Source organism: Desmodus rotundus, chromosome 4, assembly GCF_022682495.2.
Source record: "Desmodus rotundus isolate HL8 chromosome 4, HLdesRot8A.1, whole genome shotgun sequence".
NCBI lineage: Eukaryota > Metazoa > Chordata > Mammalia > Chiroptera > Phyllostomidae > Desmodus > Desmodus rotundus.
The window spans coordinates 83,291,324-83,363,412 of record NC_071390.1 but is presented as its reverse complement, the minus strand read 5'-3'; the positions used below and the strand labels follow the sequence as shown (position 1 = coordinate 83,363,412).

The 72,089-nt window shown below is 39.0% G+C and overlaps 2 protein-coding genes across 3 annotated transcripts; both read right to left on the bottom strand.

Moving 5' to 3' along the window:
• Positions 1-25,176: 25,176 nt before the first annotated feature.
• Positions 25,177-40,493, bottom strand: DMP1 (dentin matrix acidic phosphoprotein 1). Of its 2 annotated transcripts, XM_024574965.3 has the most exons (6): positions 40,413-40,493; positions 35,058-35,135; positions 34,508-34,555; positions 29,568-29,600; positions 29,343-29,390; positions 25,177-27,514 (listed from the first exon to the last, which is right to left on the bottom strand). In XM_024574965.3, exons 2-6 carry the CDS (start codon positions 35,109-35,111, stop codon positions 26,147-26,149), a joined length of 1,551 nt encoding a protein of 516 aa, XP_024430733.1. In that variant the 5' UTR covers positions 35,112-35,135; positions 40,413-40,493; the 3' UTR covers positions 25,177-26,146. The 2 variants fall into 2 exon arrangements, with proteins under 2 accessions (XP_024430733.1, XP_045039658.1); XM_045183723.2 differs by lacking the exon at positions 29,568-29,600.
• Positions 40,494-67,002: 26,509 nt separating this feature from the next.
• Positions 67,003-71,809, bottom strand: DSPP (dentin sialophosphoprotein). The gene is made up of 4 exons (XM_024574754.2): positions 71,759-71,809; positions 70,600-70,686; positions 69,470-70,468; positions 67,003-68,985 (listed from the first exon to the last, which is right to left on the bottom strand). The coding sequence occupies exons 1-4, from the start codon at positions 71,807-71,809 to the stop codon at positions 67,003-67,005; spliced, it is 3,120 nt and encodes a 1,039-aa protein (XP_024430522.2).
• Between the last annotated feature and the right edge of the window lie 280 nt (positions 71,810-72,089).

The following is a 72,089-nucleotide window of genomic DNA, read 5'->3' as shown; positions in this document are numbered from 1 at the left end:
CAAACAAAGCCCCAGCTGATTCTAAAATATATATGGAAATAAAAATTACCTAGAATAGTTCACACCATCTTGTAATAGAAGAACAAAATTGTAGAACTTCTAATTGATTTCAAAACTTACTATCATGAAAAGATAGTATTAAAATATGAAAAGATAAGAAAATATAAGGTTTGCATCCAGAAAATATATATATACACACACACATATATATTGGTTACAACTCAATAATGCAAACAACCCAATAAAATTAATGAGCAAAGACTTAAACAGAGTTGACAAAAGATGATATATGCTGGTCAATATGCATTAAAAAAGTGCTCAACATGACATTCATTGGTAAAATGCAAATTGAAATCACAATGAGAAACCACTATGCACCCACTAGAATGGCATCACCAAATATTGGCGAACATATGGAACAAGTATAACTCTCATGTGTTGTTGGAGAGAGTGTAAAATGCTACAAGCACTTTGATACACTATCAAACTGAGCACATGACTTAGCAATCCCACTCCTAGATGTCTACCCAGAGAAAGGAAACATATATCCAGTAATATGCTGGTAAATGTTTAGCCAGCAGCTCTAAAATAAATTAACTAATTAATAAAAAATTGAAGTTTGTAAAAGTCGTGATTTGTAGCATTACCAGTTTCTGTGGTGTAAATACTCCAACCATGGCCAATTTTAAGCTACCAACATAATATCTCTGAACAGAGTTAGGAAGAGATACACACTATCAAACTCGAGTGAGCCAGTGAAAGCCAGCTCCGGCAAACTCATGCATGTGCCCCCAAATTATTTGTGTTCATTGCAATTATTTGTATTCATAAAAACAAAAATGGAAACAACCCAAATATCGCACAACAGAAAAATGGATAAACACATAGTAGAATATCCATATAATTGAATACTACTCAACAATGAAAAGGAATATACTACCAACATATGGAAGAATATAAATGAATTTCAAAAACATTATACTGGGTAAAAGAAGACATAAAAGAGTATATGATTGATCCTATTCATATGAATTGTGTGTGATTCCATGTGTATGTTTCTAAAATAGGCAAAACTAAGTTGTGCTGATAGAAAGCAGAACAGCTGCTTCTTGCAATGGAGGTAGGTGCTTGACAATTGACTGGGTAGGGGAACAAGAGAGTTTTCTGGAGTAATGGAAATATGCTCTGTCTTAATAGTAGTGTGGGTTGTACATGTGCACATATTTGTCAAACCTCATCAAACTGTTTGCTTAAGATTTATGTGTTTACTCTATGAAAAGTATACTTTAATAAAAATATTATTGCTCTTTAGTTTTGTATTTGTTACGCTTTTTCAACCAAGATTTTCATTAAAAGTTGTAAAAATATGTCTGGACAGATAATAATACGTGAAATATTTGTAAATAAACTAAAAACATAAAGGAGTAGCCTTGGATACAATTCTAGTAGTGGCAGGGTGGATGGAATATGTAAAATGTTTCATTTGGGTTAGGGCTTAATTATCTTTTTTTATTATTATTTTTATTCAGTTACAATTATCTGCATTTTCTCCCCATCCCTCCACCCCACCCCAGCCAATCCCACCTCTCCCACCTCTACCCTCCCCCTTGATTTTGTCCTTGTGTCCTTTATAATAGTTCCTGTAGACCCCTCTCCCCACTATCCCCTCCCCACTACCCTCTGGCTATTGTTACATTGTTCTTAATTTCAATGTCTCTGGTTATAAATACCATATGATCTCACATTTAGCTGGAACATAATCAACAAAAGAAAAAAGGGCTTAATTATCTTAAAAGAAGGGGGAAAGTGAGAAAAGGTTTGCCATAGTTTTTAATAGCATACATTTTTTTATGCTAAGTGTTTTTATTTTATGACTGGGTAAGATAATGTCAGTGTTTCAAGTTATGCCACAAATATTGCAGAGTTGCATGATAAAACAAAATGCAATTCATGAATTTCCCAATTGATTTATCCTTTCTCTAGACATGTTTACAGGTGTAAAAGTAATATTGATATTTATAAAGTGGAAATGTAAAAAAGAAGTTCAGGCTCTCCCCATCTATCTGAGACCCTTGGCTCTACGAGAGATCCATTTACTCTTTAATCCCTTCCAAATTAATCTTTCTCTCCACCTCATCAGAATGTATCAAGCAAGGTTAAAGGAAAACAGCATGGTTCTATATTTAGATGAGAGACTTAAAGAGGTACTTATAATAAAAAAGCTATTATAATTACTGTTTCAAGTGGTTTTGTTGGATTACAGAGGAAGATTTTGATGTGTTTTCCAAACATGAATCAAATTCAAAACATGTTTTTACCCCAACTAGTATATCTTAACTACCTTAAACATGAGTATTTTCAGTGCAATGTGAAACCTTTCAAGTTGATTTATATTCATTTATGCTTGTCAAAATTTACTTTCAAGTAATTACATATATGCAAATGTTCTCCTGAGCTTTCCCCTTAAGAAAATAAGAAGTAAAAGAGTCAAATTGTGGTCAATTTTTAAAAGATTTTATTTATTTATTTTTAGAGGGGAGATGAAGGAGAAAGAGAGGGAGAGAAACATCAATGTGTGGTTGCCTCTCGTGTGCCCCCTACTAGTGACCTGGCCCACATCCCAGGCATGTGCCCAGACTGGGAATCGAACTGGCAATCTTTTGGTTCTCAGGCTGGCATTCAATCTACTGAGCCACACCAGCCAAGGCATGTGGTCAGACAATTTAATTCAGAGTTTTAACTTGATCAAATATCATTTGAAAATATGTATTTCCCTAGAGCTTTAGAATATGTATTTCCTTTCCCCCACCTCTCCATTCTGTATTATCCTTAAAGATTGAATTAATATATCAATATTGCAGATTTTTAACCAAGAAACTTCAATAGACTTTGATGACAATACAAACAGGTTTAGTAGTTTGAGAATATGACTAAAACATGACTCACATCATTTTTATACACATAATAAATGTTTAATATATCATGGACATTTTGCCTTAGCAAAATATTTCAGGCAGCCATATCCTCCATTTCCTTTTACCTGGATGAGTTGCCTGTAATTGAGATAGTTTCTACATCAGCCTTGCTTCCTTACCACCTCATTTTGACTACTGGAGAGTAGATGATCAAGATTTCAGATGGTGGAGGAGAGAGCGGTCAGGCTATTAATCTGCTCACTCCCTCTCTGTTTTACTGTGGTTTCAGGAGTGACTGCCAAAACCTGCTAGCCCCACTATTGTCAGCCTCTCTTCCCCGAGCTCAACCTTTTCCCATGCTTGGAAACACTGTCCCCTTTTCTTGACCCTTCAGGTCTATAGGCTGTAACAACTTCTCGCTGTTGCAAAAACCTAACTCACCATTCCTTGTCAGATTTTACCCCTGCCCATACCTCTGTAAACAATCCTTTCATTAAATTGTTGTCAGTTTCACCTTTTTAATGGTGCCATCTGTGTCTTCCTTGAACTCCAACTGCCAGCGATTGGTACCAGTGTGATCCCAGGAAAAAGACCCTGAAAAAAGATTCTGGATTGGTTGCTATGAGCTGCAGCTAATCTTCTTAACATGAGGAAACATGCCCTAAGTAAGCTACAGCAGGCAAAGGCATTAGTTAACTCAAATTATCATCAGTCCTTGCATGGGATAGAGCACAAGCAGAGAACAAGGCCTTGGAGAGCAAGTAGCTGGGCATTTACTGATATTGCTTCAGTGATAATGACTAATCTATGGGGGTGATACAGCTACGTCTGACTGCCTTAGAGAGCATTTTTTTTTTAAAAGGTAAAAAATTAGCCTTACCCATCCAAACAAGGTTTGGGGGAAGAATCAGAATGTCTCTATGCTGTCCTTAAAGAAAATCCTTGTCTTATGTAGTGATGACAAAAGTTATCTATTCCACAAATCATAAAGTTGGACTTGTAATAATCATTCTATTATTACATAGAAATTACAGATGAGACCAGGTGCAAGCCAAGTACATAAAGAACAAATAAAACACATTAGCAGGTTGCTCAGCATCTCACGAGGCTCTGGTAACAAATCCTCTCCTTTGGGGCTTTCTGACCTACAGTGACACTGTCACTAGTCCCTGGATACATCACCATCCTCTTGAGATCCCCGGCCCTGCCCACACCGCTGCAGTACTCCCCTGCCCTCATTCTTTTCAGTCAAACTATTTTGAGCGAGTGAGCTATCTGCTACCTGCCAGGATCCTCACTGATTTAGTGCACAACATCCATACCCACATGTGACTGTGCATACACACACTCAATATTCCCGTTACCTAGGATTATGCCAACAGGAGAAAAGGAGCCTGAATGAGTCAGGAGAAATAGTATGTTGTGGAAAGGAGATGATTCCAAAGTAACGTAATTTGAAATCTAATACCCAAAGTCATTATTCTTTGGCTAATTGGTAAAAGGAAAGGAAATTTCTTTCCCATTTGAACCTCAATTTTTTAATTCATAATAAAATAATACCTCATTAATTCATTGTGATTAAATTTCAAAATTTGTAATAACAAGTAAAGCACCTACACATGCAATAAATGGTATTTCATTAGTTGTAGAGGTACAGTAGAAGATCATTTATCCAGGTATCCAAACAACGGATTTTTGTCAAAGCCTTTGATGTATGAGCATTTATTTTTATTAAATCACAACAGTCTAATACAGAGGCACAAGTTCTTATGGTGCATCCCGTGCACTAACAGTGAATTTCTACCAGAATGCAAAGGACCATCCAGTGTTACAATCCACACTCGTCCTCGGGGCAAAGTGGAAATCACAGTGAATCAGTTCAGGGACATGTTGGTAATCTGACTGGTACAGCATGACTTGTGCGAGAGTTTGTAAAGCACGTGGGTGTTCTTTACATGTTCTACCAAATCATTTTATGATTATTCTTCTTGGAGGTAAATTATCAAAATTCTGGGAATATTTAATTGAGAAGAGGTTGTGTCCTTGACACTCTAGATAAACAAATTTCTACCCCATGTGCTTTGGAATTCTTGGCTGTTGAGAAAATCTATATTCACCTTGCAGTGTGTAGGGGATTGTTTTTCCCATAAAGGGACCATGGAGGCTCAATAAGATAGTTGTACTTTTATTTAATTTAGTTTAGCCCCGTCTTGTTAATATAAAAGGATTTGAGTCAGCTTAGAAAAATACACAAATAAGAAAAAACTAAATAGATGAGAAAATCTGAGTGAAGAGGAATAAGGGTAGGAAAATAAAGCCAATGGAAAGGTTAATACCTTTAAAAAATCCAAATAATAAATTAGTATGTACTTATTAAAGTTGGGCCTCAAGTATGTCTCTAAACTTTCTTGTACCTGACAAGGGAATGAAACATTGTTGGTTACAGGATTCACAGAGTGGTTGGGTTTGGAATAAATTGGTCTCCCAAGGGACACAGCATTTGCTAGTAATAAAACAGAGCAATTTCTCCATTGATCATCATAAGGGAGACTACAGGAGACTATGTCCTTCCAACATTCTCCATGATAAATATAATAGTGTCATCTTGTTTGATTATTTCATGTAACTTTCCTAAACGTATTCAGTAAAAGTTATTCTATGAAGATCCAACTATGTAGTCAAAGTCCATAGGATATGCATGGTTTTGTTTGGGAGGAGGATAAAGTAAAACATCTAGAAAAAATTAATGAACTACATATCCAATATTAAGAATCAGCAGAGAATTCAACTTGATTTTTTTATGTAACCTAAGAACTTGGAGGGTAGAGATTTGATGTTGCTGAACTAAAGACAGATCCATATGCACTGATCATCAGTTAAATGGTGGGGGAGAGGTGTACACACATTTAAGAAACTTAAGAGCCCAACTAACACACATGGCTGACCAACTGGCCATGCTACCTTTATAAGAGGTAGACTGAGTACTTACAAGAACTGTGATTTACCATATTAAATCTTATAATGAACTACTTGCTACAGATATTCTTTTGCTGTTTTCCATTAATTTCCAATTCATACCCTTTAAGAAGGTTTTTGAGTAGAGGTTGAACTGGCACAATAGTTTTCCAAATTATGCAGTGTGTCCTTTTTTTACCCTGAGATTAATTAATCGTCTATTATAGGTGAAGCACTGTGTTAGGTAGTGGGAATACAAAGATGAGGGAGACAGAATTATTGCCCTAAAAGCCTAGAAGGATAGACATTATGTAAATGGAAGTTCCCATAGAGTCTACAGTACTATAGACGTAAACCAACAGAGCACTTAGCTTTACTTGAAAAATAAATTCAGGGAAAGCTTCGTAAATGAGAGATGACTAAAATGAATTTTAAAACATAAGGGGAGAATTAGCTAATTGAAGAGGAGGAGAAAGTGAAGGCAGGGGCTGTGTAGACTCTGCAAATTAAGCTATTCAAAGACGCTAGGTAAGGAAAGAACACCCTCTGGCTTGGCTTTTAGAAGGACCACTCTGGCAGCAGCTCAGAGGACAGCGCACTAGTTTCACCACTGCCTAGCTTGAGCATCTTCACAATGGCGGTGTGACATACTACATAATATTTAGAATGCACAGCTGGTGTAACTGTGTGACCAATTAGATTTGATAGGGAGTAGTAAAAAACAATGCAGTTGAATATAATCTGCAGGTTTCCAGCTTGGTCAACTGTGTGAATGATGCTGCTTTTCACAAAGACAAGAGAAAATGAGGAAGAGCTGGTCTCAGTCAGTGAATTCAGAAAGGGTTCATTAAGGATAAGACGGCTGTGAAAGATTCAAGAAATGGTGCCTTGTAGGACATTAGAAAGATAGCAGGGCTGAAGAGATCTAATGGTAGTTGAAACATAGGTATGTGGCTAAGACTGTGAAGAGGGAGTGTACAGAATCAAAGACATCAGAACACACCTGTATTTAAGAGCCCATGAAAGAACACAGCGAGTACTAGTCAAACAGGAGGGGGAATATCTAAGAGAAGGAGAGGTCAGTCATTTTAAGTGTTAAGTAATAAAATTAAAAATGAAATGGGCAATCAGCTTTGTAAATTAGGTTTTTGGTGACCATGTTAAATAATGTGCATTTAGAATACACTTAGTGAACACTGTACCTGCTCTGAGGCATTCTCATCATGAAGCTTACACTTAGCAATAAACAATAAATGTGTTAGCCAAATAAAATGCAATTTTGATTAAAATGTTATGAAAAAATATAGGGCAAAAAGTAGGGATGGCAATAGGAGGCGTGAAGGAGGGTGGTCTGGGTAGGTCTCATTGACAGGTGACATTTAAGCAAACACTTGAAAGAGATGAGGGTGTGAACCATGAGTATGTCTTGGAAGAGTATTTCAGACAGGAAATAGCTCATGGAAAGGCTCTAAACATGCCTGGATATTTAAGAAATAGTAAGGAAGCCGGAATGGCTGGTGTGGTACAAGCAAGGAAAAAGCAATAGGAGATGAGTTCAAAGGTTTCAGGCCATCTAAGATCTTGTGTGTTATTGTAAAGACTCTGACTTTAACTTATGTAAAATGGCAAGCCATTGGAGGATTTTGAGCAGAGGAATGGCATGAGCTGATTCTGGTTTTAAGGGTTTACTCTGGCATATCAGCTTTGGGAGAGGGGGCGATGGGCGCAAAGGTGGAAAGAAGGACGTCAGCCAGTGAGAGACACTGGTGATCAGAGCACGTGACAAAGGTGGTGAGGAGTGAGTGGCTTCTAGACATTTTCTCAAGATGCCAGCAGGATTTTCCAATGGGTCAGAGAGGATGTGAGAGAAAAAGAGGAGTCAATGTTCTTGGCCTGAAGGACCAGAGCAATGGATATGCCATCACTTGAGTTGGGGAGAATGCGGGTAGAACAAGTGAGAGGGGCAGAAACATTAATACACAAGCTATTAAATATCCTAGCAGAGATGGTGACTAAGCATTTGGGCACCCATAAATATAGACCCAGAGGAGCGATCTGGACTATAGCTATAACGTAAAAACTGCAGTCATGAGCAAAGAGGAAAAAGGACTCACAGACATGGACAATACTGTGGTGACTGCATGGGGAAGGGGGTATAAGGGGGTTAAATGGTAATGGGAAAAATACAATAAAAAATTAAAAACAAAACAACAAAACAACCTGCAGTCAAATCCATGGTATTTAAAGCCATAAGACAGGGGGACCTCATCAAGGAAGAGAGTGTGGATGTGGAAGAGAAGACAACTAAGGACTGAGCCATGAGGGCCTCCAAAGACAGAGATTGGGGGGAAAGGGGGAACCAACTAAAGCACTTGGAGAAGTGGTCGATAAGGTAGGAAAAACCAAGTGAGTGTGCTATCCTTAAATGAAGTGAAGAAAATATTCACAAGCAATAACAAGCAACCCTGTCAAATGTTGCCATTAAGTCGAGCAGGCTGAGGAATGAGAGTTGGCCACAGGATCTAATGATGTCATTCAGTAAAGTGTGAGAGGCAACTGCTGTTCAGGTGAGCTTAAAAAAGAAATTTGGAATTGTGTTTTGTTGCAAAGAGGAACAAAGAAATGATTGTTTGGCAGAGTGAGTGGGGGCAAGAGAAGTAATTTTAGTATTTCTGTTAAAGATGGGAGATGGTTACAGATCTGATTGCAGTGAGTTGAAGAGCATTTGACATAAAAAAAAATAAAGGTAAAGAAAATCAATGATTGTTTCAGAAAGCATGGTCAAAAGGGATGGTGTGAAAGAAGGTACTAGCCAAAGGATTACTCAGGGTCGAGGAAATGTTAGCTTCCTGTCTTTTAAAAGTGGTGTTAGAATTTTGAACATGTGTCTGTGCCCAACAGGGCCTTCGATGATCAGGAAGACATGTTGAGGTGTGGCTCCTGAGAAGGCAGAAAGGTGTAAGGCACAGAAGGACAGCTCAGCCTTGGACAAATTACGTGTAGCCCTTCAGGAGGATGGATGACAGGGATGATACAGATGGAGATAGATGAGATGTGGGAATTGAATGATGAGGGAGCTTTTGCTGGCTGGTTTCTTTCTTAGATTTTACTTACTTATTTTTTAGAGCGAGAAAGAGAAGGAGAGAAACATTGATGTGTGAGAGATACATCCATGGGTTGCCTCTTGCACATCCCCTGGGGACCTGGCCTACAACCCAGGCATTTCCTGACTGGGAATCGAACCAATGACCTTTTGATTTGCAGGCCAGCACTCAATCCACTGAGCCATATCAGTCGGGCTGGTTTCTATTTTCTTTGCCGAGTAGAATAAAGTCATCTCCTAAAGGTAAGGAGAGGGAGAGAGAGAGGTAGGAGGAAAATAGAGACATAAAGCACATACATAAAATTTGGAGTGGTTGTTATATGTCCTCTAATGCCTGCTGAACACAATTTGCTTGCCTGCTTTTCGCTACCTAAGCACATAAACGTACACACATACAAACAAAAAATGTAAATATGAAAATAGGTAAAATATACCTAACCACAATTTCTCAAATATCTCATTGGAATTGCAGTCTTTAAAAATTTTTTTAGTTATTATGTAGGATATGCTACAGGTTGGGCAAAATTCTAAGATGGCCCCAAATGATCTTCACCTTCAGATAATCATGGCCTTGACTAATCCCCTCCCCTTAAGTTTGAGCTGGGTCAAGTAGCTTGCTTTCAACAAGCAATACAGCAAGTGATGTGATATCACTTCTGCGATTGGGTTATAGAAGGCTGTGACCTCCATCTTGCTCACTCTTTCTTGCTCGCTTTCTCTGATGGAAATCTGCTGCCATGTTGTAAGCTGCCCTATGGAGAGTCCACATGACAAGAACGGAGGGAGGATCCAGCCAACAGCCAGCAAAGGACTGAGGCCTTCATGGGGCAACTGTGAGGCACTGAATCCTACCAACATGCATCAGAGCGAGGCCGGAAGCGAATCCTTCCCCATGTAAGACTTGAGATGACTGCAGCACTCCTGTGTTACAGCCTGTGAGAGCCTAGAGCAGTGAACCCAGGCAAGCCAAGCCAAGGTTCTGGACCTATAATACTGTTAGATAATAACTAGTTTTAGTATAAATCGCTATATTGAGGGGGATAATTTGTAATTCAGCAATAGATAACTAATATACTCAGACATTTAACATTTCTGCTTTTCAGATCTATAGGCCTCTTCAAATAATGAAAAATTACTCCCATCCCCAAGTATTTGCTGCAAGAACAACAAAATAAATACATGGTATAGGATAGGTGAGGACAGGGTCGAAAGTGGAAGAGAAGTTTAAAGGAAACATGGGGGAATAGGTAGTGGTACAAGTCAGTAATTTCACCAGCATAGGATATAAGATAACCTACTGGAACAAAAGAGTGAAGGAGACAAATAAAGGATTTTGAACAAAAGGAATGTACGCGTGATGTAAACAAACCCTCCTCTACTTGCTAGGGACTAAATGCTGATTAAAATCCTTGCCAGATATCAGCCAGGATTCCACAATGCACACACTGTTGGACTTTGCAGACTGTGGAATAGGAAATTATGCTGTAAGGCAAGTCAGTTGTTCACGATAGCTCAGTGCCTTTCTGGTGGAATAAAGCACTGAATTACGCTCTTTAGGTTTAATGCCTTTCTCTGCTAAACCAGTGCAACAGTGACAGCATCACCGATTTTTGAACTTTAGGAGAATATATAGAACATCTAGTATATCTACACATCCTGTTTATTTATGATCCTTTGCCATTTCTTATTGATTGTCTGATCTGAGTAATACAGGTAATGTTTCTTAAATATATTAAAATTAATACAGAAATCCAGAGAAACGAAGTAACTAGTTCAATGGAGCCCAGTTCGACTTGAATCAAGAACTCCTTCATTCAATCCTCATGCTGCCTATATCTATGTAAGGAAAAAGTCAGAATATTGGCACTGGGATCCTGACTTCATTATATTTTTCCGTACTTAAAGGGACCTGATTAGTCTCCAGTTTGAGTGTTACCATATTTTACTGTGTATAATGCACACCCACATTTTTGGACCAAACTTTCAGAAAAAAGTCTTTCATTTTAATTTTTAAACTCAATTTTTTATTTACTTATATTTAGAAACAAAACAATTATTGTACTCCACAGTATTATTTGGCATACGGATACTGTTATTGCTTTCTAGAATTATACATTTAATACATAAGCATAAATAAAAGAATTAAAAATATTTATATAACTATGAAATTAGTACTACCCATGTATAATGCGCATCTTTATTTTTCCCTCAAGAATTTGGCAAAAAAGTGCGCATTATACACAGCAAAATATGGTAACTATGTTGATGATTCAGGTTACAGTTTGTGACATGAGTTACAGGGAATACTGCAGGTCAGAAACAGAACTAACACTCCCGGAAAGGACACTGCCTCTATCAGGTTCTTGTTAAGATCATGAGATTCTCTGCGGTGCATCTGCCAGAAGAAGGAAGCCAGGTCAGAACTGGTTCTATGATAATTAAGATGCAAAATTTAAAGTAATTTACTGAGTTATTAATATGAGCACAAAAATTAAATTAGAATCCTTCTTGACATATTTTAATCTGCCACAAAGATTGTAGTAGATTTTGCAAGCCAGTTCAAGTCATTGTACTCATCACCTTCCCCCATATCTCCTACTTTCCTATTTTCTTGTTTTGATGTGTCATATTTTAAGGGTTTTTATGCTTTCTTTCACCTTATGTCTAATCATTCTTTGTATCCTACAAGTTACTTCCCCTAAGCCTCCCTGTCTAGGCCCCCTTTTCATGACTTCCTTAACATTACTGTGGCCCAGCACACCATCGCCTATGCCAGGCCTCAGTGTGCGGACTGGATGCTTCATCAGGTCTGTGCAGCTGCCTTAACCCCCGTCCCCACCCCCAACTTCTAGAGACTGACTGGCGTCTCCTAACTACATGGATAGGGCACATCCATTTAGTACAACTTGATCCTATTCCACCGGGCACAGGAGTTGGTCCAGACTAAGCCAGTCAAATCTTTCCCTAGGACTGACAAAAAAAGAAAAGAAAAGAAAAGAAAAGAAAAGAAAAGAAAAGAAAAGAAAAGAAAAGAAAAGAAAAGAAAAGAAAAAGAAAGGAAGGAAAGGAAGGAAAGGAGGAAGGAAGGAAGGAAGGAAGGAAGGAAGGAAGGAAGGAAGGAAGGAAGGAAGGAAGGAAGGAAGGAAAGAAAAGAAAAGAAAGAAAGAAAGAAAGAAAGAAAGAAAGAGAGAGAGAGAGAGAGAGAGAGAGAGAGAGAGAGAAAGAAAGAAAGAAAGAAAGAAAGAAAGAAAGAAAGAAAGAAAGAAAGAAAGAAAGAAAGAAAGAAAGAAAGAAAGAAAGAAAAAGAAAAGCTATTTTCTGTGATGGAAAAAAAAGGAAGGGTTAGGCCATGCTTCTCCCATGTTTACCAAAGAAAGTAAGAACAGGGCCCTCAAAGAGGGGGAGGGAATCAAATACACAGGTGGAGAAGAGACAAGTTGGAGGCAGAGGTAGGTTGTGGACACCTTCCTCAGTTACATGGTTCTGTTCAGTAGGCCTTCCACACTCCAATTCTTTGGTTTCCTTGTAATGATTGTTTTTTTAAATTCCTTCAGTAATTTAAATAGTCCTAACTAAAAACGCTGTGGGATTCTCCTCATTGTTCTCTCTGCTTCCTATCCCGCCCCCCCCATCTCTTCCTATTCTTATCCACCCTGAATGCTACTGACATAAAGGTATGTTTTCAGATTAAGGAACTAAGATTTTTTTCAGTAATCAAAAGGAACCAATGTGAATGTGCAGTTGCAGGGAGAGGTGACATGGGGGGAAAGTTAAGTTTTTCATAAGTAAAGTTAACTGCAGTGAAAGAAACAGTTCAAAAAGTTATTAGTGGTGAACAAGCGACTGCATCTCTCTAATGCAGGAGCCCACATTTCTGGCTGAGGTTGACCATCCACCTGTGCTCTGAGTTCCAGACTCTTGCAGCCTCTCAGGGACCACAACAGTGAGCAACATTGCCACCTGCTGGGCATTAGAGAAGTTACAGAACTGAATTTTCTGTTCAAATATTCTCAAATTTCAGGGTTTGAAGCCAGCTTTTAAAATCCTGTTTTTTCTTTAGCCATGCAGAAGCTTTTTAATTGGATATAGTCTCATTTATTTATTTTTCCTTTATTTCCCATGCCCTAGAAGATATATCATCAAAATGAAGAGGGGACCGACTGTGTAGGAGAATATATTTGCCTATGATACATTGGACAAGGGTTTAATCTCCAAAATATATGAAGGACTCATATGACTCAACACCAGAAAGACAAACAATCCAATTAAAAATGAGCAAAGTACCTGAACAGACACTTCTCCAAGGAAGACATACAGAAGGCCCTTAAACATATGAAAAAATGCATAACACCACTAGCCATCAGAGATGCAAATTAAAACCACAATGGGATATCACCTCACACCAGTCAAAATGGCCATAATTAATAAATCAACAAACAATGAGTTCTGGCCAGGATGTGGAGAAAAGGGAACCTTAGTGCACTGTTGGTGGGAATGCACATTGATGCAGCTACTGTGGAAAACAGTATGGAATTTCCTCAAAAAATTAAAAATGAAACCGCCTTTTGACCCAGCAATTCCACTACTGGGATTATACCCTAAGAATCCCAAAACAGCAATCCAAAAGAACTTATGCACCCCAATGTTCATAGCAGCACTATTTACAATAGCCAAGAGCTGGAAATAGCCTAAGAGCCCATCAGTAGATGAGTGAATCAAAAAACTGTGGCACATTCATACAATGTAATACCATGCAACAGAAGGAAGGAACTCCAACCATTTGCAACAGCATGGATAGAACTGGAGAACATTATGCTAAGTGAAATAAGCCAGTCCGTGAAAGACAAATACCATGTGATCTCACTTATAAGAGAAACCCGATGAACAAAATGAATGAACAAGCAAAATGGAAGACCGACAGTGGCCAGAGGGTAGAGGGGAATAATGGTGGAAAGAAGGGGAAGGGACTAGTCAAACAGCATTTATGAATGACCCATGGACATGGACAACGGTGTGGGGATTGACTGTGGGAGCAGGAAGTGGTCTGGGCAGGGGTGGGTAGAGGGGGAAAAATCAGACAACTGTAATAGAATAATAATAATTAAAAGAATCCTTTTTTAAAAGAAATGTAAATAAATTACAATTGTGTTTAATGATGATTCTTATCTTTTAGGTCATAATGCCATTGCTGAATGATAACTCTGGAAATGCTGCAATTGTAGGAATTGATATTCTACTTGAGTTATTTACACTTTTACTCTAGTCAGTGCCATTAAATTACCAATATTAAATCAAGCAATTACAGCCCAGTTAAATGTTTTTGCAATAGAGGAGGTTAAAAACACAAATTTGATTCTCCATTCAGACTCACTGGAAAATGCACTTAATTAAATTAAAAGGCATCTTGTCAGAAGTAAAGATTTTTCATTGCTGTTCTTAATAATGGATAGTCTTCTCTTGAGTAAATTAAGAGTGGATAATCTAAGATTTATAAGTAGTAAAACAATATTTGCATAAAGTTGTCTATTGTTTCATCTTAAATAATAAAAGGAAAAAAAGAAAGGTTACCAGTAATTAAGTAATTTATGATCACTTTAAAACTATAAAAACAGACTTCTGGCCAAGATGGAGGTGTGGGTAGACACACTGTGTCTCCTCACACAACCAAAAGAAGGACAACAACAAATTTAAAAACAAAAAACAACCAGACCTTCCAGGAAATCGAACTGTATGGAACTCTGAAAACCAAGGAGTTAAAGAAGAAACATTCATCTAGACTGGTAGGAGGGGCAGAGACAGGCAGCAGGGGCAGGGAGGACTCACAGCAAGGCGGCAGCTGGAGGATTGGGCAAGGAAGCGGCTGGTGGAGCCGGAGGTCCCACGTTTGCATGAGGTTAACCTGGGAGGAACAACTGGGGAGCGAGACAGAACCCAACCCAGGGTTCCAGTGCAGGGAAATAAAACCTCAAAACTTCTGACCCAAAACACTGTGGGGGTTGTGGCAGTGGGAGAAATTCCCAGCCTCACAGGTGAGTTTGTTGGAGAGACCCACAGGGTCCTAGAATGTACACAAACCCACCCAACTGGGAATCAGCACCAGAAAGGCCCAATTTTCTTGTGGATAGCAGAGGAAGTAACTGAAAGCTGGCCCAGAGCTAAGCATGCAGCATTGTTCCCTCTCGGACCCCTCCCCCACATACAGTGCCACAATGCAGCAACTTGGGTTGCTCCACCCTGGTGAACACCTGAGGCTCCACCCTTACTACATAATAGGCACACAGACAAAAAAAAAAATGGCCCAAATGAAAGAATCAAAGCTCCAGAAAAAATGCAACTAAGCAATGAAGAGATAGCCATCCTATCAGATACACAGTTGAAAACACTGGTAATCAGGATGCTCACAGAATTGGTTGAGTATGGTCACAAAATAGACGAAAGAGTGAAGGCTATGAAAAGTGAAATAGAGGAAAATGCATAGGGAACCAACAGTGATAGGAAGGAAACCAGGACTCAAATCAATGGTTTGGACCAGAAGGAAGAAATAAACATTCAACCAGAACAGAATGAAGAAGCGGCTGGTGGAGCCGGAGGTCCCACATTTGCATGAGGTTAACCTGGGAGGAACAACTGGGGTCTTCAAAAAAATGAAGAGAGGCTTAGAAACCTCCAGGACAACTTTAAACATTCCAAATCTGAATCATAGGGGTGCCAGAAGGAGACTAGGAAGAGCAAGAAATTGAATACTTATTTGAAAAAAATAATGAAGGAGAACTTCCCCAATCTGGCAAATGTAATAGATTTCCAGGAAATCCAGGAAGCTTAGAGAGTTCCAAAGAAGTTGGACCCAAGGAAGCACATGTCAAGGCACATCATAATTACATTAGCCAAGATTAACAATAAGGAGAGAATCTTGAACACAGCAAGAGAAAAGGAGAGAGTGACCTACAAAGTTCCCATAAGACTATCATCTGACTTCTCAAAAGAAACCTTACAGTCAAGAAGGGGCCAGAAGAAGTATTCAAAATCATGAAAGGCAAGGACCTTCATCCAAGATTACTCTATCCAGCAAAGCTATCATTTAGAATGGAAGGGCAGATAAAGTGCTTCCCAGATAAGGTAAACCTAAAGGAGTTCATCATCACCAAGCCCTTATTATGTGAAATGTTAAAGGGACTTATCTAAGAAAAAGAAGATGATCAAAAATACAAACAGTAAAATGACAACAAACTCACAACTATCAACAACTGAACCTAAAAAGACAAAAACAAAAATGAACTAAGCAAACAACTAGAACAGGAACAGAATCACAGAAGTGTGATTCTGTTATGGAGGGTTACCCTAATGGAGGGTTATTAGTGGGGAAGTGGAGGGGAGAGATTGGGGGGAAAGGTACAAGGAATAAGAAGCATAATTGGTAGGTACAAAATAGACAGTGGGAGGTTAAGAATAGTATAGGAAATGTAGAAGCCAAAGAACTTATATGCATGACCCATAGACGTGAACTAAGGGGGACAATGCGAGTGGGAGGGGTATGCAGGGCAGAGGGGAATAAAGACGGGAAGAATGGGACAACTATAATTGCATAATCAATAAAATATATTTAAAAGAAAATCTATAAAACATTAAAAATGTGTAAGTTAAATGAGAAAAGTACAAATCTGTATAACTGCAACTGGAAAACTATGAATGCTTACATAGTGGTGACTGGGAGGTCAAGGTATATATCTACTGACATAACTCTTCATGTTAAATCATGTTAAGGTGAACTTCTGGGGCATGGTGAACACCTGCTCTGTGTCAGATCCTGAACCACATGAACCTAGTTTTGGCCAATGTCTGAAGCATCCCGTCCCACTTTCTTGTACAGGACCTTCCCTTGTCCAATAACCTCATGTGTATCAGATTTCAATTTGCCACAGTACCTTAGAATGCTGTGACCCCCCCCCCCACCTCACTCTTCTCTTTAATATCTGAGAAGTCAGGAAGGTATGGTCTACTTACAGAAAGAAAATGTTAACATTATGCCTTCAAGTACGCACACACAATTTCAGGTGCCAGTAAAAGTAGTTCTTTACTTTGTCCCTCAAAATAATTATCAACCCATGCAGAATCCAATTCCTATAGGCATAAGGAATCCCTTCTCTGGTCTCCCTCCTCTGTCTTCCTGTTTCTTCTCTCCTTTTATCCCTTCCATTACTTGAGTCCTTTCTCTTTCACATTCCTTGGAGGTATTTGATTCCATGGAGTTATCCCCTTAGGGAAGTTAGAGCAGAGAAAAGTAGAGAGGGTAATTCATATCCTTTAAGTCCTGAAGAAGGCAGGACACAGGACAATGGTACTTCAGTGTCCACCCTCAGAGTGAAACATCTAAGAGACAAAAAGAAAAACCCTTTATCTTACTAATATTGTTGCCACTTTAAAGCAGAGCAAGTTTTGTCTTTTCCCCAGCTCTGTAAGCTCACTACTTATTTCCATAGCTTGGTATTGACTGGGGGAAGAGGGGGTAGGGAAAAACCCACCACAGGAAGGAGAAGAGGGAGCTTTGAAGTTCCCTTTGGGGTGGGGGTGGACGTGTGTCCAACAACAATGTTGCAGTCAGACGTCCTGCACCCTGCCTTCCCCACAGAGGACATCCAGACAGTATGCTAGACCTAAAATTTCTAAGGGTAGCTTGTGTCACAGCAACCGATGGTAACCGTCTCCACCATGTCAGTTACACAGTAAGGTTTCTGACCAAACGCTGCATTTATATGCAGTTGCTTAAAATAATAGTTAAGATCTTCGGGCAAGGGAAACCAGGCTTTCTGTTTTGAGTGTCTGACCATGGGATCTACAGTCTGTAGCTGTTTCTCCTGCTCTAATTTCTTCCAGCTGTTGTATTGCAGTGCAAAGACAGAGGGAAACCATTCACGAGCTTAACTAAGATTTCCTTTGAAGACAAGACAGATGTTCATAGAAAACCAATGAGAGTGAAACTCAGAGATGCTATATTCTGACTGACCTTGGAATGGGCAGTTTACCCAAAAGCAAAAATATCGTAACATTTTTCTCTGATGACTTGTTATATCTTAACTAATCACCATCCAGGAGACGAGAGCTAAATGCTCCAGCCTATCGATGTGCTGGCAGACAAGCCTGCGCAACTGACGGAAGAATTCAACTCATCGTAAATAATGGGGTCCGGGCTTGTTTAGTGGTTTATCTCCAAAATTAAATGCACCCTTAAACCCAAGTGTGGCCGAAAGTTTCCAGAACTAACTGTTACAGTAAGAGTTCTCAATGCTGGCTACACTTTAGGATTGCCTGAGGCTTTTAAAAACTGCCAGTGCTGAAACCCAAACCCAGACTAATTAAATCAGAGTCTCTGAGAAGGAGTCTGGGCAAAAGACGTTTTTTTTAAAAAGCTCCTTAAGTGATGTGCACCAGGGCTGAGAACTAGCTGAGAAGCTATTCAAGAGCTTACAATGGAATGGAAGCAAGCTAACACCCTTACCTCATTTTCATTGCATTTATTAATAACAGCCAGATTTGCAAGTTGTACTTAAATCATCAACATCACAACTTGAAATTCTGACCAACAATTTTAGTCCTCAACGTAGAAATTTCCTAAATGGTATCTGACAGTTTCATGAAATTTTGGTACAACTTGCATTTATTCCTAAAGAATATTTTTTTAAGATTTTATTTATTTATTTTTAGACAGAGGGGAATGGAGGGAGAAAGAGAGGGAGAGAAACATCAACGTGTGGTTGCCCCTCACTCATCCCTCACTGGAGACCTGGCCTGCAACCCAGGCATGTGTCCTGCCTGGGAATTGAACCGGTAATCCTTTGGTTCGCAGGCCGGCACTCGATCCACTGAGCCACACCAGCCAGGGCTATTCCTAAAGAATAATTTATAGGCTGGGGAATTCTCTTTAATTCCCATATTTACAAAGGCTAAATATATCATTCACTTTAACTGACTCTTTTGTGTATTTTTTGTACACCTCATTAGTATTTCACAGCCTAAAAATTAACTTCATCTAGATAATACTGAAGCCTACTGAATATGCAAAAAATATGTGAGAACAGAGTTGAAAAACACATTTTCCTCAATTATTAAATAAAGGAATGAATACTCAGTGTTTCTGGTAAGAACTCTAAATTATACTTATATAGTCTCTGTATATACACATATATACTTGTGTTAGTGAGGCTGTAGATTACGTTGCTATAATCAGGCTATCCTAAAATACAATGGATTAAATAAAATTGAAGTTTATTTCTCTCATGAAATAACTAAGAGGAGAGTAACTTTTTGTACAAGAAAGTTATTTCCATTGTTGACACTTTCCAGACAATAAGAACAGAGAAAAGGACAGAGGCAGAGCACATCACTTCCACTCACATGCCTACCCAGTTGCAAGGAGGCCTGGGAAATGGAGTCTGCCTCTGGGCAGTCACATGCCCAAACCAAAGATTTCTACCACTAATACAAAGAAGAGGAGAATGAATATTGTGGATCATTCTCCATCTCTACATCCACATACAACTCAAAGTCTAAATATAGTTAGAATACAAAAGAACTATATGGTTTAAAGTTTTATTCTGAGAAATGTTTACTTTCATAATGTGCCCTATTAACATTTGGAAATTTTAAAATTCGTATTCATTTGGTCAAAAACATATTTTATGATGTACCTTTTTTGTTCATAGTTTTAGCTATAATATGCAAGTGATGCATATAAATGAAACATGCAGGACTTCCAAATCTATTCATTCCTCAGCACTGACTTGGTTTTTCCCAGAATGCAATAGTTCCACAGAACAAGGTCCAGACAGATCTTATGGTTGCCAGTGCTATTTCCTTTATTTAATTGAATAAGTTCCAACAGCTTAGTCATGGACTCCTTTGAAAACCTGATGATAATATATTTGGGCACCTCTACCCAAATATATTAAAAATTTCACAAATAATTTTATGAGGTTTAGAGACACCTTCCCCATGAAGCTTTGCTTTAGAGTGCTTTGACTATATATAATAGGAGAGATTTTCTCTCTGCATTCTATAACAGCCTGGGAACACATAGATGAAATCTCTAATCTCTGTTTCTAGGACCCATCAGTAGAATTCTTGGAACTCTGGCCCAAGGAGAGACACCTACCACAAGATCTGGAGCATATTTGTTGCTCAATAAATGTTACCTCTCCTGTATTTCAAGGCCCCTCTGCTCCCTGTGAGATTCCTTGATATTCCCTTGATATTAGTGTTCCTCTTCCCATCTTCACCAAAATGGATCACACCCACAGCCACAGAACTTGACTTGGTCATTCCCATGGCATTAATGCTGCATGCATGTGGATCTTCTCCAAGCAGTGGGACACTTTTCAATCCTTTTGCTCACCCAGCAGCTGAATCTCCTTCTTTCATATGGTACATATGTTACCTTCCTTTATGTCTGAATGAGAGACAAAATTTATCTTGTGATATGGAAGCTGACAATGCAATATATTTTCTAAGGTCCCTTTTCTAGCACATGGGCATGTAGTATAGGCTCGTCCAACTTTCTGCACCTACCATGACTTGGAACTGAGAACTAGTGATACAGTGACACAGGGAACACAGAGAATGGTCTCTGGCAGCAGTGACAGCTGGGATCAGTATTTCCAGTGTTACTGTAGTACCAGTATTAGTGGCAGAAACTAGAGTCATTAACAGGGGGATCAGCAGCAGAAACCACAGTGTCCAGTGATTTGTGACAACATCAGTGGCTGGATGAGTTTTGCTGCACAGTAAACCATGTTTGCTAAAAGCTTTAGTATCAGCTTCGCTGTTTGGACACCAATATTGCTAGTTTTTCCAAAGTCATCATTGTATTTCTTTTTATAAAATCTTCAGTAGTAATCTTCAGTCTTATATATATCTTCCTGGGAAAATTTGAGGGAAGTAAGAATAAATTTCTCCACTAAATAACAGGTCTAGGCACAACAACCCGAAATCCATGGAACACAGCAAAAGCAGTCTTTAAGAGAACAAGTCATAGCAACACAGGCTTACCTTAAGAAACAAGAAAATCCTCAAAAAACAATCTAACCTTATTTCTGAAGGAACTAGAGAAAGAACGACAAATAAAGTGAATAGAAGAAAGGAAATAATAAGGATGACAGCAGAAATAAATGAAATAGAGTTTAAAAAAAATACAAAAGATCAATGAAACCAAGAGCTGGTTCTTTGAAAAGATAAACAAGATTGATGAACCTTTAACTAGACTCATCAAGAAAAAGAGAGAGAGGACCCAAATAAATAAAACCAAAAATTAAAGAGGAGAAATAACAACTGACACCACAGAAATAAAAAGTATTACAAGAAAATATTACAAACAACTATATGCCAACAAACTGGTCAAAGTAAAAGAAATGAATACATTCCTAGAAACATACAATCTCCCAAAATTGAATCAAAAACAAACAGAAGCTCTGAGAAGACCAATTATGAGCCAGAAAATCAAAGCAGTGGTCAAAAACTCACGACCAGCCAACATCCTGGACCAGATGACTTCACAGTGACTTTTACCAAACATTCAAAGAACTAAAATCTATCCTTCTTTTTTTTCTTTTTTTTAAATATATTTATTGATTATGCTATTACAGTTGCCCCATTCCCCCCCCAACTCCACTCCATCCTGCCCACCCCCTCCCTCCCACATTCCCCCCCTATAGTTCATGTCCATGGGTCATACTTATAAGTTCTTTGGCTTCTACATTTCCTACACTATTCTTACCCTCCCCCTGTCTATTTTCCACCTATCATCTATGCTACCTATTCTCTGTACCTTTACCCCCCTCTCCCTCCCCACTCCCTTATTGACAACCCTCATGTTCTAGTTGTTTGCCTAGTTTGCTCTCGTTTTTGTTTTATGTGTGGCCATTAATAACTGTGAGTTTGCTGTCATTTTTACTGTTCCTATTTTTGATCTTCTTTTTCTTAGGTAACTCCCTTTAACATTTCATATAATAAGGGCTTGGTGATGATGAGCTTCTTTAACTTGACCTTATCTGAGAAGCACTTTATCTTCCCTTCCATTCTAAATGATAGCTTTGCTGGAAAATGTACAGGGAACCAATAGTGATGAGAAGGAAACTGGGACTCAAATCAATGGTATGGACCAGAAGGAAGAGACAAGCATCCAACCAGAAAAGAATGAAGAAACAAGAACTTGGAAAAATGAGGAGAGGCTTAGGAACCTCCAGGACACCATGAAACGTACCAACATCCGAATTATAGGGGTGCCAGAAGGAGAAGAGGAAGAACAAAAAATTGAAAACTTATTTGAACAAATAATGGAGAACTTCCCTGATCTGGCAAAGGAAATAGACTTCCGGGAAATCCAGGAAGCTCAGAGAGTCCCAAAGAAGCTGGACCCAAGGAGGAACACACCAAGGCACATCATAATTACATTACCCAAGATTAAACGCAAGGACCTACATCCAAGATTACTGTATCCTTCTTAAACTATTCCAAAAAATTAAAGAGGAGGGCAAACTCCCAACCTCATTTTATGAGGCCAGCATTCTGCTCATTCCCAAACCAGATAAAGACACTGCAAAGAAAGAAAATTAAAGGCCAGTATCCTTGATGAACAGATATGCAAAGATCCTCAACAAAACATTAGCAGATGGAAGTCAGCAATATATTTTTAAAAATCATACAGCATAATGAAGTGGGAATTATTCTTAGGATGCAAAGTTGCTATAATATATGCAAATCAATTAACATGATACAGCACATAACCCAAAAATGGGCAGAGCCACAGAGCCTGGACACCCTACCCAAACACTAGGAGAAATAAAGTGGGATAGTCACTTAGGAACTACATTTTAAGATCTACATACACCTGCACAATCATCTGGAGAAGACAAAATGGCTTCCAAGCCAGCAGCACTCCGCAGAAACCAAACTGACTCTAGTATTCTGTGTAGGGCAAGTATGGGCTACTTATTAGGGCAACAGTAAATTAGCCCTAATAAGCTTGAAAAATAAAGGACACTAAGGAAAAACTTGATAATGGCCCTTTTGAGCACTTTCTGGGAACAAAGGAATCAGATTTTTAGCATTTGAGCCCCAACTGTGAGGTTTCTTGTGGAGCATCATAAATTTATTATCTTATTTCAGCTCAATTCTCTTAAGTATTCATGTCACATAATTCCCTCTGTTACCATTTATGCTCACATTATAAATGTTTAATTCTTATTCTCTCCCATTATACATTAAAAATTGGTTTCCGATTGTGATTTGGCTTCCCAAATGAACCCATACACTATAAACTTCAGTGAGAGCCTCCATGAGGAAACTTTTACATCTTCAAAGCTAAAGACCAAGTCCAGCTTTCCTTTGGATAACTTTTCTATAATATGTCCAATTGCAAGATGGACCGATATCTATAACTAGTACATAAAATGAGTTGATGGAAACCTACATCTGCTTTAGATGATTTCTAACATGCACATTGCTGAAATTCTTACCATTGTTAATCCTTCTAAAAGTTCTGTAAGTTAACCTAGTTAAGGGGTTATATGACCTCACAACACTGGCTAAGTTTATGAGTCTAAGTTCATTAGGATTTTTAGTTGCAGGGAACAAAGACTGTCTTAGTTTGCCTCAAGAAAGTTAGGTGTGTTGCAAGGACACAGGTGGCACTTAAGAGGAAGGATGTGACAAGAATTCAGGGAGGTCTGGGGCAATAGGAGGGTCAAGAGCCAAGCATGAGAACAAGATTATGATTTTTGCCTCTCAGCATGAGGAGCTCAATAATTTTCAGTTTTGTGCTCCACCATTTACAGTTCTATGCTCTCTCTCTCTCTCTCTTCTGCCTCTCTGTGTTTTCCCTTCTGTTTTTGTTCAGACCACTCTCTGATTGCTCTCTCCCTGAACACCCAAATTTCCAGAAGTGAAAAATCAGATTAGACCCCAAGGCACTGTCATTTGAATTCAGGCAGGGCCTTCGCAATGTGCCTGCTCTGATACTGCTGTCCAGCTTACAGGCCAGCTCCCCTTGGGTTAGGTGTTCATCCCATACAATCACCTGGGTGAGGCAAGGCATCCGAGTTGTTAGAACCTGGTCACCTATGGCTCAGGCACCCAGAAGGTCTGAGCACGAAACAGTTCACCTCAGAGGAAGCTGTGGGTTGGCCAGAACCTGCATACTAATAGAACTAGATAATTAACTCATGGAGCCAGGGAATCCAAATGTAGGTATGTGAATAAGCTACATCAGAATCTTCCAGTATTCATTTAAAAATAGGGAACTCTGAGTTTAACTCCAGATATACAGAACTAAAATTTTAAGATGAGGGATTAAAGAAAAAAATCATATATATATATATATATATATATATATATATATATAAATATATATATGATATTCCATATATATGGAAAAAGTAGGTTTGCAGTTGTATGTGAAACACAGTTTATTCTTATATTGTTATTTATTAATTATTGTATTATTTTTCATAGGAACAACTGTAAACCTACTTTTGTCCCACCCTGTGTGTGTGTGTGTGTGTGTGTACACATGTAAAATCTCCCCAAGTGACCACTGCTTTGAAATTGTGAGGGAAAAGTGAAAAACAAGAAGGGTCAGATTCAAGGTTAGGAAATCTCGATTCTTTCAATAAATTTGCAGAGGAATTCTCATGTACTCTAGGTAGAAATGTAGGTGAAAGCACACCTGAAAAGTAGAAGTACTGAGGCAGAGTAGGTTCCTCCAAAGAAATAAAAATATAAGGAGTGTTTCTAGTTCCCAAAGTTTACACAAAAGACAAATCTGAGAGACCAGCAAGAAGGAATGTTAAATTCAAACACTGCAACCATTTGCTGTAGCCTCATAAAAAAGTTGAGAATTTGTTTTCTTTGTTTCCTTATCTATAGCAAGTATATTCAGTGACATATCACAAGCAAAGTGGAAAGTAATTTTATCAAAATGCTACCTGAATTATATATAAAATTAAATTTTAAAGAATAATTTAAGAAAATATTTCATTTGAATGGAAGAAAGCTAATAAACTATTTCATGATGCTTTAAAGGAAGAATTGCTTAATATAAATATATCCTAGTGCAATCACTATAAAAAATAAGCACATACTTTGGTATATTATTATCTTTATTATAAAACAAATATTCTGTGTTGAGGTAACATTTCAAAAGGTATTTGGCAAAAATCAATTGAATTTTATATATACAATTTTGTTATGTGCAACATGTGTGAAGGACTCAGAGAACAGATTTTCTAGCATTGCACATGGACTGATTTTAGAAAAAAAAATAAAGCTAAAAATTATCTATTTAAAGAGGAATTTTCTTCTCCCATCTCCCCATCCAACCCTTGACATCACCACCAATAGTCAATGAGGTGGTGCTGATGGGAGTTCTGCAGAAAATGTCAAAAATGAATTAGCTGAAAAAAAAGTTTTGTTTAGCCAAACATTTCACACTGGTTCATAACTTGAAAGTGCTTTCACAAAGTAAACATTCAGTCATATGGGATTTACTATTGCTTATCTCAAGAATAAATGGAATTCTCTCATCTTCAATGAAGAAATCCTATGAAATGGTCTAACTCCAGTGTCTTCTCTACTGTGAATCCCTCCCCTCCCCGATTCCGCAAGATGAAGTTGGTTCCCTCTTCTATGCTCTCATATATTTTGTTCATACCTCTGTTATAGCACCTACCACGTGGGATTGCAGTGGTTCTTGTTTCTCTCATATGTATTCCTCTTTACCTTTTTAGCTTTATTTATCCCTCTGTAAGCTCCTCAGGAGCAAGAAACAAGCCTTAAGCTTCTTGATATCCCTAGCACCTAGCACAGTGCCTGGTACATAATAGAATTTCAATAACTGTTTATTAGGTTCATGAGTTAGGAACTATTTCAGCTGTGAAGCTACGATGCACATCTGGTCTTGCTTCCAGTTTCACTGAGTGTGTTCTGGTGTCACTCCACATTTTTTAAACCTCTCTGGCTGGTGATCCCCTAGAAACAAATATAATGTCCAGCATTTCCTCTCAGAAAGAAATGGCCTTTGGTTAGTCTTCTGATAAAAAACATCAATAAGTTATAGTTATAATTCTTTCCCTACTCTCCAGCCTCCAAGACTCCTTTGCCTGAGAGCCACTTTTTAGGAAGGCTGATGCTAATAGCCATCTTGGCAATCATTGTCATCTTGATCCCCAATGGGTTTGTTGTGATAAGCATCAACTGTTAGTTTTCTGCTTTCTATCTCAGTGTTTTTTGACTGTCCATCTTCCTCACTGCTTGAATCGCTCTCAGTAGAGATGCTATCTTCTTGTGACTTGCTGCTGTCCTCAGAATCACTGCCATCACCTTCCTCAGACTGGCTGTCTGGCTCCGACTGGCTTTCATCACTCTGGCTCTCTGCAGAGGCACTGTCAGACTGGAGGCCCTCCTGGCTGGAGCTGTTTTCATCCTCGGTGGACTCTGAGCTTTCTTCCGAGAATTTGAGGCTCTCATCGGATTCACTGTCAGCTTGCTCCTCTCTGGATTTGCTTTCTGAACTGGAGGGTTTACTCAAGCTGTCCTCTTCACTAGAGTCACTATCTTCCTGACCTTCTTCTGAGTGACTGGAGGTATTATCTGGGTTGTCACCCCTAGACTTACTCATTACCTCTTCCTGAGACTCACTACTGGTTTCTTGAGATGACTGGTCAACCTCTTGACTCGACTCACTACTGGGGTCTTGTACATTTTGACTGTCATCTTGGGACTGATTCTCCTCACTGTCTTCTTGAGATTCACTCTTGCTGTTTTCTCTGGATTGTCTGAAGCCAGTTTCTTTGGAGTTAGTGTTTTCTGTAGAGCCACGCTTGACTTCTTCCATTGTGTTGCTATTGGCAAGATCATCTATGTCATCTTCCACAGATATGCGGGACTTTCTGAAAAATTTCCTACCAGGATTCTCCGTGGATTGGCTCTCACCTGAATCCTGAGTGCTTACGTGCTCGTCACTGTTCCCATTTGATTCTATTGATTTGACACTGGCACTGTTCATTCTGGAGTGGCTTCTCTCGCTCCTGATGGTGTCTGGATCATCACTCTGCATTCCTTCATCATCAAACTCAGAGCCATCCCCATGGCTACTATCTCCCTCGCTGCCACCTCCTACCCAGTGCTCCTCACTCTCACTCATTTGTGTGGAAGCACCTCCCTCGAGTCTACTGTTCCCCTCCTCCTCATCAAGATCCCTGCTATCACTGCTGGTACCTTGGGCACTGTCTTCCCCTTGAGAGGCACTGTCTTCCCTGGATTGTGTGGTGTCAGCTGAGTCTTCATCACTTCTGAGTCTGGAGTTTCCTCCTTGTGTTTCTTCAGGTCCTGGGCCATTATCATCATCACCAAAGGTGTCATCTCCACTGTCATCTTCATCATCGTCTTCTTTTCCTGCATGCTTGGAGAGGCCACCAGCTGGTCTATGAACATGCCAATGATCATCAAGGCCCAGGCCTTCCTCTGATTTAGCGCTGTCACTGGGGTCTTCATTTACCTGGAGTTTGAGGTTAACAGACATGGTCAGTACTCCAGGAGGTGAAATAGAGGGTGTATTTATCTAAAATCAATCTACACTCCTTCTGCTTTCTTCTTCCTATGTCTCTCATCTAAACCATGGTCAATTTTACTGCTCAATAGTATCTCTGCCAGATGTTAAAAGGGAAGGAAAAGGAATTGAAACTCAAGTCTCTCCATTTTTTTGTAAGCAAAATTCACTCATGCTATAAAAATTCTCAAAAAGCTTTGTTGAATCACCTTTATGAAATCATATTGTAAGAATAATTCCTTAAAGAAAACTCTCAGAGGGTTTTTTGTAAATTAAAGAGTTGGTTTATAATGTTCACTCATCAAATTGTTTGGTTTAAACAGAGTTTTTAAAAATACTGAGGGATTTAAAAATGACCCAAATATTTTTTTTCCTAATCAATTCAGGGAGTGGGGGAGATGTATTAGTGCAGGAGAAAGAAACCTTTAGCTAAAATGAAAATAAAATATTGCAATAAGGTATTGATATATATCTCACCCAAACCATATTTATACCTGTTTTCCTGGGCAGAGAGTTGCTCCTAAAAGGCCCAGGTACAAGAGCACAACTAGTGCAACTACCAAGGCAGCTTAGTTCTGTGAGCTCAGATGCATTATCCTAGTAAGTAAAGCAAGGGGATGCTCTCCACAGATAAGGAAGGACAGTGAGTCATCATCACTGTGCTCTGGAAAATCTGCTTTCTTTCTCATATGCCATAACAAGAACATTCTTGGCAAATTTTTCTTCTTTCCACATGTGCCCACCGATCAATGTCTGAGGAGTACAGAATGTGGAGCTCTCTTTCCATCGCCAGTTTACACTGATCTGCTGGAACTGAGCATCTGTGTAGCTTTCTGTACCTCACGAGGCACAAATGGCACCCTCTGAGGCACAGACTGTTACCCTCATCTGAGCTCAGAGAACTTGAGGTAATAAATCACCACATCCACAGAAAAGGGCATTTTCCAAGTTCTACACTTATAAATTTCTAGAATGTTCCTCTGACAAACCTTTAGTCAATAGTGGTGCAAAGTCTAATAATTTGTCTTCCAACTGTGGTCAAGTATAGAATGCAATATGAGTCAAAACCCACAGTCAGAGTAAAACCTGGTTCCAGAATCTCTGGAGCCCCACAGGTTCATTTTAGTCGAAAAATGATAGAACAACTAAAAAAGTAATGACATTTAGTCTTAGAGAAATGAAGAAGAAGGAGGAGGAAGAAAAGGAGAAGAAAGACAGTTTTTTATTACAGGGATATAAGCTAAATCAACTTTTCTCAATCCCAGGACTATAGATGAGACTATTTTAAAGGGACGGTCATTACTAAAGCTGCTGCTTCATTCAGGTTTCCTCAGGGTTCTCCCTATTCCCTCCTCAACAGGACCCTTAACATGCAGGAGGTCTCTAGGCCCTGCAGGCACTTCATGCCATGTCTGCCTGATCTGAACAGCTCTAATCGTAAAAGCAACATAAGCAACATTTCAGACTGCTGAGTGAACTATCGCTTGTCTAACATAGTCTATGACCATTGTGTGTGTGCGTATTCATTTTAACTGGAAGGACATTTAGGGCCACAATGTCTATAATCTAGCCCCAACGACAAATATGGAATGAATATCATGTCCACATCTGAATTTTCCCATTCATTTTCCCCTTCTTATTTTAGGTGACTATTTAGTCAGCATAACCAATGATTAGAAAATATTATATTTGGAATAGTTGCCAGCTAAGTTAATCTAACATTATTTCCTTCAATTCCTAAATAGTCTGAAAAGTTAAGAAAGTTCTGTTTAATTACCTGTTCCTCTGAGCTAACTTTACTTTCTTCTGATGACTCACTGCTCTCCTAAAAGGAAAAACAAATGTTGTTTAGTAACTGCTGAGAAAAGGAAAAAAATATGATACACATTAATTGTTTGTAGTTTGAGTTTACTACTTTCCAAATGGCCTAAGGTGATGGATGAGAGGAGAGGTAAAGTTACTTTATGAGATGTTTATGACAACAAATAAATGAGATAGTTACCAAAGGTGGTGTTTGTGTCTGAGCCAACTGACCCTGTAAAAAAGGAAGGAAAATGAGTTACTCCTTCAAAGATGAAGCATGTCATTGCAAATATTTAGAATAACTTTGGATTATTTTTAAAAGTTTCTTGATATACAGGGTCCAGCAGAAGTAATGCCTGCTTGAGTGTGGTTAGTAGGGTAATAATATGGGTGTAATAATTTATAGGGTTTTTTTGTTTGTTTGTTTTAATAGATTTATTGATTATGCTATTACAGTTGTCTCATTTCCCTCCCCCCTCCCTCCACTCCATCCTGCCCACCCCCTCCCTCCCACATTCCCCCCCTATAGTTCATGTCCATGGGTCATACATATAAGTTCTTTGGCTTCTACATTTCCTATACTATTCTTACCCTCCCTCTGTCTATTTTCTACCTATCATTTATGCTACTTATTCTCTGTACCTTTCCCCCCCTCTCCCCCTCCCACTCTCCTGTTGATAACCCTCCATGTGAGCTCCATTTCTGTGGTTCTGTTCCTGTTCTAGTTGTTTGCTTAGTTTGCTTTTGTTTTTGTTTTACGTGTGCTTGTCAATAACTGTGATTTTGCTGTCATTTTTACTGTTCAAATTTTTTATCTTCTTTTTCTTAGATAAGTCCCTTTAACATTTCACATCATAAGGGCTTGGTGATGATGAACTCCTTTAACTTGACTTTATCTGAGAAGCACTTTATCTGCCCTTCCATTCTAAATGATAGCTTTGCTGGATAGAGTAATCTTGGATGTAGGCCCTTGCCTTTCATGACTTGGAACACTTCTTGCCAGTCCCTTCTTGCCTGTAAGGTCTCTTTTGAGAAATCAGCTGACAGTCTATGGGAACTCCTTTGTAGGTAACTGTGTCCTTTTCTGTTGCTGCTTCTAAGATTGTCTCCTTCTGTTTCATCTTGGCTAATGTAATGATGATGTGCCTTGGTGTGTTCCTCCTTGGGTCCAGCTTCTTTGGGACTCTGAGCTTCCTGGACTTCCTGGAAGTCTATTTCCTTTGCCAGACTGGGGAAGTTCTCCTTCATTATTTGTTCAAAGAAGTTTTCAATATTTTGTTCTTCCTCTTCTCCTTCTGGCACCCCTATAATTTGGATGTTGGAACGTTTCAAGATGTCCTGGAGGTTCCTAAGCCTCTCCTCATTTTTCTGAATTCTTGTTTCTTCATTCTTTTCTGGTTGGATGTTTCTTTCTTCCTTCTGGTCCACACCGTTGATTTGAGTCCCAGTTTCCTTTCCATCACTATTGGTTCCCTGTCCATTTTCCTTTGTTTCTCTTAGCATAGGCTTCATTTTTTCATCTAGTTTTTGACCAAATTCAACCAATTCTGTGAGCTTCTTGATTACCAGTGTTTTGAACTGTGCATCTGATAGGTTGTCTATTTGTTTGCTACTTAGTTGAATTATTTCTGGAGCTTTGAAGTGTTCTGTCATTTGGGCCAATTTTTTTTTTTTTGTCTTGGTGCTTTTGTTACTTAAAGGGGTGGAGCCTTAGGTTTTCCTGGGGCGGGGTAACGCTGGTCCCTGTGCTGTGATGCTGTACATGGGGGAGGGGCCGAGAGGGAGCAATGGCGCTTGCTCCACTCTCTGCTGGATTTGAGTCACTCCCTCCACTACCCACAATCAAATTGGGCCCCTCTGGTGCTGGTTCCCGAGTGGGTGGGCTTGTGCACTCTCTAGGCCCCTGTGGGTCTCTCCAACGACCTCTCCTGTGAGGCTGGGAGTTTCTCCTGCTGCTGCCCCAACCCCCAGGGGTGTTTTCAGTCAGAGGTTTGAGGCTTTATTTCCCTGCGCTGGAGCCCTGGGTTGCGCGGTCTGCTTCACTCCCTGCTGTTCGTCCTGTTTTATCTCTGTGCTAATGTGGGGCCGTAGGGTGCTACCCGCCACTCTGCCTGCCCCGTTCTCTGCCACTCTGAGTCTGGCCCTCTCAGTTTATCTGTGTGCGAATGTAGGGCCACAGGGTCTGCTAGTGGTCAGACTGCCTGCCCTGTTCGTCCCACACTCCGCCAGTCTCGGTCCTGATATGGCAATGCGAGTCCTCTCCGCCCCAGCGCCCGTCTCCGCCCCTCGTATCGGTCTGGATGAATGTTTGTTTTTTATCTCCTTGGTGTCGGACTTCCTTGCCGTTCGATTTTCTGTCAGTTCTGGTTGTTCGAGGAGGTGCAGCATGTCTACCTATGCTGCCATCTTGGTTCTCCATTTATAGTTTTAATTTGAACATTTCACCGAAAATGTCATATGATATGCTTAGTGTGGTATTGTTATGTTACAGAATTACATGCTTATGCATCTTATTCCCTGTACCTTATGCCTGAAACTGATACCAAATAATATTGAACATAAACTGTAATTTCAAAAAAATAAATAAATACAGTCTCATTAAGATCTTCTGCCATCAAGTTAAATGAAATGAAATAAGTAAATAAGTAAGGAGAAGGTCATTTTGTTATAAGATTTAGGATCTAGGATTCCATTTATAGTTTTCCAAGGCAGTCAAATAAATCATTGGTTAATAAAGGGTTGTATGGGAAAAAAAGAATTACATGCCCATGACTGTAATAAAAAGGGGCGTTTATTTGTGCCAAACCCTGTATGTTTTGAATTTACATGAGTAATATAACAGGTTATGATGAAATAACTTAAAAATGAATGTGATATGACTAATGGCCTGAAAAAAATCTTATGATATAAAAGACCTGGAAATTTTCTGTTCCCAATACTTCACTTAGAGAAAAATTAACTTTCTTTGACACTCAGTATCCACACAACCTAGAGGAAACATAAGATAGGAAAAACAGCATAGGAACCCAGGACACAGACTTAAGTCTCAATTAGCTCCTAGGTTTTGGTGTTAGCAATGAAAATGAACATCTTGGTGTTAGTGCTGAAATTCATGCGTCTCAGGAAAACCCTAAGTCTCGGGTAAATTGCCATGGTTGCACTCTATGTGAATTTGGACAATTCACTCCACCAGTGTGATATCAGTTTCTTATTCATAAATTAAGAATACTAGCAACCAGTCTGCTTACTCCACAGGGTTTCTGTGAGGATGAAATCAGTGAAAGCCTATGGAAGCATATTAGGAACTATTCAATATGATGTAAACTAAAGCAATGATCCCAATTTGAGAACATCCACCTTATAAAATTTGGTAGTAAACAAAACTGACTGGAGAAAGCCATTCAACCTTTCTTGAGTCACATAAGGTCACCAAAATAAGAAACATATTCTAAATCTGAAATTTAATTACTTATAGTTCTGATTTATTTCACTTTCTTTTCTTCTTTTTTAGATTTAATGTATTTATTTTTAGAGCAAGGGGAAAGGAGGGAAAGAGAGAGGGAGAGAAACATGATGTGTGAGAGAAACAGTGATTAGTTGCCGCTCTCATGCCCCCAACCCAGGACCTAGCCCGAAACCTAGGCATGTGCCCTAACTGGGAATTGAACCAGTTCACAGGTCAGTGCTCAACCCACTAAGTCACACCAGCCAGGGCTGATTTATTTCACTTCCTCTAATCTTATAAAAACTCCAAAAATGTCTGAGCCACCTCTGGTGCCCTCATACTCTCCTCTTTCCCCTTGAACAAGGCAAAATCCCGAAGTCCCCTGTGGCTCAAAGCTGCTGAGAGTTGGGTGTGAAGACCCAAGGTGAAAAGTTAAGCAGGGAGGAGCTGCTATCCATTATCAACAGGTTTTCAGCAGAGCCTCCCAGGAATGCTGGGCTGGAGATATCTCTTCAGAAGAAGGAGCTACTGTTTAAACACTTTAAGTCTTTGCCTTGTAAAGCTTTAGGCAGGCACAATGACAGGCTCCACTCCAGTCAGCTGTCATTTGGAATTAAGGGGTAGAAGGGAGCAAGACATTGGTATTTTTCTTATGCCAAGTCTAAGCTTGAGAACACGCATGTTTTTGGTAGTTTTAGAGTCTCTGGTTGAAAGAGCAAAATAATCTGCAATGGCTGCTTTAAAGGATCTTTGATGCAAATTCCAGTAGGAAATCCTGCACGTCCTTTCCAGCCTCAGGCAGGGGCAGGACCCCATCTCAGGCCTCTGTCATTATCCTCCTGCCATTAATGGCATTGTGCCCAAGCTGTATAATGCAGCAGGAAACAAGACAATGAACAAAACACTCTTACTTAGCATAAGACTTTAACCCTTACTTGTGGTTTTGATCTTAAGCACGTACTGACTTCCTAGACCTGGTACCTTCCTCAGAGGGACAGAACTCTCCAGTACAGAAGGTGGATTCTGGAGCCAGAGTGACCTGGTTCAACGTCTAGTTCTAAAGCTTATTAACCTTACAGCCCTGACAGACTAGGTTACTCCCTATGTCTCAGGATTCCCATTTGTAAAATGAGAATAAAATATGACCCCTAGTTTATTGGAGTGTTGTGAAGATTGAGAAAGTTAATACATGTAAAGCACACAGAACCATGCCTGGCAAGGATTCTTGAGTTATTGAGAGTTGATAACTATCAGGTTACTCAGAGTCAACTCAGCTAATATTAGCTATCATTCCAAAGACTCTAATATCCTCTCATTTTTCATCCATTTCTCACCTTCCAGGGCTTGACCTGCTGCCCACCGACATCTGGTAAAACATATTTGTAGACCTAATCCTCCAAGGGCAGTCTTGGTTTATTGTCATCCATCCCCTTGCACTACCATGTGCATCCATTGTGAAAATAAAGCTAAAGGAGAAAAACTCTTCCTCACCAAATTATACTACTAAGTTGGAACTATAGTAGTATATGAATTAATTTTCTTATATGAACTAGAAATTATAGCTCTTACCACCGATGCTTAAGTTATGTATTTATTACATTATTAGAAGTTTCAACATTTGCACTGGAGATAACTTGGTTGTACTAATAATGTATTAAAATACAAATATTTCAAAAAACCTTATTTCTACTCACCTTCCATTCTTCAGAGCTCTCAGATTCAGTATTTTGATACCTGACTACCTAGAAAATTTAATACACACAGTCAGCCCACAGAGAAAGCCCACAGAGAAATTTCCCAGGCGGCAGCTATTAACACTTTACTTAAATTAGGAGCAGTGGTAATGAAATTCCAGCAAGCATCAGAATCACCCGGGGCCATGTTGAAACACAGATTGCTGTGCCCACCCCCAGAGAGTCTGGCTCTCGAGGTCTGAGGCAGGACCCGAGGATTCACATTCCTGAAAAAGTTCTAGGTGCTGCTGCTGCTGCTCCTTGGGGAGGACACTTTGAAAACCACTGCTTTTGAGAAAGAAATATGAGACTCAAGACTATATGAATAGCAACTGAACAGAATAAGGAATAACTGAGATGATATTTTAAAGAAAACAGCTACCTGAGAAACTACTCTTTTCATCTAACTGGAACATACACAGCCACCTTGGCTCATAGACAATGAAAATTGTGAAGTTTTAGGTATAAAAGGGTTTTTTTTTTCTTCATATATCCCTGTCCTGGTACTTACTGGAAGAGCACAGGACAACCCCCAAAGGAACATAAGCAGGATGCTGGTCTTCATAGTTGGGTGTGACACCTCCTCCACCTGTGATAAAGGACAGATATTTTTTTCCATGCTACAGAAATACAGGAACTTCAACTTTTTAACAGTTTCTTCCTATTTAAAAAAAAAGCTCATCCAAATGTCTATCAACTGATAAATGGATAAATAAAATATACTGTATCCATACAATGGAATATTATTCAGCCAGAGAAAGGAATGAAGTTCTGATACATGCTACAAAGCAAAGGAGACTTGAAATATTATGTTGAGTGAAAGAAGCCAGACACAAAAGCCCACATACTGTATAATTCCATTCCTATGAAATGTCCACATAGGCAAATCTACAGACAGAAATTAGATAAGTATTTGCCTAGGTCTGGGGAAGATGAAGAGTTGGGTGTAACATCTAAAGGGTGAATGTTGGAGGTAATAAAAATGCTCTGAAATTGATTTTGGTGAAGGTTGCACAATTCTGTGAATATATTAAAAACTATTAAACTGTATACTTTAAATAGATAAAGTATCTATGTGAATTATATTGCAATAAAGCTGTTTAAAATAAATCTTACTCCTGAGATAAATTGAAAACTTTTCAATGAGGAGTTCTGTAAACACTTCTTCACTAACATAAAATATGATAAACAGAGGAAAAGGTAAAGAAAAAGGAATAGAGAAATTTCTGACTCTTCACTTTCATAATAATCACACAACTTGCTGTGGCACAGCCACTTTGCAAATATATCCCCCCAAAGAGCTACAGGTATGGATATGCCTCTGATAGCCAGTGGTCATTTGTACACACACACACACACACACACACACACACACACACACACACAGAGTGGCTTCTCAGTCTCATGGGTAACCTCACAATAATGTGCAGAGAAAATAAATTGGTTTTGCATTTTTTTAATATGCAAAAATTGCACTATGGCAGGCTTCACATTGCAGCTCTAGAAAGCTCTTCATATCTACTGGGCTGCATTGAGCGATACATTCTGCATGACAATGCTAACTTCTTTTAAGTGTCATCCACGGTACTGAAGGCTCTCAGGAAGATGAGCAGTTTGGGCGCACTAGTGAATCCTGATCAGACAAAGAGGCCAAGTGAAACTGCATTTTCCTGGAGGGTGGCTTCATTTCACACCTCAAAACCTGGTAACCTGAGAAACAATTTGTTCTATATCTAAAAATAAATGTACTAGATGTTAATGTAAAGAGTTATTAAAATGATTTAAAAGGAAAATAATCTGCCTGAGCTAGTAAGCCCTGCAGCTGCCTTAACAGAAAGGTCGGCTGGATTTCATATGTTTTGAGAAAAACCCTTCAAGTTTATTGCAGACTTCACTATTGTCAATTTGTTTTTTGTTTTAATGTTAAACACATACCACACTAGTGACTAAAGATCTAAACCAGAGATTCTGGCTGTTTATTAGTTTCATCTGAGGAGATTTAAAGACATACTAATGCAGAAATCCCACTGCTGAGCAACAAATCAGTCCAGTGGAAGTGGGAAGAGGCATGAAGTTTGTTTTTAAGGTACTCAAAGTGATTTTAACCCTTGATCTGAGAAATAAGCATATACTGCTAAATAATGTCTGAATGTGCTAAATATCTGAAACATTGGGCTTGAGAAGTATTTAATCTTATTTGTAAATTGATTCAAAACAATGGAAATCCTAACATAAGGAGGCTGAGTGTGTTCATTTCTGCGTTCATATAGCTCCAACAGTCTGACAAAGGCGCTCATTTATATCACGAGCATCATCCCTCTTCAACACCGCCATTCTTGGCACATGCCATTTTCTTCATTCTAATTCAGAAGGGTTCATATTAGTACTCATATTTTGATATTATTTAATTTTTTTCAAATCCTTTGCCTAATATCAACAGAGAAAACATATGAAAATGCTCGACTGCACCTAAAACAAGCCTAATTCAACAAGATATGACTTCTGAAGGAAACCAGAATGTCTCATCCCAAAATATTTCTCTTTGACATGAAACTTATTCTGAGCTGAAGGCACTTGAGAAACAGAAGATTCAAGAAGGGCACAGTGATCCTCCTTTTTCTTCCTAAAAACAGGAGATAAGATTCCCAGGTGAAAGGTGTCTTCTCTGTACCACAAGGAGAGAAGGCTTTTTTCTTTTTTAAAAGTTTTTATATACTTATTTTTGAGAGAGGGGAAGGCAGGGAGAAAGAGAGGGAGAGAAACATCAATCAGTTGCCTCTCGAGCACCCCTAACTAGGGACCTGGCCCGCAACCCAGGTGTGTGCCCTGATTGGGAATCAAACCAGCAACCTTCTAGTTTGCAGGCTGGCGCTCAATCCACTGAGCCACAACAACCGGGGCAAAGAAGGAATTCTTATTACCAGAGATGAGAATCAAGGTGGAGAGAAATCCCTCCAAACAACTCTTGCCAAACTAACCATTATCTTCCCAGTCACTTCTACACAATTTACTGCCCATAGCCCCAAACCCTTTTCTTGTCACTTCTTCACAAAAGTTTTGTTTCTTTGTCTAAAAGACATACTATCTTTCTGCTCTGGTCACTTCTTCAGGTCTTCATTCTGTTTTGAAGGCTCCCTTGTGCATGTTAAAATTTTAATAAAACTTGTATGTTTTTCTTCTGTTAATCTATTTTAGTCAGTTTAATTCTCAGGCCCAATAGGTGACCCAAAGAGGGTAGATATTTCTTCCTCTGCACTTCCCTTTAGTTCCCACAATCAAAACAATTTTCTAAAGTTCTTAGGTTTATTTCTTAAGGAAAGGAAAGTTTTACCCCAACATGATACTTTCAAAATAACTGCATGCCAATGGTTTTGGCTTCAGATGTCAAATGAAAATTGGGCCACTCACCATTTTAATTTTCAAAGTGAAATTCGAAAAGGGTGGTAATCTCATAATGCCCTGAAAACTAGCAAATATTCTAGCCTTGATAAAAGGCCAGTGAACACTGAGCTCTCCTCCTGTGTTTTCTATTGCTTCTCTCTTATCCAAATACCCACCTCCAAACAATTAGGAGATGCTCTACACCAATAAATGCTGTGTTTTTCACAAAGGAAGTATATACTTCCAGTTAATGTTTCTTAGAAATGGAATATCATGAAACATAAGGAAGATGCACTAACATATTCCTGCTTCTAAAAATAACATTGAGCACCCTGACCTAAAGTAATAACTTCCCAAATGGAGGTCTGATAAACCAGAATAAAATACACCCTAGGATCCCGAGACAGCTGACATTGCCTCCCAAAGAATATAGTCTGCCATCAGGCATTAAGGAAAGTCAGATCTTAAACCTATGTTAAATTTTTTAATTCGTATTTTTGATAAAAGAAAAATTACTCTGTCGTGAAGTGTATTTCCAAATGAGAGCTCCAAACTTTTATCAGCTTTTTAGCAACCACCCTAAAAAGTCTGCAAACAGATATGGAGGAGTCTTATTCTGAATAATAAATTAGCAAAATAGCTGCAAGCCTGAAAGATAAGGATCCAGAACCTCAAGTATTTCTTCAGTGATTGGTAAATGTCATTTCTACATTGTACACCCTGCCATTCTACCATAAGAACATGGAATGAAAGGAAACGAACAACCTCAATTTGAGTTCCATCTGTTTGGAAGGCAGTTTACGTATTAGACACTTTCAACCTTTATGAATTATTTTCCCAGAGCTCAATTTAACACATTTAATTTGCTTATTTTTGACTTAGTGTGGTTGTCCTTAATGATATTAATAAAGAATTTATCCATTCATTAGCAGTCAACAAATATTTATGGAGAATGTCCTTTGTGCCAGATACTGTTCTAGGTGCTGAGTGTACAACAGTGTGTAATAACGATGATAAGGTGGTCTTGAAGTAAAACTACCCAGAACCCAACTAACCAGAACATCCATTAGCTAGAATTTGTTCGATTATTACTCTTTGAAAATAAAGTGCAATTTGGTCAGGACACTAATTCTATCAGGAATTCAGAGAACCAAACAAGTCAATAAAAATTCCCAGTCTTTCTAGCTGTAATCATCTTGAGGTCAGTTGCAATCAACACCATGCCATATGCCTTCAACCACAGTAAAATAACTCCTAAGTGTCTCAAAATTAAATATAAATTTGAAGGCCTGTGGGTATCTGAGGCACATTCGTCTGCATCAGCATTTGGGGTAGGTAAGTAGACTGACTAATGTCCTTTAGAAAACTGTTTGTTTGTTCACTTGTTGTAACCAACCATATCAAAGTAGGATAGTCTACTTGGTCCTCAAACAGAAAGTGTGGTTCACCAGAGGTTATTGTTCCTGAAAAAGACAGGTTGCAAGAAGTGTTGCTACAACACATGGGATCTCCTACATGTCATACAAAATGTACTGCTTGACCACAGCTCCTGCTCTCTGTCATGAAAGACAGACACTTCTGACATAGATGAAGTAGAATAAATGCAGTAAATAAAAATACATATGGATAGGAGTATGTATACTCCTAAGTCTTCTACACTAGAACATTTTTTTTTAGATTTTATTTACTTAATTTTAGAGAGAGGGAGAAAAAGAGGGAGAGAAACATCGGTCAGTTGCCTCTCACACACCCTTCAGCTGAGGGCCCACAATCCAGGCACATACCCTGATGGGGAATTGAACCGGTGACCTTCTAGTTTGAAGGCTAGCACTCAATCCACTGAGCCACACCAGCCACGGCTACACTAGAAAATGTTTTAAAAAGACAATTCTAGTCAACATCTACCAAATTCTGACTGTATGCAAGCCATCATGTTCCCATGAATACCCAGCTTGACAATACAAAAGCATTATAACACCCTTACTTTATTTCAGTGGTCTTAGCATCTCAATTAGTCAGTTCATAGTGAATATCATTGGTTGCTACCTAGATTTTTAGTTTAAAAGGCCATATTTTGAAAGTCCTGCCAATCTAGTTTAGATTCTTTCATAATGTCTCATAGGCCATGAACCTCACTATATCCATGAAACCTAAATGTAAAAGTTTTGTTTTGTTAATTAAAGCTAAACTTCAAAATGACTTTTCATGTTTCCTCTATTGTATAAACATTCTTTTTCAAAAGTACTATGCAGAGATCTAATTAAAGTACTAGTAGGAAAGGTACCTGGCTTAACATGTCTTTTTAATATCATTATTTACTGTGGCATAAACAATAGGCACAAAATGAGAATCATTTTTACCCAAGGCACTGTTCTCCCCTTCTTTCTCCAAATGGCATGCCTCTCAACATGTATGCATATTTAATATATTCCAAACAACACAGCAGAAGTCATTTATAAAAAATTAAAGCATGAAAATGTCTTACCGTCTTCAGTTCACAAAGACTTGTTGCCAAAGTCTCAACAATCAGGCTGAACTTCTCACAGGGGAAATCTGTGCCCCACAAAACCACTCTTCTGTTGATGTTCTGAACACTTCCCTGATGGGGCAGGGATTTAAACTCTGCTGCAGCACTTCATAGCCAATCAGCCTTGGGCTGGGGGTGACTGACATCACAAGGTGTCACCAGGACTCCAGCACACCCACACTTCCTCCAGCTTGCAGAGGCAGATTTTCCCTAAAAAGCTCTTGTGGTTCCCAAATGACTAGACTAGTTTCCATTAAATTGAAGATCTTCCTGAAGCTTTATTTTGATTTCTAAATATATGTCATTCACATCCATGTAGGCTTATGAGCATTATAAACAATGACAATACCTTCCACCCACTGATAGATCCCAGCAGACGCTAGGATGGGAAAAGGAGAGTCAAGGAGTGGGTAGAAAGTTTCCTGTTAGTGTACCTTTCCAGGTTGTACAAGAAGAACCTACTAAAATACTAGACTTGCCTACATTGTTGGTGTTGAAAATATAAGCTTTTATTCATTCCCCCCCCTTTTTTTTTCTTTTAACCACCTCTACTTCTCATCTCCTTTTCTTCTCATCTCCCTTCCCCACATACACACTAAGGTCCAACATTTTTACTAATCTAGTGAAGTATCCACTTACAGAATTTTATGGTGACTGGACATGTTAAAGTACCACTCTAAGAAACTCTTGTTTTTAATAAAAAATAATTTAAATTTAAATACTTCATTATTTCCCCGAACTGCTTGCTACATTTTAGTTTTAACTCTGGTGACTTTTTAAAATCAGAATTGGATGATGACAAGACTAGTTAGGCAGTATTCAAAGAAACCAATTTCCAAGAGACTCTCTGTCATCACTGAAAATGTAATTAAAAGGATAAAATAGTATTTGTCAGGACTTTTCAAGGAGTGCATTTATTGTAAGGACCAGGAAGTGGAGTCGGCACTTCCAAAGGAGCCTACTCAAGAAAAAATAGAAAAACTTCTGAACAAATATTTAAAGAATATACATCACTGGAATTTAAGTTCCTTAAGAGTAGGATGTTTGCTTTGTTTACTGGTGTATTCCCGGCACCCTATGCCTAGTTCCGGGGTCATAATAAGCACTCAATAAATGCTTTCATAAATGACTGAACTGATCAGCTTTAAAATGGGTCAAATTATTTGCTTGGCTGTAGTACACATGTGACTCGCTCTGACCTTTTTTGAAAGTTTTATGATTGTTGAAAATTTTATTTGATACTCCTACCAACCTGGTTCTAGAGAATTAGAGTGCCCATCTTTGTCCAGGAAACTGATACAAACGTATGCATTCTTATTGAATTTGAACTGCAATAAACTAAGGGGCAGAAAATCAAGAGAAAGGAGTTTATTTCCTTCTAGAGCTGATTAGAAAACCAAAGTTCACATGGGGAAGCTATAAATTCACTATGTCCTGTTCTGGTTCTGAATTGCACTTCCTGGTACTGTTATAGGTGTTGACTGAGGTCTACCCTAAAAGAACCTTATAATCTTATGTCAGAGCAGATTCTGGGAAGATTTTGAAGAGGGTGTAACAAGACATTGTTTTAGAATCTAAAAACCATAGACAATATTTTCATCAAATTAAATGTTTTAGTTACCTAATGTGGTATTAAAAACCACTCCTATACTTTGTATCTTAAGACAATAATGATTTTATTATTTCTTATAATTGGGGCTACAAGTCTGGAGATTCAGGTGGAATAGAATATTCAAGACAGCTCTTTCAAACTTGCAGTCAAGATGGAAGCGTAGGTAAACATGGCTCACCTCCTCGCACAACCACAGCAAAAATTACAACTAAATTGCAAAACAAATGTCACTCAAAAATGCCAGAAAATCAATCTGTATGGAAGTCTGACAACTAAGGAATTAAAGAAAGTCACATACATTCAGATGGGTAGGAGAGGCAGAGATGAGGAGATGCAGAGAGGTTCACAGAGACGTGGAGACGCAGAATGGGGCATGGACATGGAACAGGCAGCCCCACACCCATGTGTGGTAGATAAAAATAAGGAGGGATACCTCCAGAGCAAGGGATCCCAGCCCTACACCAGACAACACAGTCCAGGGTTCCAGTGCCAGGAAGATAAGTCCCCATAACGTCTGGCTATAAAAATCAGTAGGGGATGGGGTAGAACAAGAAACTGCAGGATTCTCATGAGCCTCCTCTTAAAGGGACCCTAATGGACTTAAGACTTACACAGACTCCCTCCCTTTGGGCCTCAGCACCAGGGCAATAGCTGGAAGAGCACCAGTGGCATATGGGGTGAAATTGAAGTGTCTGGCATCAGGGCAAGTGCTGGGAGACAGCTTCTTCCCAGACAAAACTCCAGAGGCCAGGCACCAGCATTGTCCCCTCTGCAAGCCCTCCCACACAAAATCAGTGACATGGGTAGCCTCGCCCTGGCAATTTCCTAAGGCTCCACCCCATCCAATTTACCAGTGCACTTTTCTACAACAGGCCATGCTACTGAGACAGTGAGTCAAAACTGCTCTACCTAATACATAGAAAAAACACAGGGAGGTTGTCAAAATGAGGAGGCAAAGAAATAGGGCCTAAATGAAAGAAGAGAACAAAACTCCAGAAAAAGAACTAAATGAAATGGGGAGAAGTAATCTATCAGATGCAAAGTTCAAAACACTGGTTATAAGGATGCTCAAGGAACTCATTGGGTACTTCAACAGCATAAAAAAGACCCAGGCAGAAAAAAAGATTACAATAAGTGAAATAAAGAAAAATTTATAGGAGACTAACAGTGAAGTGGATGAAGTCAAAAATCAAATCAATGATTTGTAACAGAAGGGAAAAAAAAACATTCAATTAGAACAGCAAGAAGAAAAAAGAATCCAATAAAATGAGGATCGGCTAAGGAACCTCTGGGGCATCTTCAAACATGCCGATATACGAATCATAGGGGTTTCAGAAGAAGAGAAAGAGCAAGAAATTAAAAACTTATTTGAAAAAATAATGAAAGAAAACTACCCTAATTTGGTGAAGGAAATAGACATATAAGTTCAGGAAACACAGTGTCCCAAACAAGATGGACCCAAAGAAGACCACACCAAGACATATCATAATTAAAATGCCAAAGGTTAAAGATAAAGAGAGACTCTTAAAAGCAGCAAGAGAACGCAGGAGTTCCCAAAAGACTGTCAGCTGATTTCTCAAAAGAAACTTTGCAGGCTACAAGGGACTGGCAATAAGTATTCAAAGTGATGAAAAGCAAGGACCTACAAACTACAATACTCTACCCAGCAAAGCTATCATTTAGAATGTAAGGGCAGATAAGTGCTTCCCAGACAAGGTAAAGATAAAGGAGTTCATCATCACCAAGCCATTATTATATGAAATGTTGAGGAGATTTACTTAAGAAAAAGAAGATCAAAACTATGAACATTAAAATGGCAATAAATTCACAACTATGAACAACTGAATCAAAAAAACAAACTAAGCAAACGAAGAACAGAAACAGAATCATAGATATGGAGATCATTTGGAGGATTATCAGTTGGGAAGGGAAGGGAGAGAATGGGAGAAAAGGTGAAGGATTAAGAAGTACAAATTAGTAGGTACAAAGTAGACAGGGGAAGGTTAAGAACAGTATAGGAATTGGATTAGCCAAAGAACTTATATGCCCAACTCATGGACATGAACTAAGAGGAAGTGTTGCTGGAGGGAATGGGGGTTACTGGGTGGAGTGGGGCAAAGGGGGAAAATTGGGATAACTGTAATAGCAAAATCAGTAAAAAATATATATATATACATATATATACATATATGTGTGTATATATATATATTTAAAAAGATAGTTCTTTCACATGATTGCTATCTGGGAGCTCAGCGTAGCTGTTATTTTGAGCATTTCAGTTCTCCTTAACATGGCCTCTCCTTGTAGCTTGGCTTTCTCACATGGTGGTTAGGATCCAAAAACTTCACAAAATGTCACTTTCTCCACATTCCACTGGTTAAATCAGTCACAAGACCATCCCAAATTCAGAAGGAAAAATACTCTCTACCTTCTAATGTGAGGAACAGAATGAAAACATAGGGAGCAGAGGAAATGCTGAGAACACTGTGAAGACTGGTTACTACACTACATGACAAACCAAGTGGCCGAGGACAAACTATCAACTGCCACAAGACCTACATCACATGGAGGCTTAAGCAGTGGAAAGCAGCAGGACAAATGATGGACATCAAAATAGGAGAACTCAAAAATAGTCAATAATTATTGCTGGTAGGTGCCAGTGGCACATAATGAAATCTGAAGGATCTGGAGCCGTCTAGCCAGCCCCTAAGAATTCTCAAAACATTTAACATAGCTGCCTTCCAGGACAGACATATATAGAGGAGAAATTGCTGGGAGTAAAATACAAATTGCACAGAACAGGGACAAGAGAGAATGCCCAATTAAGTGTGGGAGAGGGAAATGGGTTCAGGAAATCTTAGAAAGCAAGATGCTTTAAAAAAATGCAACGTGAAAACATTACATGAGGGAACTGTGTGGAAGCTTCCCTGAGCTCTTCCTCTTTCCAAAAGTTAAGAAAAACCAATTTTATGCAAAAAAAACCCAGCAAAAACATTATATATATACATATATATATAATATATATATGTATATATTATATATATATAGTTTAAATCCCTTAAGAGCAGAAAAAACAAACCTTATAGACAATGAATTCATGCTGAGAATACATCAAAAACATAACCTTATATTTTATTTCATTTCTTTAAAGATTTTTTAAAATTTATTGTTAGAGAGAGGGGAAGGGATGGAGAAAGATATGGAGAAAAACATTGATGTGAGAGAGAAACATTGATTGGTTGCCTCTCATATGCCCCCCAATCAGGGACTGGCCGGCCACCCAGGCATGTGCCCTGACTGGAATTGAACAAGTGACTTTTCGGTTTGCAAGATAATGCCCAACCCACTGATCCACATCAGTCAGGTTAATCTTATGTTTTAAAAAGAGACAAAAGACATTAGGAAAATGACACAATAGATGAGGGAAAAAAAAACAACATAAGTAAGAATCAGAAAAATTCAGAAATGAAGTACAAGAAATTGGGGGAAGACTTCTGGCCAAGATGGAGACGTAGGTAGACATACTGTGCCTCCTCGCAAAACCAAAAGAAGGACAACAATTTAAAAACAAAAAACAACCATAACTGACAGAAAATCAAACTTTATGAAGTCCGACAACCAAGGAGATAAAGAAGAAACATTCGTCCAGACCAGTAGGAGGGGTGGAGACGGACAGCCAGGGCAGATAGGACTCGCAGCGACATGGCAGCTGGTGGACCCAGTGAGATGGCAGATTGTGGAGCACAGTGGGAAAAGCTGCAGCTGGCCAGCAAGGGAGCAGCTGGTGGACCAGGCGACAGAAAGCACAACCCAGAGTTCCAGTGTGGGGAAATAAAGCCTCAAACCACTGATTGAAAACACCTGTGGGGGTTGAGGCAGCAGCAGGAGAAACTCCCAGCCTCCCAGGAGAGTTCATTGGAGAGACCCACGGGGGCCTAGAATGTACACAAACCCACCCATTCAGAAAGCAACACCAGAAGGGCCCAGTTTGATTGTGGGTAGCAGAGGGAGTGACTGAAAACCGGCAGAGTGGAGCAAGCGCCATTGCTCCCTATCAAACCCCTCCTCCACATAAAGCATCACAGTGCAGCCATGACCGTTACCCGCCCTGGTGGACACCTAAGGCTCCGCCCCTTTATGCAACAGGCATGGCAAGACAAAAGAAAAAAGGCCCAAATGAAAGAACAGATCAAAGCTCCAGAAAAAATAAAACTAAGCAACGAAGAGATAGCCAACCTATCAGATGCACAATTCAAAACACTGGTAATCAGGAAGCTCACAGAATTGGTTGAATTTGGTTGCAAATTAAATGAAAATATGAAGGCTATGCTAAGAGAAACAAGGGAAAATGTACAGGGAACCAATAGTGATGCGAAGGAAACTGGAACTCAAATCAACGGTGTGGACCAGAAGGAAAAAAGAAACATCCAACCAGAAAGGAATGAAGAAACAAGAATTCAAAAAAATCAGGAAAGGCTTAGCAACCTCCAGGACATCTTTAAATGTTCCAACATCCGAATTATAGGGGTACCAGAAGGAGAAGAGGAAGAATAAAAAATTGAAAACTTATTTGAACAAATAATGAAGGAGAACTTCCCCAGTCTGGCAAAGGAGATAGACTTCCGGGAAGTCCAAGAAGCTCAGAGAGTCCCAAGGAATCTGGACCCAAGGAGGAACACACCAAGGCACATCATAATTACATTAGCCAAGATGAAACAGAAGGAGAGAATCTTAGAAGCAGCAAGAGAAAAGGAGACAGTTACCTACAAAGGGGTTCCCATAAGACTGTCAGCTGATTTCTCAAAAGAGACCTTTATAGGCAAGGGGCTGGCAAGAAGTACTCCAAGTCATGAAAGGCAAGGACCTACATACAATATTACTGTATCCAGCAAATCTATCATTTAGAATGGAAGGGCAGATAAAGTGCTTCTCAGATAAGGTCAAGTTAAAGCAGTTCATCATCACCAAACCCTTATTATATGAAATGTTAAAGGGACTTATCTAAGAAAAAGAAGATAAAAAATATGAACAGCAAAAATGACAGCAAACTCACAGTTATTAACAACCACACCTAAAATAAAAACAAAAGCAAACTAAGCAAACAACTAGAACAGGAACAGAACCACAGAAATGGAGATCACATGGAGGGTTATCAACAGGGGAGTGGGAGAGGGAGAGAGGGTGGAAAGTTACAGAGAATAAGTAGCATAAATGGTAGGTGGAAAATAGACAGGGGGAGGGTAAGAATAGCATAGGAAATGTAGAAGCCAAAGAACTTATATGTATGATCCATGGACATGAACTAAAGGGGGGGAATGTGGGAGGAAGGGAGTGTGCAGGATGGAGTGGAGTGAAAGGGGGAAATGGGACAACAGTAATAGCATAATCAATAAAATATATTTTTAAAAAAACAAAAAGAAAGAAATTGGGGGACAACTTGAAACAAAAGAAAGAGTTATTTTGAAAATAAGACTAAACTAGAAGGAACACAAGAGGAAATAAATGCAATAGATAATTCAGTAAGAGAGCGAGAAGACAAAAAGAAAGAAAAATATTTTTAAATTTAAAAGAAATGAAGGAAGAGAGGAAAAAGTAATTGATAGCAAGTGACATATTAAAAATGGGCAAAGATCCAAATTACAGATAATAGGAGCTTTGAAGGTGATAATAAAAGTGAGGAAACAGTAGAAATACTATAATAAATAAATAAAAAGTAACATTTATTATTCAAGGAAATTTTTCGGAATTAAAAAGACTTAAAACTCATATTGAAAGAGATCAGCATGTATCTAAGAATATCAGCTTTAAACGACCAATACAAAGACATAATCTAATAAAAATTAATGGACTTTAAAGATCAAGAACATAATCCTTTTGATTTCTAGGAAAGAACAGTGACTTTCAAGGGAAAGAACAGTAGGTTACTATTAAGACCTTTTGACAGGAATGCTTCGTGCCACACAGAAAAATTTGGAATAACATTTAAGACATTCAAGATAAAAAATGTAAACCAAGGATTTCATAGTCAACAAAATTGGCTTCCACATATGAAGGACTCAGACAAACTACAACATTTAAGTATTCAGGGAATATAGTTTTCTCAAACTCTTTTTGGAGAATCTACTAGAAAATAAGCTTCAGACAATCAAAATGACTAGAAAGACTTTGTCATAAGAATAACTAGTAAGCATTAAACATATAGTTACTTGTAGAAATAAAATTAAATGAGGCTAAAAAGAAAGAGTATAGTCTGTAATGATTTATACCTAGCATAAATGTAATACAATTTTTAAAAAGATGAAGAGATTGAAGAACACATGAAAAAAGCAATTCAAACTTTCTCAATAATTATACAAATGATGATAATATTGTTATTCTGAAAATGTTGTTTGTGATATGTGGGATAAAGTAAATTAGTAATTATAAATTATTTTATTTCTTTTAACCAATGTGTCCTTGATAATCAGGATTCTCAATGTGGAAAAAAGGAGGTAGAGATTTGACCCAGTGGAGAGAAAGTAAAAAATCCTATAATACTGAATTTAAATAAAAAGAACCTAAATTTTCTCAAGAAATTATTTAAACACACATACACACACGCCACATGTATATCTTTGCTCTGTTCCTATAGACACCTAAAAACAATGACAAACACAATGGTAGTTAGTGTCCTCAGAACCCTAACATTGCGCCTTAGTGCCCAGGACTTTTGGGGGATTTGGTTGATTCCAGGTTGTGGCAAGAAATGTACAAGATACGTGTCTGGAACATCCTGTCATACCAGATTGCAGGGAAGCTATGAGAAACTATGTATTAGATTCAGCAGCCAACATGTCTAGGTCTCCACTAGTCAAAGATGGAATATGGCAGGTCCTTGAATAGTATTTCATTCAACATTGTTTTTTTATAATGTTGATGGTTTGGCTAGGAACTTAACTCTTGTTCATGTCAATTAGCCTATAGTAAAATTGGTTTCATATGTAGTTTCATCTAAAGTTGTAGAACCTACTGACCCTGTTAAGTGAGGATTTATTTTGATTACAACAGACTAAAACCGCAGTTGAACTTAAACAGATACATAGCCAGATATTTCTCCAGCAAAATGGTTTAGCTGGGGAACAACAAAGAATTGCCATTTGGAACACATGGTCAAATGGCAAACCACACACAAGTCATGAGAAAAAAACAGAGAAATGTTCTTTTATAGAGGAAAAGAGAAGTTCAAAGGGGCTGTTGTAAACAAAGAGTCCATTGACAATGTAGTGGCTTTTCATTGGCTGAGTTGTAATAGTCTTTTCATTGGCTGAGTTGGTTGCCTGACAAGAAGAAGAATCTCCCTCTTACCAGATGGAGTAGGAGAGCAGAAGACATTTCCCTGTGGAAGATGGAAAGTGTGTCTCTTTCTATTTGGGGTGACTGATGATGAGTAGTAGGACATGAGAACTCTCAACTTCAATTTCTGTTAATTAATCTTCCACTGTCAAATTATTTTAAATCCATAAATTTATAATAATGAAATGAAAAATAAAACACTAACTGATCACCTTAGGAAGATCATAGGGACGTAGTTTATATTATGTATAAATATTGTAAACAAGTGGAGAGGATGAGGCATTTGTCCAGCTCCATATAAACTGAACTGAAACAGAAGTGAGGGGGAATGTATCTTTATAAAAGTTCTATTAACATATTAAAAGAAAATGATAGAATTCACCATTTTGCAGCCCTTAATGAGCTAATCAATCTGGGCATTGCACATCACTGACTCACAGAAAGAGAGGCAAACAAACTATATGTTTCCTGACACAAGAACACGCTATCACCTGTTATAAGCCAAAGAGATAAAACACAAGGCAACCAAATGTTTGGATCTAGCTCCCAAGTTGCAGAATATACAGATGGCAGAGTATTTGGAATTGCACCATGTGTGTAGTCAGTAAGATGTAGACTGTGGGAAACTCTACAACTCACATACCTCATGTTCTTCAACAGATAAATTATTAGGAAAAGAAAGAAAATGAATAGAAGTATAATTTAAGTGATTTGGAGACTTAAATACATAGCAATTGTTTTTCTTTTTTAAAAAGATTTTATTTATTTATTTTTAGAGAAGGGAATGGAGGGAGAAAGAGAGGGAGAGATACATCAATGTGTGGTTGCCTCTCGTGCACCCCCTACTGGGGACCTGGCCCACACCCAGGCATGTACACAAACTGGGAACTGAACTGGCAACCCTTTGGTTCACAGGCCAGCAATCAATCCACTGAGTACACCAGCCAGGGCAAATTACATAACAATTGTTTTTCAATGGGCAAGAGTAGGTTATTGTTTTAGGTTTGCATACCAGGGTACTAAAACTAAAAATATCACAGAACTGATTTCTGCAAAATTCAGTTATTACTTTTTGGGACATAAAAATTGTTTAGTTGGGATGGAGCCCATGAGCAGCTTCTTTTTTATTTTTAAAATATATTTTATTGATTATGCTATTACAGTTGTCCCATTTTTCCCCCCTTTATTCCACTCTACCTTGCACCACCTCTCCCACTGCATTCCCCACCCCCTTAGTTCATGTCCATGGGTTGTAAATATAAGTTCTTTGGCTTCTACATTTCCTATACTATTCTTAACCTCCTCCTGTCTGTTTTGGATCTACTATTTATGCTTCTTATTCCCTGTACATTTCCCCCCATTCTCCCCCTCTCACTTCCCACTGGTAACCCCTCCATGTGATCTCCATTTCTGTGATTCTGTTCCTGTTGTTTGCTTAGTTCGTTTTTGGTTTTGTTGTGTGTGGGGTTTTTTTGTGTTTTTTTTTTTAGGTTCAGTTGTTGATAGCTGTGAGTTTGTTGTCATTTGCTGTTCATATTGTTGATCTTCTCCTTTTTCTTAGATAAGTCCCTTTAACATTTCACATATTAAGGGCTTGGTGATGATGAGCTCCTTTAACTTGACTTTATCTAGGAAGCACTTTATCTGCCCTTCCATTCTCAATGATAGCGTTGCTGTATAGAGTAATCTAGGATGTAGGTCCTTGCTCTTCATGACTTGGAATACTTCTTTCCAGGCCCTTCTTGCCTGTAAGGTTGCTCTTGAGAAATCAGCTGAGAGTCTTATGGGAACTCCTTTGTAAGTAACTGTCTCCTTTTCTCTTGCTGCTTTTAAGATTTTCTCCTTATTGTTAATCTTGGCCAATGTAATTATGATGTGCTTCCTTGGGTCCAACTTCTTTGGAGTTCTCCGAGCTTCCTGGACTTCCTGGAAGTCTATTTCCTTTGCCAGATTGAAGTTTTCCTTCATTATTTTTTCAAATACGTTTTCAGTTTCTTGCTAGTCCTCTTCTCCTTCTGGCACTCCTATGATTCAGATGTTGGAACATTTAAAGTTGTCCCAGAGGTTCCTAAGCCTCTCCTCATATTTTTGAATTCTTGTTTCTTCATTCTGTTCTGATTGAATGCTTATTTCTTTCTTCTGGTTCAAACCATTGATTTGAGTCCCTATTTCCTTCTCATCACTATTGGTTCCCTGTGCATTTTCCTTTATTTCACTTTTCATAGCCTTCACTCTTTCCTCTATTTTTTGACCATACTCAACCATTTCTGTGAGCATCCTGATTACCAGTGTTTTGAACTGTGCATCTGATAGATTGGCTATCTCTTCATCACTTAGATGTATTTTTTCTGGAGCTTTGATCTGTTCTTTCATTTGGGCCATTTTTGGGGGTCAGCTGAAAGTTATGTAGTAAGGGGCATAGCCTTAGGTATTCCCCAGGGCAGGGAAACCCAGGTTGCTGCCCTGTGGTGCTGTATGTGGGGGAGAGGGTCTAAGCAAGAACAATGCCACTTGCTGGGCTCTTGGCGGGCTTTCAGTAAATTCCTTCCCTACCCACAAGAAAATTGAGCTATTCTGGTGCTGATTCCTGGGTGGGGAGGTTTATGTATGTTCTAGGACCCTGTGGGTCTTATCAATGAACTCACCTGTGAAGCTGGGAGTTTTTCCCGCTGCCACAACCCCCACAGGAGTTTTTGGTCAGAGGTTTTGAGGCTTTATTTCCCTGCACTGGAACACTGGGTTGGGTTCTGTCTCACTCCCCAGTTGTTCCTCCCAGTTTATCCTCATGCAAATGTGGGACCACCTGCTCCACCAGCCGCTTCCTTGCCCAATCCTCCAGCTGCGGCCTTGCTGTGACTCCTCCCTGCCCTTTCTGCCTGTCTCTGCCACTCCTACCAGTCTGGATGAATGTTTCTTCTTTAATTTCTTGGTTGTCGGACTTCCACACAGTTCAATTTTCTGTCATTTCTGGCTATTTTTGTTTTAAATTTGTTGTCCTTCTTTTGGTTGTGCGAGGAGACACAGTGTGTCTACCTATGCCTTCATCTTGGCTGGAGGTCCCATGAGGGGCATCTGAAGTGACTGGAATGTTCTATTTTTTGATTGGTTGGTGATTACAAGAATATTCACCTAGGTGTAATTCATTTTGTGGAGTTCTTTATCTACAGTTATTTTTACAATAAAAATTTTTAAATATGTTTTTAAAAAACTAATGTCACATGTCAAGTATGTTTAAATCCATGAGTGTATGCATTAAAAATGATACCAAAACCAAAAAAAATACAAAAAACCCTCAATTAGTGGCTACATAAGCATTGGCTTTACGAGGTTTGTTAAAGCTATACAATTGTTTTGTGCTTTTGGTTATGCATGCTATATTTCATAATAAATAGTCTTCAAGTAGAATTTTGTTTTTAGAAAATTAATATCAAATATGACTATTAAAAGTAGCTCTTCTGTGAGATCATAAAGTAATTTTACCATTGTAATTTTAAGCAAACAAGTGACTAATATTTTTTAGATCAGATTTTTTTTTGAGTTTTTAGAAATGTGTTTTATCTCTTCTCCATAATGGAGGTTAAATTAAATCTTTTTGTGTGTGTGGCTTGGAGTGGAAAAACATATTTTTTTAACTTTCCTATTTGTAGGAACATTTAAAAATTGAAACTGGCCATTTGGAGATGGTTGGGAATTTACAATTCCACAATTTGGTTATTTGAGAAAGATGGATTTCAGTCTACCACAGAAATTGATTCTTTTCCAATCTGGAGACCTCAGTATGTTCTGATCTTGGATAAAATTGGTAGTAGAATAAAAATGGATAACAATGAGTACATCCTGTCCCTTCTTTTTCTTTGCCAACCTAAAATAATGCTTAGAATAGATTACAGCATCAGTTCTCCAAGTTGGCCTACTTGGGACTTCCTTTCTACAATCCCCATGAGCCAATGAAAGGATTCCAAAAGAGTCAACCCTCAATCTGTAAAATGAAAAAGTTTGGCCTGGAAAAGAGTGGCTCAATTTTAAAGTAAAAGTCTCTTAAGATGCCCCTTACTGTCAGACCAGTAACAATAATGACAGAGATGTATAAAAAACCTTTGTTGATATACTCTAATAAGATCAATAAAGTGATGGTGTCGAAGCATCTCAGATACCATAAAATGGCAGTCATACAGTTTTAGTTCTAGATACAAACATATATGGTGGGGAATATTTTCTCTCCATTGTTTTATTCTTACTTTTACCGATGGTTACCATATTTTTTGGACTATAAGACCCACTCCCCCCCAAATTTGGGAGGAAATTGGGGTGCATCTTATAGTCCAAATGTAGCTTCCCTGGCTTTCTGGGGGGAGGGGGGCGACAGTGGAGTGGGTTTTTTTTTCCTATTTTCCTCCTCTAAAACCTAGGTGCGTCTTATGGTCCAGTGCATCTTATAGTCCAAAAAATATGGTATTTCACTTTGCTAATAAAGTATGTAATTGTGATAAAACAGATTATGTGTGCATTACATTTTTAATGTTAATTTATATGTACAGAAGTATTCATTAAATGCACCATCAGTGTGACAAAGGATAATAAGAAAGGTGGTGGTGAAATGGATTTTTGACTTGTGTAGCATTTATATCAACAGCTTTTTGCCACTTCGGGGAATCTAAATTTGATGAGAGGGAGCATAATAATCATTAACACCATTGACAACAGTAATTGTTATATAGACAGGTAAACAGTTCATTTAGATATGCATTTACTTTTATGAGATATTACCATGTCCTCTGTTTTTTATTTGATCTATATGTTTAAGGATCCACATGAACCAAATTAGAGATGTCTACTTAAATACAGATATGAAAATTGTGAGCCCTCTCAAAGCTTTTCTATATTTTCATTAATTGTAGGCCAAAAAATTTCCTTCCTTCTTTCACCAACAGAATATGTGTTAGTCTACTAGGTTCCTTTTCTAACACATAAAATTGCATATGTAAATATTAGTTGTTATCTATGTGCTCATTTTACTATTTTTCCTAATCCTGTTTCCAATAATCAAATCCAATGCTACTTCTCCCCTAATCAATTAATTTTAACTTTTTAATATTTTTCATTTTGTTCTTCTACTCTTCAACTTCCTTCTCTCTTCTTTCTCCATGTGCCCTTAATAACTTCACTTTTTATTGTCTCTTAATATCATTAGGGCCTGACAGACCCCTATTAGACACTTTGTAAAAAGATAATATTTCTTTGCATAATTTAAAGGAATAAATAGGTTTATTCGACATCATATTTATTATTACTGAAGTAGAACCATTTGAAATTGCTGTGTTTTAGGTTAAAAAAATGAAATGAAATGAAGCAACCAGTTCTGCTCTACAGTACTCCCTTTTTATCTCCTAATCTCTTCTTTTTCAAAACTTCTCTATGAATCTTATACTTACATGTACTCATCTATTTATTCCAACCCTCAGTGCATTCTGTCTTTAATCAGTGGTTCATCTTACTTGCCATCTGTTATATTAATATGTTTGCCAAACTGAACCAATACAATATGAGTATATAGTGAGAGACATATAAGAGGAGGTGAATTACAGGAACAGTCACACATAATTAGAGACCAAGAAGTCCCACGATGTAAAATTAAATACATTTAAATACTGATATATGTATAAAGTCAATACATCTCATGTAACATGATAAGGGAATAAGAGAGGACAGAAAATGAAGATATTTGCTTTACACACACACACACACACACACACACAAATGAATTCATAACAAAATAAAGAGAAAATACCCAAGACAATTACAGTCCTTGTTTCTGTAACTGTTCACATGGTCGCAGCTATTATTCATAACTACCTTCTCCTACTACCCATTCTGTGCTCCCTTTATCTTCAACAAGCACCTCAGCTGGTTGTGGTTCTTTACCTGGAGGGGTCACCCAAACCTTCACTGTTGTACTCCTGCCTGGATTGGGTGGTTGTAGCTTTCTATTGACCTTCTTTACAAGGCATGGTAATACAGAGAGACACCCTAATAGATCTCTTGTATTCCAGACGTATGCTTGCTTACCTCAATAGTGGAGTAATAATTCAACTTCCCCTTGGTAATCATGACTAGTCACCTGAGCCAACACCATAACTCTCTTCTTTACCTATTGTTTCAGAGGTACAAGGAGCTCCAAGTGGCCAGGTAGCAGAATTAACTTCCATTTCAATGAAACCATTGCTGTGTCTCCTGATGGAATCATTCTTCCCCTGGAACTAAGACCCCTTGGCCAGCAAAGCATAAAGGCACAGGAAAAGAAAGCAAAAATTGTATTGATGGGTCACTGGAGGTAAATAGTGAGTGATGTTGCTCCCATTTCTATCCTCTTCATTCCTAGACTCATGAATCCTGGCTGTTATAGAAACAGCACCATTATTGGATACCAGTTCAAAACATGCAGCTTTCTGTAGAACCCTATCCCAGCCTTGTGAGGTATGTAACTAAGTCTTTAAAAGGCTGTTCCATACCACTTTATCAAGCCAAATACTTCAGGATGGTGGGGAACATGGTAAGACCAGTGAATTCCATGAGCAAGGGCTCCTTGTAGCATTTCTTATGTGTCTGTGATTTGAATTCCTTGATCAGAAGCAATGCTGTGTAGGACACCGTGACATTGAATAAGGCATTCTGTAAATGCATGCATGGTAGATTTGGCAGGAGCACTGCATGCAGAGCAAGAAAATGCATATCCACAGCAAGTGTCTATTCTAGTAGGAACAAAATATTGCCCTTTCCATGACAGAAGGAGCCCGGTGTAATCAACCTACCAGTGGGTAGCTGGCTGATCACTTGGGGGAATGGTTCCTGGCAGACTGGGCACTCTCTGGTTGCCATAACCATGTTGACCCATGAGTGGGAGTCCATGTTGCTGAGCCCATGCATAACCTCCATCTCTGCCACCACTGTCACTTTGTTCAAGAGCCCATTGGGCTATTAACAAGGGTGGCTGGGGAAAGAGGCTAACTGGTTGTTACAGAATAGGTTATTCTATACATTTGATTATTAAAATCCTCCTCTACTGGTTTCACCCTTTGGTGAGTGTTTGCATGGGACACAAATATCTTCACAATTTTGGGTGACTAAGGTAGGTCTGTCCACGTAGGTATTTCATCCAGCCAGCCAAACCACTGGCTACAGCCCATGAATCAGTATATAGCTGCACATCTGTTCTCCTTCCAAAAAAAAGTGAACAACGATGTGCACTGCCCAGAGTCTTCCCATTGGGAGGATTCACCTTCACCACTCTCCTTAAAGCAGGGGTGTCAAACTCATTTTCACTGGGGGCTACATCAGCCTCATGGTTGCTTTCAAAGGGCCGAATGTAATTTTAGGACTGTATGAATGTAACTACTCCTTAACTAGGGGAAAGGAGCTCAGTGCTGCTGCCAGGTAGAAATAAGGTGCCAGGCCAGATAAAACAAGGTGGAGGGCCATATTCAGCCCACAGGCCTTGTGTTTGCCACTTTTGCCTTAAAGGATATCCAAGTAAGAGGCTGTAGTACCGCAGCTGCCCACTTTTGAGTGGTACTTGCATAATCTGCAGAACCAACTATAAACCAGGCCTGAGTCTTCTCATCCTCTGTCAACTGATCATAGGGAGAGAGAAGGCAGTGTAACAAGAGTGGGCAACATGGAAATTTGGATGACTTCTTTAAGTAACTTACTTGTTCCTTCAGGGCTCAGGCCCAGTCACATATACATCACTCCCATTCTATGATGGAGTGTTGCTGAGCATGCCTAACTTTATAGATAACATTCAGTTCATGATGGGAAGCTCAGGTCATGTGGTAAATTGGTGACCAATAGCCAAGTGTCCAGTCTCTACAAAGGCTCAGTAACAGGCCAGGAGCTGTTTGTCAAAAGGAGGTAGTTATGTGCGACAATGTCCTAAAGGTCTATGCTACAATTATCCTATAGGGGCCTGCACAAGGCACCAAACAGCATCCCTATCTGCCACTGACACTTTAAGCTCCATTGGATCTGCTGGATCATATGGCCCAAGTGGGAGCACCACTTGCAAAATAACCTGGACCTGTTGCTGAGTCTTCTCTACTTCTCAGCCTCACTCAAAACTAGCAGCTTTTTGGGTCATTGAGTAAATGGGACAGAGTAACACACTCGAATGAAGAATATGGCACTTCCCAAATCCAAAGAGGCCCACTAGGCATTATGCCTCTTTCTTGGTTATAGGACAAACCAGATGAAAGAACTTATCTTTCCTCTCAGAAGGGATATTTCAACATGCTCCACACCACACAACCCCCAGAAATTCCACTGAGGTCCTGAATTTTAGTAAGGCCTCTGAATTCTAGTAAGATTTATTTCCCACCCTCTGACACACAAATGCCTTTCTAATAAGTCTAGAGTAGTTGCTACTTCTTGCTCACCTTTCCAGTCAGAATCATGTCATCAATGCATCAGTGCAATGGACCACATGATGTCTTGTGAAATGGAAAGGAAATCAAGATCCCTGCAAACTGAATTATGACATAGGGCAGGAGGGTGGATAGGTACAGTGAAGGTACAAAGTGCAGGTATATTGCTGGCCTTACCAGCTGCAAGGAAACTGCTTCTGGTCATCTTTATGGGCAATGAAGGCACTTGCCAGAGCAATGATGCACACCAACCAGGTACTGTGGATGTGTTAATTTGCTCAAGCACTGAAAGCACACCTGGTGCAGCACCTGCAACAGGAGTCACCTGTTGCAGGTGCTGGTTAAATTTGCAGTAATCCATGGTCATTCTCCAACATCCATTTGTTTTCTGCTCAGGTCAAATAGGAGAGTTAAAAGAGGATGTGGTGGGAATCACCACCCTTGAAGCTTTCAAGTCCCTGGTGGTGGCATCAATCTCTGTAAACCCTGCAGGAAAGCAGCATCATTTTTTTCTTTTTCTTTCTTTTTGTTCAATTACAGTTGTCCTCATTATCCCCCCCCTATTACTCTCCTCCACCTTACCCACCCCCACCTCCCACATACAATTCTACCCCACTCCATTGTCTTTGCCCGCCGGTCTTTTATACATCTTCCTTGATGACCCTTCCCCTTCTTGGCAGCTGAGTACCACTACTTGGCCCCTGCCACCCCAAGATCCAATTACCCTTATTGCATATAGGTTTTCAAATGAATGACTGTAATTCCCATGTCAGGTCTGGCCTACAGAGAAGAGAAATCATGGAACAATCCCCTCACAAGTTCCTTTTTCAGAGTATTGACGAAACCTATGTCTGCTGGACCCTCCCAGTATAGGTAAATAGGTCTTAGATGACAAATCCACTCCAACATTCCAGTCTCCCTAAGTCTCTGAATCCCTTCCTCTACACTAAACCAAGGGAGGTCAAGCATTTCCAGTTCGCTCACTAAAAGCCACCTTTTCATCCATGTTTTAGTCAACCAATCGATCAAGCCCTTAGAGCCCTAATTCCCAAGCTGCAGCATTAAGTGCAGTATATCTACTTAGTGAGCCCATATCAACAAATTTGTCCTAATCCAACTTTATGTTCTTTCCATAATTATCCCAATCCTTCATATCCTATTCCCACACATTTCCTGAATTTCTGTTCATAGAAATGCAATGACAATGAATTACTAGAAAAATGATCATACTTGAATTTCATGGCAATGTCAAGTTGCTATAAAGATTATGATGAATGCCTACTCTCAATTTCTGTACTTCTGAACTCTAACAAACTGTTTATAGGGTGTAACTACTCTACCAGTCAAACATTTATTAGCACTGATATAGATATTATAAACATATATAGGTTAAAAAAATATTTCAAAAGTTCTAAAAAGTTGGAATTGACATGGTGTGCCAAAAATGCCAAGACTGGGACATTTCTCCATCAAACACTGCCCTAAAGATAGGTACTTACTTAAAACAAGGAAGAAAACATGTGACTAAACTTATCTATACATAACCCTAATATTATTGAACTGTTGTTTACCCATCTGATAAGTCTCGGGTAAGCCTACTGATCAATGACCATTTTGATTCAAGATACTAGGCTTTCTCTTCCTAAAATCTAGCACCATGAAGAATATTGTGGATTTATTTTTCTGGTTGTTTCTGATCATTCATTTTTGTGGAGTTTTTGCTTATCTTGTTTGTCCTGGGTCTAGTCAGAATGCAAAAGAGGACTGGGATGAGATTCCTTAGTTGAACAAAATTTACATTAGTCATTTACATTCTTGAAGATGAAATTCAGTCCCAACAACTGGCAGATAATGACAGGTGAATATTTGAGTTTTACCAAAATATAAAGCCCAGAACTAGTTATAAACATCAGCCTCATAACTGTCCTTCAGACAAACCGCAAAAGGTGAGGAGAACTAGGTCAACAAACCAGAAACTCAGAGTCAGAACGGCTCCTGAGAAGGAGAGCATCTGCAAAGTTAGTGCATAACACCTGATTTCAGAAGAGGACTTGAGTTCAGTTTAGAGATGGGAACTGTTAAACACCAGAACCTAACCAGTTAGGGTGGGCTTCTAGTAGCAGAATGAAATAGGCAAGAAGGAGACAGAGGCCTCCCCATCTGCAAGAGGCCAGTGAGAAATGGCAGTGGAGAAGTTATGCCATGCTGTAGATTTAAACAGGGAAGTCTGTGTGCAACACATTGGGACTAAGAGGAAATGACAATGTGTGTTCAGGGTATAAAGAGTAATCAGCAAAAAAGAAACACAATTTATGGGAGTAATGCAAAGTCCAACATGTGCTGAATGGGCAATATATAAAGAGAAGGTGGGCCTCTGCGTGTTCTGCCAGAATTTGGGAAAAGGGCTAGAAAGATAAGTAGAATCTTGTTTTTAGCACAAACACACATCCTGAGAAAGTAAAAATGAGCTTGGACTGAGAGAGTAAAAATCTACCCAACATTATTAGACTGGGCTAACAGCAGCTGCAAACTTAACAGAAAATAATATCTTTCTCAGGACACTGAAGCTGTACAGTATCATAGCAACCCCCTACTTTAATTGACTCCTGCCTTATTTAGTACTGAGGAACTTCACTCTCTAAATCACAGATTACCAGAGACTTTGCTTTTTAAAATACCAGTGAAAATGAAACAGCTCATTCTTGCTTGGAGGGTCTAAGGCACCTTGACACAGAATCGCTCTCAATTTACAGCCTATGTGCAGAGATTCAGATACGAGGTCTCCAACTACAACAGTCCACACCCATCTTAACTTTGCACCATCCAAGGACACAGGAGCCTGGGTCTAGTTCACAGTCCAAGCCACATGTTGACCCCTTCAGCCACCCCTTGCTTTGCTTTGAGCCTCTCAAACACTACTTCATTTAAGTATCACCTAAATTCCTCCCTTTCCCCAAGTCCTATCCTGTCCTTTGTTTGCTGAGATATTGAGGTTGCTTTAGTATGCAGTCCCCTTCCTTGTGTTGTCTCAGACAACACATTTGCTCCTGCTCATTGTAGGCTGGGTGGGCTGGGAAAATTCTCATCAATACTAGAATAAGATGAGGCAGCCATGCAGAAACCCTGTTAGAAAGATCAAAGGGAATTTTCACGTGGGGACAAGGTAAGAGTCCACTTACCAGAACCAGGGTATTAGAATAAGACAAGAAGCAAATGTGCTTTGGTGCCAAGACAAAGTGTCGGTCTGTTAGAGGATCTCCTGCCTCCTGTTCAGATTGGTCTGAGGATGGGGAGATGGCATTAGATGGCAAGGAAAGATTCAGTGGTTTCAACTGAGCAAAGTACAAGAGAAGCAGAAGCTGGGACTCAGCTAGTTGTCTGAAATATATGAACAGGAAAAACAGCCAGTGACTGAAGCTCAACACAGCAGCCCCTGACTTGGGGGTCTGCCTGGGGCCTCATACAGGTAGATGCGGAATTAAATTCTGCAAAGGACAAAGCATTTCCTCCCCACAGACATTTATTTATCTCTTCGAAGGCGGGTGGGGGGGAATACTAGGGAGGAAAAGAGGGAAAGAGTAAAGGAGGGAGGGGTGTAGCCAGTGGCCAAGCCCCCAATAATGGACTTGGAAGTAAAGGAAGCACCTTTTGATAAAGCATTCTGTAAATAGTGCTTTGTGCTAGAGCCAGGGCTTGCCGACTAATGGAAAACACATGGAGTCTGATGTATTGTTGATCTTTAGACCTTACACCATTTTTCTGAGTTACATGAATGCCCCATAGGAATTGACCCTCCCCCAACCTTTTTTTAGCATATGAACCCAAGATCTCTGTTCAGAGGGGAGAGATTGGGAACATTGTATTTTTGACTTAGTTCAAGGATTTGTTTGCAAGCAGCTGTGAATGGACCACTGTGAGAACACAATGATATTTTCCTCTATGACTGAACTATTCCATTCTGTTCCTGCTCCTTTTAGGGAGAGGAAAATTGTCCCTAGTTATTTTGGTCTAAAGTTTTTCAAAACTTCCATTACAAACCATAAAGCAAATTTGACTTCTGGGAAATTCCATTAGAGTTAACTTAAAATGTATTTATATGGTGAGGTATGTCTCTCTAGAGGTTATCTTTTTTATAATCTATTTTAAGAAGTAGATTTTATAGCCAAAAAAAAAAAAAACCACACACACACAGACACTCTCTACCTTTCCTGGTTTGTGGTATGAGCAGGTGCGGAAGGAATTCCAGGGTCAGATGGAAAGAATAAGAGGACCTCTGAGAATAAAATGACCTCTGAGAGTGAGTTTAGAGATCACACATCTTCGGAAGATGGTTTCACTTTGGGTGGTGAGTACATAGTGAAATATACAGATCTTGTATCATAGAAATGTACACCTGAAAACTCTATGACCCTATTAGCCAATGTCACCCCAATAAGTTTAATTTTTAAAAAATTTTTAAAGATCATGCATTTCAGTCATATGTGGAGTCGCCTGCACAACAAAGAAGAAATCATGACTTTCCAGCCTGTCCCACCAGTACCACCGTGACAGTGTCTTGCTCAAAAGATGATGACGTTACCTCGGCTCATTTACGTCAGCACAAGTAAATCCTGAGAGCCATCCCCACACCGCTCTCCACATGTACACCACTATTTCTTTGTTGATTTTTTTTAACCACTGCTTCAAAAGTGGAAAAGAAACTTAGATATAAGGAGAAACATAAATGTGAAAAGTAAATATTAAATTATTACTAACAATAATAATGTTTTATATTGCTTTTCCAAATCAATGGTTTTCAAATATTTTATACTGCAACCAATAGTTGGAATGACATTTTACATCATGGCCTAGTATAAGCATACTTAGACGTATTTGGGTATGTAGGTATAAATATGAAGTTTCACAAAATATTACATATGATGCACTATGCTTTTTCCTTTTTGCTCTTCTGTTTTACAAAATGGTCATAAGTCAATAACCTGGTATCATGACTTACTAAATGAGTGACAACCTGCAGTTTAAAAATAGCTACTTCCATGGACAATATTAGCAGATATCTTACTAATCTCTATTCCAGAAAATAACCCCGACCAATATTGTTTTCTAACACCAGGCTTCGAAGTGTACAAAGAATCTACTCTTGTGACATTCTTTTCAAGTGTCTCCATTTTGGCCTTGATGGTTCAGAGGCTAATAATGCCAGTTCTACTATATAAGGAAATCAGGGGCCTAGTCTCTCCTTCATCGTTTCTGACATCTGCTCTAGACTCTGATCTTCCACCCCCAGAAATACTTCTGAAGATGAAATCTTTATTAGAACTGTCTGAAAATGTATCCAGCTCGGGCTGTTAGATTCCAGTGCTCTGCAGAGTTCTCTGCATGAATGGCTTAGAAAGTAATGGAAAAAATAGGAAGAAATCATCCTTATGGCAATTTACAAATGAAATACAACTACAGCATGGACAGATCTGGAGAGCGTTATGTTAAGTGAAGTAAGCCAGGCAGTGAAAGACAAATACCGTATGATCTCACCTTTAAGTGGAACCTACTCAACAAAACAAACAAGCAAGCAAAATAGAACCAGAGACACTGAAATTAAGAAGAAACTGACAGTGACCAGAGGAGAGGAGGGGAAAAAAGGGGGAAGGGTCATCAAAGAACATGTATAAAGGACCCAGGGACAGAGACAAGTGGGGGGTAGATTGAATGTAGGAGGTGGGGGTCGGTAGGGTGGAGGAGAGTAATGGGGGGATAATGAGGACAACTGTAATTGAACAAAAAGAAAGAAAAAGAAAAAGGTGATGCTGCTTTCCTGCAGGGTTTACAGAGATTAATGCCACCACCAGGGACTTGAAAGCTTCAAGGGTGGTGATTCCCACCACATCCTCTTTTAACTCTCCTATTTGACCTGAGCAGAAAACAAATGGATGTTGGAGAATGACCATGGATTACTGCAAATTTAACCAGCACCTGCAACAGGTGACTCCTGTTGCAGGTGCTGCACCAGGTGTGCTTTCAGTGCTTGAGCAAATTAACACATCCACAGTACCTGGTTGGTGTGCATCATTGCTCTGGCAAGTGCCTTCATTGCCCATAAAGATGACCAGAAGCAGTTTCCTTGCAGCTGGTAAGGCCAGCAATATACCTGCACTTTGTACCTTCACTGTACCTATCCACCCTCCTGCCCTATGTCATAATTCAGTTTGCAGGGATCTTGATTTCCTTTCCATTTCACAAGACATCATGTGGTCCATTGCACTGATGCATTGATGACATGATTCTGACTGGAAAGGTGAGCAAGAAGTAGCAACTACTCTAGATTTATTAGAAAGGCATTTGTGTGTCAGAGGGTGGGAAATAAATCTTACTAGAATTCAGAGGCCTTACTAAAATTCAGGACCTCAGTGGAATTTCTGGGGGTTGTGTGGTGTGGAGCATGTTGAAATATCCCTTCTGAGAGGAAAGATAAGTTCTTTCATCTGGCTTGTCCTATAACCAAGAAAGAGGCATAATGTCTAGTGGGCCTCTTTGGATTTGGGAAGTGCCATATTCTTCATTCGAGTGTGTTACTCTGTCCCATTTACTCAATGACCCAAAAAGCTGCTAGTTTTGAGTGAGGCCAAGAAGTAGAGAAGACTCCGGAACAGGTCTGCACCAGAAGGGAGGGGGAAGGGGATAATTGGGGAGAATAGGGAAAGTCCATCAAGGAACATGTATAAAGGACACGTGGACAAAGCCAAAGGGGGTAGGTTCGAGGTGGGAGGCGGGATAGGTAGGGCATGGAGGGGAGAGGTGGGGAGAAAATGGAGACAACTGTATTTGAACAACAATTTAAAAAATATTTTTAAAAAGAAATACAACACAGATTGTCAATCTGTGCTTTATTCAAGGTATATTCTTAGATTAAAAAGACTAAAATAAGTAAATTGTGTATAGTAGACTTCCATGTGTTTAAAAGGGGGATATATGTACTTATATGTGTATAGAATGTTTCTGAAAAGTTCCACAGTATATTAGTAGTGGAAATTGTCTCTAGGGAAGAGAAATAGAAGGCTAGGGTTCTGGGATGATGAAGATTTAATACTTTTGTATACATTTTCATAGCATTTGAATTTTTAATTTTCTGTATATATATTATTTTATTCATTAAAAATATCAATAGTTAATTTTTAAACATGTGATGGAGGAAGTCCTTCAAACTCATTGAGATAAAGGGAGATTTCTTTGTGAACAGTCATATAAATAGATGTTTATTATAACACAAAAATTTATTATCTCTTTTATTTACATGTCTTGTAGAACTTACAAAGAGTTTCACACACATTACCTGACTGAGTGCTCATCACAACATTTTGAAATAGGTGGGACAAATACTAGAAGCTACATTTCATGAAATTTTTTAAACCCTGAAATTTAAAGGAGTTTAAAATCTAGAGTATATTTTCACAAAAGAAGTTTGGAGTGACTTAAATGACTGTGATATATTGAAACCTGAAATTTCACACTATTTTGAGTTATCAAGTAGTTTATAAATGGCAGTATTTTTAAAGCCTTCAGAAATATTCCTTGCAATACTGATCTCTTGACAAAGAAACTCGTACATACAGGAGAAAAGAGGCAGGAAAAAAAAACCTACTGAAACTCTTGGTGTAAAAGATGCCTAATACTAGAACATAAATTGTCAACCAATGCCTGATTGAAAATAAACATTAAAGAAGTTGCATCAAAAATTTGCTCTATCGATTTTTACCTTTAAATTAGTACAAACCTAAAATAATTGTCCAAGTGGAAAAAGAGGAAAATGATAAATCATCACTACTAAATCTTGAAAAAATGCCCTGAAATTTTATGTTTATGGTCATTATATTTCCCAGTGTCCCTGGACAATTCCAATTTACACCTCCTGCAGTTATTGATAGCACTCCTTTTTTAAAAAGTATCCTTTACTCTCAAATGATATACAAATTTATATCCTAGGATAATAAATTATATCTCCGCCTTATGAAGTGTCAGTCTAGTCTCCAATCTTCCGAATCCTCATGTTCTAGCGTTTGGGTTTCATCTCAAAACTAAAAATTACCCTCATTCATGCAGAGGCCAAATGATCAACGCTCAGATTTTAGCTGCATATATGACTCAGATGCAAATGAGTAGTTTCCAAGCACTACCCACCAGCAACTGTTGGCTTTGTTAAAGAGATTGATAGTGAAAAGAGAGTTTCAAGGTCGGATTTGGAAGTTTTGGTTTCTGGGAGTTTAAAAGGGAAATGTGGACCAAGTTTGACTTGGTGAGACTGAAGCAGAAAACAACTTTTTCACTTCACAGAGTTCAAAAATTGAACACCCGCCCCCCAGAGTTTTTCATTCGTGTCTTCATTTACTTATTTCTATTTGGAGAGTGGCTAGTGGAGGCAAGACAGTGATCTAAGCACTGCATCCGTTTTATCAACAGTTTCAGGCACTTCATGCTAAATTTCTAGTGGTTCTCGGGAATGTGATACTAGATATTGGGTTTTGTTTAAATCAGCCCCTGAATTCTTCTCTAACACTCTTTAGAATTTTCCTAATTTGGAATTACTCTATTCAATAATTACAAAGATAATCCAGAAAGGTCAAATTATTGCTGCTTTTTTTATGTTACAGGTGCATTTCCTAGAACAAGCAAATGAATCAGTAGCCAGGCTGGATATAGTTGAACCATCTTTTACTCAGCAGTGAGAAGACCATCTTTTCAGAACACGTAATTACTCAAAAGATTAAGGCAAAGACACGAGCTGTTTGCGTGTTTGTTTACTTGCCACATTCTCTAAAGCACTTGGCATTTCAATTGAAGTTATCGTGCACTACGTGATTACTTGAGGTTTCTGTGTAAAGTACTAAAGAATATTTTAATTGTCCTTTTATATTTAGTTTATATTTAACTTTATGTTCAGATTTACACTTTTAGCAAAATCTTTTCAGAATATATTTTAACACACATGTACCGAACGTCAAACATTTGGATCCTTTCTCTGAGGGACTTGGGGCTTGGACTGAATCCACCAGTTTGACTTAATTCCCTTCATTTTCTGCTAATGTTTGCATATCTTCTGTTTATTTCTCTTCCCTCCTTATTTTCTTGGAAATCTTTATTTCCTATCACTCACCATACTTTTCACAAAAGGAATCTTGATGGGTTTTCTTTTATTCTAATCATCACTAGTTGAGTGTTTACTGTCACTGCCTTCACTGTCACTATCACTGTCACTGTCACTTCCATTGTTCTTGCCATTACCAGGATTGCTCTTACTGTCACTCTCATCACTGCTGTCAGATGCACTGTTGCTGCTTTCACTGCTGTCACTACTGTCACTGCTGTCACTGCTGTTGCTGCTGTCACTACTGTCACTGCTGTCACTACTGTCACTGCTGTCACTGCTGTTGCTGCTGTCACTACTGTCTGATTTGCTGTCACTACTGTCACTGCTGTCACTACTATCTGATTTGCTGTCACTGCTGTCACTGCTGTCACTGCTGTCTGATTTGCTGTCACTGCTGTCACTGCTGTCACTACTATCTGATTTGCTGTCACTGCTGTCACTACTGTCACTGCTGTCTGATTTGCTGTCACTGCTGTCACTGCTGTCACTACTATCTGATTTGCTGTCACTGCTGTCACTACTGTCTGATTTGCTGTCACTGTCACTGCTGTTGCTGCTGTCACTATCTGATTTGCTGTCACTGCTGTTGCTACTGTCACTGCTGTCACTACTATCCGATTTGCTGTCACTGCTGTCACTACTGTCTGATTTGCTGTCGCTGTCACTGCTGTTGCTGCTGTCACTATCTGATTTGCTGTCACTGCTGTCATTGCTGTTGCTGCTGTCACTGCTGTTACTACTATCTGATTTGCTGTCACTACTGTTACTGCTGTTGCTGCTGTTGCTGCTGTCACTGCTGTTACTATCTGATTTGCTGTCACTACTATCACTGCTGTTGCTGCTGTCACTACTGTCACTGCTATCACTCTCTGATTTGCTGTCACTGCTGTTGCTGCTGTCACTGCTGTTACTACTATCTGATTTGCTGTCACTACTGTCACTGCTGTCGCTGCTGTTACTACTATCTGATTTGCTGTCGCTACTGTCACTACTGTCACTGCTGTCGCTGTTGTTACTACTATCTGATTTGCTGTCACTACTGTCACTGCTGTCGCTGTTGTTACTACTATCTGATTTGCTGTTACTACTGTCACTACTGTCACTGCTGTCGCTGCTGTTACTACTATCTGATTTGCTGTCGCTACTGTCACTACTGTCACTGCTGTCACTGCTCTCGCTGCTGTTACTACTATTTGATTTGCTGTCACTACTGTCACTACTGTCACTGCTGTCACTGCTGTCACTGCTGTTACTACTATCTGATTTGCTGTCGCTACTGTCACTGCTGTCGCTGCTGTCGCTACTGTCGCTGCTGCCACTGCTGTCACTGCTGTCATTGTCACTGCTGTCGCTACTGTCGCTGCTGTCGCTACTGTCGCTGCTATCACTACTATCTGATTTGCTATCATTGCTGTCACTACCTGATTTGCTGTTGCTACTGTCACTGCTGTCACTGCTGTCGCTGCTGTGACTACTGTCGCTGCTGTCGCTGCTGTCGCTGCTGTCACTGTTGTCTGATTTATCTTTGCTGCCATCTGATTTGCTATCATCACTCCCATCATTACCATTGCCATTACTGTCACTATCATTAGCATCTGATGTGCTGTCATTTTCATCATCTCCTCCTCTTGAGTCACTGTCATTGTCATTATCTTTTGATTCATCAGAGTTATAAGATGTATCTCCTTGGTTACTGCTGTTATTGTCACCTTCAGACTTGGCATTATCATTGCCATTAGACTCGTTACTGCTACTGGGATCATCTCCCTGCATGGATTCATCATTAAACTCATAACTCTCATATCCATCACTGTTACTGTCACTACCTGTTCTGCTGTGTCCAACATTACTTCCAGGTTCTGATTTCTGGCCAGGTCCTTGCATGTTGTCAACCTCTCCTTGTGTCTTAACATTTCCATTGCCCACAATCATTCCATGTTGTCCTTTGCTCTCTTTTTCTTTGTTGACTTTCCCAGCTTCTTTGGTGATATTGTTTCTGTTGCCACTGCTGGGAACTTCGATTTGTATTCCCTGTGGAAGAATGAATAAAAGCATGGTTACTTAGTGAAAGTTATACTGCAAAATTGCATTGATCTGAGGAAGACTGACTGAGGAAAGTGACCAGAGAAACAGAAGTTCAACTTCCAGCACTTCAGAAACATCTATTTGAGTAAATGTGTGTTATTCAGTACTTGAAAGTTCTCTAGTGTTTAGATTAGACAACAACCCACTCACATTTTTACCCAGTAGGAACTATCATAAACCGTTACATGGTACAGCCATTATTTAGCATAAGACTTTTCCAGAACTATAATTAAATTTTCAGAAATGTCTGATGTTTAAAATTGCTTTATATCAAAGTCAGGTAAGGACTCTGGTTTTCCTATCCAATGCTCAAGAAATTTAGGTGCAAAAATACACGAATGTCTGTCATGATTTCTTTTTATGATACCTTTAGTGGGGTGGAGGGGAAAATTTAAACTGTCATTTTAAAAAATCAACTCCACAAACTAACCTTATCTTGGCTCTTCCCATTAGTACTTGGCTCTGATTCTTTGGTAATTCCATTTTCCACATCATTGTTTTCTCTCAGATTAGGTTTTTGGGTGTCCTCTATTCTTTTGCTATCATTTCCTTCTGGAATTCCATCAGAATCCTCTTCACTCTTGGAGGCATTGTCTCCATCCACGTGCTGGGCATCTTCTTCATTATCAGGGTCGTCATCTTCACTACTGATTGAATTTTGACCTAAGCTATTATTATTGGCATCTTCTTTTCCATGACCCTGACCCTGCTGGTCCTTACTATTATCAGTGTCCTCTTTTCCATTTCCTGTTTCTTCACCTTCATTATCACCAGAACCCTTGTCTTCATCCTCATCTTCTCCATTCCCACTGGGACTCCCATCAGAATTATCCAGGCCAGCATCCTCTCTCTTGCCAATTCCACTTCCCCCTGGTGTTTCCCCTGCCTCCTCACCACCATTGCTCTCACTTTCTTTCTGAGGTGTTACTTCACACGTAGCACCCTCATTTCTACAGGAATCCCCATTTGTTTCCTCCTCGTGGCCTGTACTATTACTGCTTCCAGAAACTTGATGTTCATCTTTTTCGATAACAGTGGCATTCTCACTCTGACTTGCATCTCCAACAGTCCCGTTCTTTAAATTCTCATCAGTATTTCCATGAACATCGCTCCCATTTGCTGCTCCAGTATTGTCAATAATGTGTACTTGTCCCCTAAGACCATTGGCTGTGGCGCTCTCTTCCTTTCCATGTATCCCATCATGACCATATGCTTCTGGTCTTCCTGTGCCCCCATCCTGATCCCCGGGGTGTTCCTCTTCATTTACTAACATGGAATGTGTAGAAGAACTTCTCCCTCCTATGTCTGCCCACTCAGAGCAATTTCTCTCTACTTTGTAACCATCTTTGGTATATTGTTGCCTTCCCATTGCACTTTCATGCATGGGGACACCACTCTCTTTGGTGGTATCATTAGTATTTAACTCATCCTGAAAAGAAACAATTCAAAATAAATTGTGAATATCATCTTGAAGTAACATAAACGGAAAAGATAAGCATCAATTTTTTGGAAGGTAATGGAAGCTAAAAACACCTTAGAACCACATTTTGTATCTTATACCTGTATTGGCACTTTTGATTTTGCTGGGAGATTTAAATTCACAGATTTGCCAACAGCGTACCTCTCCAATGGCTTGATCTGAGGAACCTAACAAAATTGAAAACATTCTTATTTTGTGTACATGCACATGCACACGCAGACACAGACACACATTTTCCCTAAATGAAGGAAAAAAAGATACAGCACAAAGGCTAAAGTATGCTCTAATCAGGCAGAAAAGAGAAATGACTTTTTACAGGGCTGATGTGGGATTTAAACCGGCATACCGATATTTTTTCACAACAGTGTCACCAATTTTATTGAAGGATTAACCAGACCATTTATCTCAACTACCGAAGAGGAACAGTCTTTTCTAAAGATGAAAAGATAGACTTTTGATATTTCTGTATAATAAGCCTTTGCCAAGTGCCAGCCCCACACTAGGGATAACATGGCCAAAGGCTCTAGGAGAGCAGTTGGTGCATAAGGTGCATAAGTTGGGCCAGTGCATAAGGAAATCAAGCAGTAGGCTACCTCTCTGTTCTGAAGAACACATTTGAAATAGCTGAGAAAATTGTCCACTATGTAAATACCAAAGTGTTCGGTACTATGAAAACAGGTCAAAATGTTAACCATGGCAGCTGGCTAATAAAATTATATACAAATGGTTATATTTTGTTAATTATTCTTTGTTGGTGTTTATCTGTATAGTCCAAATTTTCTACAGTGAGTGTATACAAAATTATGTCTCTAAGTAAAATGTTAGTTTTCTCCTATGTAAAAAAAAAATCTATTTTTTCCTATTTTTCTTTCTTGAAAAGTTCCTAAACAATACAGGCTTCACTGATATTGGAATGAATTTCAGAGCATATGAGAAAGATGAACAAAATCTTCGTGATTTCTGAGCATTGAATGTAAGTTGATCTGAGTGAATTTTTAAATAGGAATCCTTCAGAGCAACGTGGATTTTGATTGGAGAAATGGGAGCATGAATTTGAAGTCATGTTTGGTTTGGGGGAGACCCCAGAGATATCTTGTCAAGTCTTTCATGCAAATCTAAATGTTTAGGATCAGTTTATCCACAGACACAAAGTCATATGTGTGTGTGTGCATGTGTGTGTATATATATGTATATATACACACACACACATGGGGGGGCTGTTGAGAAAGGCATACTTACCGGAATGGCCCATGTTGCTGCCCAAATGTAAAAATATATGATTATCTTCATTTTCTTTAGAAATATTAGTTAATGGCTGTTTTTTAAAAAAGAATAGCACAACATTACTTATAAAGCAAAAGATTTTAACCACAGTAATATCATATTTGGTTTGTAAGCATTTGCTTTTCTCCTGGACAAGGAGTATTTATCAAATATGAGAATGTGGCTGTCAAGACTCAATGTTCCCAAGACCTGGAGTGTTCGTGGAGACATGCGGGGCATCATCAGGCTCAGCACCGATGTCGCCCCCCAGACTTTCTCTGCCTCTGCCAAGGAAGGGAAACAGTCA

Excerpts from the sequence above, each read along its gene's own strand:
- DMP1 (XM_024574965.3), bottom strand. The coding sequence starts at position 35,111 with ATGAAGACCAGCATCCTGCTTATGTTCCTTTGGGGGTTGTCCTGTGCT. Across the intron at positions 34,556-35,057 it reads GGTTGTCCTGTGCTCTTCCA|GTAGTCAGGTATCAAAATAC; the intron begins GTAAGTACCAGG and ends TAAATTTTCTAG. Across the intron at positions 29,601-34,507 it reads AGAGCTCTGAAGAATGGAAG|GGTCAGTTGGCTCAGACACA; the intron begins GTGAGTAGAAAT and ends CCTTTTTTACAG.
- DSPP (XM_024574754.2), bottom strand. The coding sequence starts at position 71,809 with ATGAAGATAATCATATATTTTTACATTTGGGCAGCAACATGGGCCATT. Across the intron at positions 70,687-71,758 it reads CAGCAACATGGGCCATTCCG|GTTCCTCAGATCAAGCCATT; the intron begins GTAAGTATGCCT and ends CAATTTTGTTAG. Across the intron at positions 68,986-69,469 it reads ATGGGAAGAGCCAAGATAAG|GGAATACAAATCGAAGTTCC; the intron begins GTTAGTTTGTGG and ends ATTCTTCCACAG.